Consider the following 72,089-nt stretch of genomic DNA (forward strand, 5'->3'; position numbering starts at 1 on the left):
TGCAGTTTGCCACAAACCATGTGGAAAAAGGTGCTCTGGTGTCAGCTGACACCAACATTTAACTTTGTGCTCTTAATGCTATGTATGGAGAAATGTGTTAGGTTGGTCAATTTTATTGAGAAGGGTTCAGTGTTATGTAAGGTTGGAAATTACATATGTTGTTGGAAAAATGGATCCAGACAAAGTCAGATGATAATTTCATAGCTTTGTCAATGGTTCAAACTGGGAACCTGGAGATTAAGCGTATGTTCCATTTAACAACCTTAACAGCTCTCTGTACACTGAGGCAATCATGTAGAATTTGATGAGAGATATGGAGCTTTCTTTTTGTTGACATGCACATGGGAGAGCACAGATGGAGTCATTTATTCATAAATATTATGATATTATCTTCCTATGAATTGTCCTTCTCTCCGAGTGAATATGTGTTCTGTACAAGAGACGTCTCTATTCTTGTCTTCGTGTGTCATAGGTATGTGATTGAGCGAATCGCCGCAGAGGACCCTGGCCGGGAGGTCCACTCTGAGGATTTGGGAGGTCAACCCAACGAACTACAGGATCCACACATCAAGGAAGTGGTTCTACAGCTGCTCAAGATTGCAGAAGAAATGAATAGGAACGCTGAGTTGCAACAGTAAGCTTTACTCAATGTTTTCATTGGTTAATCCAGCAGCATAACATAAATCAGTGATTTTTTTTTTCTTTTTTATAGTAATAATTAAAAAGCTACAGTCCATAAATGTTGAGACAATTCTCTTCTTTTTGGCTCTACAGTATACACCATTACAATGGATTTGAAATGAAACAAACAAGATGTGCTTTAACTGCACACTTTCTGCTTTAATTTGAGGGTTTTTACATCCAAATCAGGTGAACGGTCAAATGGTCGGAATTACAACACTTTCTATATGTGCATCCCACTTTTAAGGGGACCAAAAGTAATTGGACAATTGACTGAAAAGCCATTTCATGAACAGGTGTGGGCTATTCCTGTGTTATGTCATTTTCAGTTAAGCAGGTAAAAGTTCTGGAGTTGATCCCAGGAGTGACATTTGCATTTTGAATCTGTTGCTGTTAACTCTCAATATGAAATCCAAGGAGCTGTCATTCAAAAGCTCCTTGCAAAACAATCCCATCAGAGAAATAGCAAAAACATTAGATTTGGCCAAATCAACTGTTTGGAACATTCTTAAAAAGAGAGAATGCACCGGTGAGCTCAGCAACACCAAAGGACCTGGAAGACCACAGAAAACCACTGTGGTGGACGACAGAAGAAAAAAAACCCTCTCCAGGAGGAAGGTGTATGTGTTTCAACGTCAACAATTAAAAGAAGACTTCACCAGATTGAATACAGAGGGATGAAACCCAGAGTCTGGTGATGTCTATGCCATCCAGACTTCAGGCTGTAATTGACTGCAAAGGATTCGCAACCAAGCATTAAACAATGAAAGTTTGATTTATGATTGTTTAGTTTGTCCCATTAGTTCTGGTCCTCTAAAAAGTGGGAGGCACTTATAGAAAGTGTTGTAATTCCTAAATCATTCACTTGATTTGGATGTAAATCTGAATTAAAGCTGAAAGTGTGCAGTTAAAGCACATTTCAAATCCATTGTAGTGGTGTATAGAGCCAAAAAAAGAGAATTGTGTCGATGTCCCAATATTTATGGACCTGACTGTACATGGCAGGGTATTGGCTCGACCATTTGCCTCACAGCAGGAAGGTCACCAGTTGGAAACCCAGTTCTCCAGTGCTTGTGGTCTTTTATCCAGGCGCTCCAGTTCCCTCCCACAGTCCCAAAGCATGCAGACATTCTAAATGGACTGGAAGGTTTATATGTGAGAGTGAAGGGTTGTTTGTGATGGACTGGTGACCTTTCCACGGTGCCCAATGGTGGACCATTGTAGAATCATTTGTAACTTCAGACTTTGAATTTGTCTCTTTCTTTCTGACAGATTGATCAACCAGGTCCAGGGAGACTGTGCTCAGGACATCTTCATGAAGGTGGCCAGGAATATCTTTGCTGATGGAATCAACTGGGGCAGAATAGTGGCACTCTTCCATTTGGCCTACAGACTCATACACAAGGTAACATAGTGAAGCAGATGTCTACACACACATCACAATCCTCTGTACACGAGTCAATCATATTGTCACCTCCATCACCCCTCATCATAAGCCTTCATTCACAGACCTGTCCGTTACTTCACTGTAATGTCCATTAATCTTTTTGTGATTTACTTTACTGCTCAGCTTTGACTGTTTAAAGGTGATTTCTCATCCTGAAAAATGGTACATTCCGTGACTCTTTTTCTGCATCAGAGCAGCACACACATACAAACAATGATCAGATATGGTTCTGAGTCTGACGTGTGTGTATGTATGTATGTATATTAGGGATGCAACGGTATGGTTTCCCCACGGTTCGGTATGTATCGCGGTTTTTGGGGCCATGGTATCACTACGGTGTTGATATCTTAATATAAAACTGCTCGGACTAGCAAAGGCAATATTACATTGTAAAAATAATGAAAAGAACAGATATAATCAAACCACAAACTTTATTTAAACAATAGTGCACTATCAGATCAAATGAAACAGCAAACATGACGATCACACATTTTAAATGCCAGGAGGAAAAGGTAGCCATGGTGAAATGGCCTTACCTTCTAACCATAGTGTTTTAAAATTAGGTTTTTATTACTATTTGTAATTTAATGTAATTTACGTGTTCCGTGCATGTATATTTGTGCTTTGTGTGCTCTTACTGCTGCAAAGCTAATCGCCCCCTTGGGGATAAATAAAGACATTGATTGATTGATTGATTGATTGATTGATGAAACCACACAAATTCAAAATAAATAAAGTTTAGTGCTACACAACAAAAATAAACACCGTGCTGCTCCAAGTGAAAGAGACGCTTGCTCTGCTAAATCTAGGGACACATTTGCCAAGTACCTCGGTCAGGGACACTGACAGGAGCATCACCCTAACACATTTGATCCAATGAAAATGTCCCAAAGACACACTGAGCATGACTTGTTACCTAGTCAGGGACACATGTCACATGTTTACCATAGACTACAGATTAAGATGCACAGAACGTTGGTTTGTGTAGCTGATGGCTGTCTTGACTGTGTCTTTGTGTTTTACAGTCACTGACCACCAACCATTTAGAGAACATCAGAACAGTCATCAGTTGGGTTCTCCAGGTCATCAAAGACATGCTCTACTCCTGGATAGTACAGCAGGGAGGCTGGGTAAGTGACGCATTAAGGCCTCTACATTGTCCACAAGAACAGAGAAATGTCTTCTTGTGTTTGAGGAGGAAAGAAGAAGAACATGGTCAGTTCTGCTCAGGATGTCATAGAACTCCTCGTAGAGAATGTCACACATTTACACTTTAACCACGTCCACTCGGGCTGTTCAACCAATTACGGGAGTCGAATATAATTTGAATATTAAAAAATCGCAGGGTTTACAGCTGCTCCTCAGAATGACATGAGACTGATTCATGAGAGAAAGCTCCTAAAATCACCACAGCACTCTCTGAGACTTCTCTGTTCATGAATTCTCTCTGAAATTGTTAAATTGTCAGAAAATAGAAACATTAGATAGGTAATAAAATAATTAATTCAGTCTGCGCTTTGACTTCCTAGAATGAATTAATCACCATCAGTCACTTGTTGTTTTAGCATGACCACAATGACCATATAATATAATTAATCACCTTATTGGAACACATCCGGAATATAAGGCAAATATGGTTATAGTTTGGAAAGAAAGGAAAAAATCCAGCCGTGACCTGCTCTTCCACTTGAACCCTGGCTCTCTTAAACCCGGACTAGAACCCCTATTAATGTGACTGTTAAAACCTGTGTTTCTTCTACTATTACATGCTGTCACGTGCTGTGGGAAAGCGTCTATAACACCAGGTCTATTTAAGAATTACATACACATGTTGTATTAGTTGAACTAATATAAATATGAAGATCCTAAACAAGATGCAAAAACTATTCATTTTCTTTTCCTAGGAGGGGGTGATCCGTGGCTTCTCTCGGTGGAGGACAGTAGCAATGGTAGCATCAGTGGTCCTGGCAGTCACCTTTGTTTACTACAGGAAGACACACTGAGGCCGCATTCCCATCTCAAATCATTTTTTACTGTATATCAATTACAACCATCACTCATTCACCACAGGAGCTCGTGTTAGGTTATGTTGTGGACTGACTTTTTCAGGTATCTACCGTCACTTTCCCAAAGCTGACGTGACTCATATGATTTTTTTTTTAACTGTCAATCAGGGCTGTGTGTGGATGGAGAATCCAATCATCAATTCCAATTTACAAATCAGATTAGTGGACTTAGATCACCACACACGCTGTAGGTATCACGTCCGTCACCGTGTGAGTGATGTTGTCATGAGTCTGCACTGGACGGCAACAAACGAAGAAGAGTTTGCTCATGGTCTCAGAGGACGGGGCATGGAAGTCGGACGCGAGACACTTGTGGTTGATGAATGTGACCAATCAAATCTGACCTGTATGAAAGTGGCTGCCATTACAGCCAACTGTGTCATTTCTTCAGTTTGTTCATGAGAACAGTGGCTGCAGTGGCTGTCAGCAGGTCATGTCTTATAGGTGTCTGAAGACCTAAACCCCCCCCCCCCCGAGACCTGGAGCCTCATTTATAAAAATGTGCGCAGGATTCAAGTCACTATTGTATTTTAAGTGCTCATGCATATAAATATTCTTATTTTTAAAAGCATGCACATGCATGTCCCACTTTACTTTTATTGTCCACTGTCAACTCATAGGTGTGAGTGAATGTTTGTTCATCTCTACATGTCCACAGGGTGACTTTGCCTTTAATGTGACCCAAAGGTGGAGGATAAAGCTGTAGGCGATGATGGTAAAGAGGAAATCAAGGTAGTGGTGAAGTGGAAAAGTGTTGCCTATATCAGATTTACATTCTTCACAACAAAAGAGAATCTTTTGTAACATGGGAATGAAATGAAACCCAAAACATGAAAATACCATTATAATAATAATAATAATAATATATGTAAAATTCTCAGCTTACGTACAAGAGTCTATCTTCTGTGAAGGTCTGCACGTTTCCCATCCAGCTGCTTTTTTCTAAATACAAAGTGTTTTTTGTTCGTACGCACACTTTATAAAGGAGGCCCCACATATCGGGTCCATTCCTTTTAAGTCTTGGTCAGATTTGGAGTGGTCATAAAAAAATGTGAAAAGACCTGGAACTACATCTGCATTTTAATTAGTACAACTTCCAAATGCTGGGAAAAGTGGTTTGACACCATCTTGTTCTCACTTTTAAATATGAAATCCAGACTCGACATCACTGGTGTGAACTGCCATAAAACTTCACCACCGACTCAACTCAACTTAACATAATGGCCATGACTTTTATTTGTTTCTATGTTTGATTAAGAACCAGAAAAAAAACATTTTATAATGGTTTCTTACACAAAGTTCTTAAGTTCACATGATTTTCAAAGGACTAAACCACTGACTGCTGTGTGTGAACTTTTCTTGTCTTTTTGGGTGGGGGTGAACACACTGGATCTTTGATTTCACACTATTAAAAATATTCATATTTATTAAGAATACAGTATGTTAAATTAAAACGTATCTGAGAGAAATGTCTTCAGTCTCATGTGGGTAAAAAAAACAACTCCTCCTCTCCAGGAAAATAGATCTTTCCACCAGCAGAGTGTGTGATGTACAAATGCTTCTGTAGAGTGGGAGGACATAATATTAAACTACAGCACAATCCACAACTACTAACTAATACCTGCCTGAGCTATCTATAAGTCTCTCTTTAGAGAACACGACCTCTGCAATAAAAGATCAACAATATCGTTTCCATAGTAACAAGAACTGACTCCATGTGTGATGGACATAAACAACAGGGACTCACACTAGTAACTGGACTAAACTGGTGTCTGGGGGGATTCAGCTTGTTTTGATGTATTTGTTCATTCGTTATCTTTGTCATGTTGTAAAAACAATACAATATGTACAGTAGCTATTAACAAACACATGTTCAGAGTAAATGATATTTGTATTCATTTATGACAATATTGAATTTAAATGTCTTGTTTGTTTGCTCAGGGATGGCAGATGTAAATGTAGCCTTTTAGCTGAGTCTGAAACAATTGTTCAAATTGTTTTGTTTTGTCTCTGAAACTAAACAATAAAAATAATGTGAAAAGGAATTTGACGCCAAACTCAAAACAAAAAACAGGGCTGCAGTTGCATTTCTTTGTACTGATAAGTAAATCTCGTTGTACAACTTGTATAATGACAATAAAGGCATTCTATTCTATTCTATAAAGGGGTTTGTGAAGGTGTGGTTACATCCAGTATGTTAGTGCAGAGCGACACTGCAGCGCCATGTTTACAACCTGCAGGCAGCCATGGTCACTGTGGATGGAGATGCATCACAGCTGCCTTGTGGGTCATCTTGCTTTTCATCTGTTGATCCAGACATCAATGCTGCCACTTGGTGACATCATCAGACGGCACAATGTATGTTTCCATGGTTATGCCGACGACACACAACTGTACATTTCTGCTGAAACAAATGATGCTACATCATCACTACAAATGCATGAGCGATAACTTCTTAAAGCTAAACGAAGGCAAACAGATAGAGAGATGCTGTCCACTAAACTGGGGAAATTGGCTCCCAGGATTAAATCTGAGGTTATAAATCTCGGCATTATATGGGATCCAGATCTTAATTTCCAGTCCCACATTAATAAGGTGACAAAGACATCATTCTTCTACCTTAGAAATATTGCTTAAAGGTGCATTATGTAATAAATCTTAAGCAACTGGCCATAAAATCCTCCTAATATGTCACAGAGACTCAGGAATAATGTTCATATAACAAACTGAACTCAACAACAACAACAGCACAGCCAAAATATTTGCATTAAAAATATATTTTGCAGACTGCAAATCATGTTTATGTTTTGAAATCATGTTTTGGCATGTGGCGCCACCAACCGCCGTCTACCAATCATTGCAGTCAGTAGAGTCTCAGCTGCCGAGCAACCACAGGTTGCCAGTTACGTCAGAAAATGAAACCTAAAAGACCTTGGTATTTTGAATTTGAATGTAGTAAGTGGTTTTGGCCACATTCTTACATATGGCACCTTATGTTTGACCATTTATAAATGAAAAAGATGCTGAAAACTAATACATGCCTTTATCTCAAGCAGACTTGACTATTGTAATGGACTTTTTCCACATCCAATACTCTGCTGCTTGTTTATGAACCAGGAAGAGGGAGCGTATGAGTGCAGTCTCTGCTCCTCTGCTCTACACTGGCTCACTTTAACATTTAGAGTTGGCTTTAAAGGTGAAGTAAGTAGTTTATAGTGCCATCTAGAGGAGAGGCTGAAGTTTACAACAAAGAACTGCTCCTCTGCTCACCCCCTCCCTTCCCTGAGCGCTACGGTATCCGCAGCTGGTCAAATGTCGTCCTCGTCGTCTTTCTCCGTGTCAGCAGATGAGGTTCGTGAGGTGAGGGAGAGGGCGAGCTACCACGGCCGTAGCAGACGAAGCGGAGAGAGAGGAGGCGGGACTTCCGCTACTTGTTCTCTCGCGTTTGTCCTTACAGGCTCCGGTAGAAACATGGCGTCTCTCTGCTAACAGTGGCTATGCAACAGCGGACCGCGACCATGTTATTTTACATGACTTTTTGAAACACTACGAAAATGAAACAAAGAATATTATACAGCGAGTAGACAATGCAGGAGCACATAATATGTATAAAAGAGTGGATTTTGGGTCATATAAACCCATAAATACTACACAGTGTCCCTTTAAGTGCTTCCTCCTTGTTTATTTGAGGTCAAAAGAAAAATGGGGATGGTGCCTTTTTTACTTGCGCCTCTAAACTTTGGAACACACTAACCTTAGATATCAGGGAAGCCAGCTCCCGAGATATTTATAAAAGAAGACTTTAAACTTTTTTACTCTAGCCTTTATCTATAGCTCCTTTTTTATTCCACCCTGTGTTGTGTTTTATTTGCATTTTTAGTTTATAATGGAGCCACACCTGGGCTGATGGCAGCGCTGTGCAGAACTGGGACTCTCTACTGGGCATCCAGTCTCCCAGGATGGCTCTGGAGGCAGAGGCTCAGCACTCAGCTTGCACACAGCTGACAGGAACACCCTTTTACCACACCTGTGTAAAGGTCCTCAACAGGAAGGGACTGAGTGACAGAGTGGAGATGGAGTGGAGGGTTTTACACGGTGTCATCGCCATGTTATTAATTCTGGTGTTTGAAAGCAGAGGCCTTTGTGCCTCCTTCATGAGAAAGTGTGGACATAAAAAAAAGTAAGTGTATCAACAGCTTTTAGACCTTTTATTTCTGGCAAAGCCAAGCTGGCACTTTGTGGAACCAGAAAAACTAAATGAAAAAAAAATGCAAGTCAAGAAGCAGCCTCAGTGTGGCGCTGTAACACCACATGCAGACAGAGGTTTTATTCTACACACAACTTAATACACTACTTAATAGGCTGCAAACCGACAAAGCATACGGGTTCTGATGATCAGTTACAGATGAAGACAAACAAATAAAAGATTAACTGTATACAAAAAGTGCTTGGTTCAACAAAGCTTTGACGACATTAACACTTTCAAACTGCACACACTGAATAACTGCTAGAAAGTTCTACAATGGAGGTGATGAATAGTTTTAAAAACATGGTGCTCCAAAAACAGTCTTTAAAGAAGCACATTTTCTTTGTGACTGATTTGTTTATTTGAAGAATATTTATCTGAAGCACGTTAGCACACTAATGTTGTTCTGTATCCTGTGAAAATGGAAAAACAGTGTTTTTGTACATCTTATGTTATGGTGCATTAACTGGTGAGTGAGTATGGATCCAGAGTGCTGCTCCAGATCCTGCCAGATAAACACAAATTACTTTATAACATACCTCTGATGAACATTAGACTTATCATAATCATCCTTTCTGTCTCATATTTCTTACACTTATTTTATTACCAAAGTATGTGTGATACTTTGTCCAGTGGAGAAAGGGTGTATTTTTACTTTGGTGGTTTAACTCAACTCAACTCAACTTTATTTATAGAGCGCTTTAGGCAGCTAAAGCTGGTACAAAGTGCTTAACAGTACAATAAATAAAACATGGCACATAAAAACAATAAAACTATAAAACAGTAACAATGTTTAAATAATAAAAGTTTTAAGTTTGGTTTGATCTGGCTGTTTACGTTTATGGTGTCTTTCCCTCTCTTGTAGCTACTTTTGGAGCAGCTCGCTTTCAGTTTACATTATTCATAGTAAATAAACGACCGGGTTTGTCTCACCTTTTAAATCATTTTAAATAAGGTGCATTAGAGAGGAAACGCAGCAGGATGACAGAAGAAGGCATAAGGAACAATGATATGGAGTTACTGAAGCCTGAGGTCACCAAAGACTGGAAGAAATGATAGAACTGACTCACATGGTGGACAATGCAGAAGATTGCAGTCAATTTATTGATTCAGGGCCAACAGATGCGTTTTCAAGTAGGGAAGCTACACTCAGGCTGGCACAGGTGTTGAATTACAACATTCAATCAAAGACAATCAAAGATTTAATAGCAAACCCACAGAGAATCATGACTGGCTCCGAAAGAAAGTGACTAGAACGGATGTTTTTTCTTTCTTAAACAAATCTCTCTAAATGTTTCATTAAATACATTAACACATTAAAGTTGTTTAATTAAATCCAAGACGACACAACGACATCCTGATATATTGAAAACTACCTTCACATCTCCTGCACTCATAAGCACATGTCCATCAAAAAAAAAAAGCAAATATGTGCGAAAAGGAAAGATAAGGTGGCCTAGTTGGAGCCAACATGGCTGCTACATGCTCTTTCTTCTGTGCTGTGGACAATCATCGTCATTAGTCAATAAAAGAAAATGAGATCCTGCATTGATGCACTTGTTAGATCAAACACAAAAAGCTGTTATTAATATCAGCCTGAAGTGAAACATTTCATGAATCAACTCCAGTAAAACTATTTACACTTTATAGTACTTTCTGTTTGTTAGAAATATAATAGCTGCTTTGTAAATATGTTGTTATTACTCATATTAGCTTGTGTGACATACAGTAAAACGTTCAAAAAGTACATTCACTTGCAATAACAGTTAATACAGAAGTAACTGTACTTAGTTAATAATGAGCCAACAGTTACATGTGCTGCATAGGGATTGGATCAGTTAGCCAAGTGGGCTAATGCTAACTCAAACTGTAATTCTATCTATCTATCTATCTATCTATCTATCTATCTATCTATCTATCTATCTATCTATCTATCTATCTATCTATCTATCTATCTATCTATCTATCTATCTATCTAACCTTCTAACTACACGCTGCCCTCACAGCTGGGGAAGAGTTCATATAGAACTCCCTCCCTCTTGTCCTTTCTGTCCCACATTTTTCCTTTCACCCCAACCGGTCGAGGCAGATGCTGCACATCTTTGAGTCTGGTTCTGTCAGAGATTTCTTCTTCTGTTAAAAGGGAGTTTTTTCCTTCTCCACTGCCCCCTAGTGTTTGCTCATTGTGTGAATTGTTTGGCGATCATGTATGTTGTGATTTGGCGCTATACAAATAAATCTGAATTGAACTGAACTGCATGCCAATTGATATTTTACTGGTGACAGTTTTGTATCATGACCAGGGTAACACATGAAGTGCTCAGACATTTCAAACATACCATAGAAAATCCAGGAAGAAAAAAAATCCTGCTACAGAGTTTCAGATCTATCAAATGTAAATAACAAGACAACATGGCTCTTTTGGGCACTTCTGCTGAGCCTATTTAAAATAGCTAAGTAAGCGATCGCACACTCCAGGTTTAGTGAATTTTTTTTCTGCTCCCTGAGACATTCACCAGCTCTTTCTGTCGATTGTGTCCTTTGCCAGTTTGAGTTTTCTGACCTCTCTGAGGACATGATCGGCTTTCTTCAGCTTCTCCATGGCCTCAGTCAGAAGATCCTTTGGCTTCCTGTCACTGTCGTCCTGAAGTTTGGACGCTCTGCTGAGAAGCTCGTCTGTTTTCTCCATCTCCAGAGCCACTTCCGTCTCCAGTTTCACGACATCATCAGTGGGAGACGTCTCATCTCTGATGTTTGGTCTCCCCTGAATAAAGACTGAGGAGTCGGACAGCAGGTCTCCAATGGAGGCTGACTTCACCTTGGCGGACTTCAGTGGTAAAGCGGGCTTTGCATGCGGAAAAGGAAAGAGCTGTGATTTAGCACGAGGGTTTTTTGCCTGTGTCTGCCTCAATGTAAGAGATATGTGAACGTTATCTTCGTTGGCGTCCAGCACATCCAGACCAGGCTGGCTTCCTCTCAGTGCAGCTGTAGAAGCTGCCAGTGAGTCTTCAGCCCCTGAGCCTTCACTGTCATTGTCTGAGTGCTGACCACTGTCTACAGACTTTTCCTCTGCCTTCATTTTCCTCTCCCCGGGCAACTGGCAGAGCAATGGACCCAAGGTGAGGCTGTCAGTGAGGGGGTCATTCAAGGAGACAACAACTGACGGGACTTCACTTGTAGCTGGTGGCGCTTCTTCTGTTTGAAGCAAAGACTCGTGTTTCCCATGCAGCTCTTGTCTAGTTTGGCTGTTGTCTGCATGCATGTCAGTTTTGCCTGACCCTTCTTCTAAATTCTGATCTCCTGTGCTGGGAACATCAGCGCTTTCTACACTAACCTGATCTTGACAAGTGGACTCTCTTTCTGTAGCTGTAGCTGTTGTCTCCTCCTCCTCCTCCTCCTCCTCCTCCTCCTTGCACTCATCCTCTACATGTGGCTGCACAATAGGCTGAGCGGGTTTCTTATATTTGGATGGGGGGGTAGGAGGGTGGGGGGCTTTCCCAGCTTCAGGACTCTTCTCAGCTTTGGCCTCGCTTGTGTCATCAGCAGGTGAAATACAGGACTTGGCTTCTTTAGATGGAGGCATAGGAGGCTTCAGGACCTGAAAGCAAAACCATGGTTTACAAAGCTATTCTGTTTTTTTACAAACACAAAGACTTCTGCATTTCACGATAAGGGTTACAGACCTTTTTCTCTGCGACACCATTCTTCTCAGGTTCACCCTCAGACACTGGACTGGGTTTAGCATTAGGGGGCATGGGAGGTTTGATGACCTTTTTCTGAGGACTGACCTCCGGCTCAGGTCCTGTCCCCTCTTCATCAGTTGGCCCAGTTCCATTGTCTTCTTCTGGCTTCTTCTCAGTGCCATCAACATTAACATAATACGTTCCATTAGGCATCAGAGCACTCTCAAGATCAAGATCCAAACGTAGGATACCATCACATGATACCACAGCGATCTAGAGGGACAGAAATATATATATTTTTGAAATAAAAACTTTGATATACCTTAAATTCTACAGAGAAGAATAGAACAGGTAAAAATAGTGTAGGGTGACGCACTTTCAGTTTTCACTATTTAATCACCTGTGTTCTGTTCACTGTCCAGCTCCCTCACACACTCACTCACTCACTCACCCACCTGAATCCTGTGTGTTCTATTTTGCATTTCCGTTCAGCTAAATCAACCCTCTGGGGTCAATTACTGATTTTGCTCAACAATTATTCCCAGATCTGTATTGAGAAAAACAAAATGCTATGCAATCACAAAACAGCAACCAGAGGCAACAATGACGATGCTAGCACCGACCACATATCTGTGGATAGAGAAGGGGGTTTGGTGGAAGCTAACACTAGCCACCAAGACAAAGGAGCTAACAGCTTAGCCACCATAAGTCTAACCCTAACCAATGAGAGCGGATGGGAAGTCATCTCATCCAACCAAGAGATAAAGGAAGCTACCTGTGTTTTTTGCTATTTACTAGAAAGTAATTGTGGAAGTTAGGAAGTTCCAGACCAACATAGGCTTAGGCTTTTTGGAGGGTTTTTAAGCTAATGCGTGCTGGTTTGTTTTTCCAGAGGAATTTAGTTGCGCTAAACCTACTACAGAGAAACTACCATGTCTGTTTCACACACAGATGAATGGATCATTATTCTCTCTCTCTCGCACACACACACACACACACACACACACACACACACACACACACACACACACACACACACACACACACACACACACACACACACACACACACACTGTACCAACCTCCTTCATGTGTATTCTGGTTGGTGGTCGACGGTTCCGGTTCGCTTTGGGCCTTGTTCGAGTAACATGGTCTAAGTTATTGCCGTCATCAACCTTCACCTGTAAAACACATGTTTAAATCTGGGTGTGTGCATAAAAAACAATGGATGTGTGTGTGTGTGTGTGTCATTTACAATCACACAGATGTTTACCTCATCGAACACTTTGTTCTTCGCTCGACTGATGCCGTCATTCAGGGCTTTAATCCAAGCTTCCTTCTCCTCTGGAGTCTGAGTCTGGAACTTGACATCACTCACCTGTCAGTCACACGACACAAAGATACAGATGTTGAATAAATTAAAGCATTCAAGAGTTTTCTGTTTATGGAAGTGAGTGTAAAGTCAATGAGCTGTGGCTCCATTTTCTGTATCTCAGTGTGTTCACGTCCCTGACACCACAGTAGATAATGATCCATAGCTGATAAAGCTCATGTGTCATCAAAGCTGATACAGACTTTATTTGGTGAGTGTTTATAAATAGTGTTTTAAGCAGTCCACACTGTGAGCGTGCAGAGTGAAACCTCTCTGGTATTTCACAGAAAAGAGGAAACAACAACAACACAGTTCACTAACCACAAGGGAAAATGACGCATCGACACTTGGTGAATGAGCGCTGAACAAGATGAAACACACTAATATTAGCTGTTTGTTTGAAGTTGTGGTTAATGTCTCAAACACATTCCCTCACACCCTCTCTTGTTGGCAGTTTATAATTTTCACGTCTGACATCATAAAGTATTGTCTGGTTCGACAGTTAATATCAGAAAACTACACTGACAACCACTGTTAGATGTGGCACAGTATGGTAGAGTGTGTGTGTGTGTGTTCTTGTACTTGTAGCATACTGAGGACCAGTGAGGGTTTTTAACCAACAAAGTGAGGTAATTTTTACGGAGTGAGGACATTTTTGCCGGTCCTCACTGTGTTTTCATTGAAATCACTTCCTTAGGTTGCTATGACATGCTATACTCAATTTGTCAAAAAAAAAATCATATTTGTGACGACATAGTATAGTATGACGTTTTTGTCAAATTTTGGACCAAAACATTTTTGTCAAAGATTTTTTCAAATTTTGGACGACATAGTATATAGTAAGACGTTTTTGTCAAATTTTGGACCAAAAATTGTCCGTCAATTTTTTTTTCAAATTTTGGACGACATAGTATTGCATGACGTTTTTGTCAAATTTTGGACCAAAACATTTTTGCCAAAGATTTTTCAAATTTTGGACGACATTGTAAAGTATAACGTTTTTTGTCAAATTTTGGACCAAAAATTACAAAAAATTTATATATCGAATAATCGATTTTTGCTCTGGGGCTTCACCTGCAGACATTTTATGGTACTGCGACCAGTAGTTCTTTATAGATGTCATTCATGAAGTAGATATTTGTAATTATGTTGATTTATAAAGTGGAAATGCTGGTCCTCACTTTGTCAGCAACCCGGTCCTCAGTATGCATGTATGCATGTGTATGTAAGTACAAGAATGTGTGTGTGTTTGTGTGTTAGGAACGTTAATTATCATTCCAGGCTTAAGAGAGCCAGACTCATGCTATTGTTCAAGTGTAAAAGTTGGTCAGTCACACTAAATACTTGACTCTCTAACTGTTTTTTTTTCTCCTGAAAATTGAGTGAATTTAAAACATACATGTTACCTGAATTTTCTGGATGTGTTCCAGTTGTCTTTGAAACAGGGTATGGGTGATTTTAGGCCAACATATTTAAAGATAAGTTCTTCTTACCCCAAACCGGCATTGATTAAAAATGAATTAACTATCGAACAATTGAAACGGAAAGGAAAGGGTTATAGCATAGGGTGTTTTTATGGACAGTGTATACATGTACTAAAGGAAATGAAACAAATAACACACAGCCAGTTGCTATTTGTTTGTAGACCTCACTCACATGAGACTGAGAGAGAAAAGATGTTAGAAACATGCTACATGTCAACTGACAAAAGAAGACATGAACACACACACAATCAACAGTCTCAAATAAAACTTCAACGTAAACCAAGAAACACCAAACAATAAAGGTATTATCAAACTAAAATATAAATGCTAAATCCAAACTGAATGCTTACAAACTGTTTTACTAAAATATCAATTAAGAAAACAAGAAACAAACCTATGATTTTGACATTACAGGACTTCGATTGTTTTGTTTTTGATTGTCTTCATGTATTATAACATTTTATTTCAAGAACTTCCCCAAAACAGCTCTTAAATACATGTTCACACACTGCGTGTGAGGATCTTAACTGTGACAAGCAGCTGGTGCACAAGGTCTTTCTATCTTTTTTGGCATCTTTCAGTGCTGCAGAGCCAGGCCTGAACACAGTTACCCAAGAGAAACCAAGAGGCAGCCAAGTAGCTCTTTACACCCTGAGCGACGCCAACAGGGGAACAAACTACCAACAGATTCAGGAACTGTGTTAAACTGTTTTATCCAGTCACGAAGCAACCAGTTCCTATTTTCTCAACTTCCACTTTCTCAAAAACAATAATCGTAGTAAAGAATATCCAAACATTTGATAGTAGGTTAACAATAAAGTCTCCAAAGACTGCTCCTTTTACAGTTAATAGCACTTCTGTTGAACATCACACACATAGTCCTGTTCAATCTGTATCTGTTGTTGCTACATTGTCAATGTGCACCAAACACCTGTAGAACATCATCCTAAAAACAGCAAAGACGTGTCACACAGCTGTGTGTGAACTGAGCCACAGTCAGTAAATAAAAACCAATAAAAAGCTTCTGCTGCTCAGGACTGAGGTAGACTTGGCTTGTTAATCGCTCATTGAACAGGTTTGCAGACACAGTAATGGTAAGTATATATAATGTATATATAGCACTTTTCTAGTCTGGACACCCACTGCAGTTTTGCTATTCACTCATTCACTCACACTTTCATACTGCGCATTTTCTATCACTCATCTTTCACACTCACATGCTGCCAGCACAGACGTCAGGAGCAAAGTGGGGTAAAGTGTCTTGCCCAAGGACACCTTAGCACTAGCGAATCCGGGAATCGAACCCGCAACCTTTGAGTTGAAAGATAACCGACATAAATATATTATTATTAGGACATAAACACTAATTTGTTGTTACCCTGACATCTTCAACTTCCAGAGAATCACTGAAAGTTTTTAATAGCGTGGAGGAAAACAAATGGACGATATCTGGCTCTGTCACAAACTCAACAACTGGAGTCTGTGCTGTTGTTTTTTGCTGGTTCACAATGTTATTCAATTACATGTCTTAGTCTGGTGGGAGGTCTAACATAGTGGGGGCGCTGTTGACCACATCTGACTGTTATGAGATAAGTGAGGAGAAGTTTTTGGTATTCAGCAAATTGTTGGTCTCACGAGCATTGTATATATATATATATACATATATATATGTATATATATATATGTGTGTGTGTATAAATATATACATATATATACTGCATGTATATATACATTCAGTAAACACGACCAGCTAAGTCGAGTCCACCAGCTAAAGATAGCATAATGTTAGCATTAGCAACAGGCACTGTAATATAATAATTTCTGTGTTAACGTGTGTTAACGTGTGTTAATGTGTCAGTAAGATTGAGTCCATTATTTACTGAGAGTTAACCATGAAATATGTTGCTTGTTAGTTTCACTGTGAGCGTTCATGGAGTTCATAGCAGTGATTCACCCCCAATAAATCAAATCAAATGTTCTCCTATTAGCATGTTAGCCTTTCTTCCACTGTTTTAGCATCCCGGGGGCACAATAGTTATCTACAATCATCAGTTTTATGATGAAAGCAGGTGGTGAAGAGACGAGTTGTGTGACGTTTTCTTTAGTATGTTTAAACAGTGTAGTATCCTGTCAGGGGAGATAATGCCCCCTGACAGGATGTGGTTGTGTGACATCAGCTACTGAAGCTAATATTGTGCATTTTAAGAGTTGGGAATTTCCAAGAATTTCCAGGAATTTCCAAAATTGGAAACTTTCCATTGGGATAAATGGGAATGTATGAGAATTTTTGCGAATAAACTGGAAACTTTCAAGATTTAAGGTTGCAAACTTAAATATAATTGGTACATAAAATAATGTAGCATAATATTGGCTAAAACAATCAGATTTGATGACATCACAGATGATTTCTCGAAAACCAGAACCGTTGAAGCCACACATTTTAGCCCAAGGACTAAATAAAGTCAAGTACGTTTTGATGATATTATGAGGTACAGTATTTATTTGATCTAACTAGGTAACTAGCAAGTAAACCAGATATGCTAAATGTAAAATGACTAGTTCCATTTTACGAGGCTAGCTTATCATGGTGCTAGCTACCTCGACTATATGGTTTTCAGTAACCAAACTTGTACTTGAATTTGTACAAAGACTATTCCATTTGTTTAGCTAACTATGTAATAGTTAGATAGATAGCTATAGAAATAGAAAATCTGTGTCATGTTATTAAATTGTATCATTTTGCATGTATGACAAAACAAAATATGACCGTTTATTTAAATGATCCAACATTTCAAATGAATCTAGTTGTAGTTAATTGTCATTAATTCCCATGGAAAGTTTCTGTTAATTTAATGAAAATGGTTCTGTGGTAATCCAACACACCTGTCAGCTCACCTTATTTCCAGACTTCGCTGATCGAATCAGTAGCAGTCTGTGTCTCTTCTTCAATGGGCTCTTTAATTCATGACATCTGTCATAGTTTTCTAGATCCACTCTCTCTAAGCAGTTCTGCAGGTCCTGCAACACACACACACACAGTGTGGAGACATGATGTAAGCATCTGTATGTAGGGCACAGTGATGTGCACTGGAAAACAATACATGACAACACTTTCGTTATATATACTGCAGTAAGAGGAAACATAACTGGTAGCATACCTCCTTTTCATACACCACAATGTCTGTCTTTTCCACATGGACGTAACGGTCTTTATAGCTGGCGAAGATTCTGCCAGGAGCCTTCTTCACCCAGCCAGCCTTACCCAGGAATTTTGGCTCTTTGCGCTGGGCGGGGTCCTCTTTCACACCCTACAACAATATAGAGAGGGAATCACAAATCAAAACACACAACTCTGTGTTCCAGCAAAGAATACTCTATAATATTCTAATATAACAGTATATTATACATACAAAGGCAGATTATGTATGTTTTTGTCGACTTTAAACCAAATTCATCATTGATGGGCTCAAATAATTCCAAAGTCTTAGATTAAATGTTAACATTTTGAAGGTCAGGATTGATAGACGACTTTTTGATTTTAATCTCGATGTAGCTTTCTATTACAATGAAAGTTCACTAAAATCTTATAATCACAACAATAACTTAAAGGGACGGTTCAGGTTTTTTGAAGTGCAGCTATATATGGTGATATAAGTTGTGTATGTTATTCAATAAAATAAGTTTTTTTTAATCACAACATACATTATCTCAAGGCACTGTACATAGTAAGGCAGAACCCTTTAACTTATGAACACCACAGCCTGAATATGTCATAAGATACAAAGAGAGACTTCAGTCAGACACACAAAACCATCTGGATAAACTGGTGCTGGTGACTGATCGCAGTCTGACTGACATTACGAGAAGTCTCTAAGTTCTATGGACAGAGACCACAAAGAAGGCTTTGATGACAAAATGTCATAAATCTGCTGATTGAACATCTGAGGAAAGAGAAGAATTTCAAAGACTGATCCACATGCTGTCGAACAAATATGTTCTTCCATCCATCTATTCTGGCCATCACCAATCGGTCTGTCTTTGTAACAGTCTACATTTGTAAAGATGACTGCAAAGTGTATGAAGTGGCCTTTGTTTGTGTTGGAGAAAATTCCCCAGGAAAAGTATATTTTCCTCTTGTCTTGGGTTGAGGTGGAGGTCGTCTGACTGTTCTTTCACTTTTACTGTAATTGGAAGTGTGTCACCATATGGTAAACAGCAGTCCAGCTGCACAGGAACGAAGGCCAAGTGGAGGAAAGACATGCCAGAGACAATGAGGACCCTTACTCTGGGTAGACTGAGACAAAGTCTTGGCCTCAGCATGTCTCTGACGTGGCTTAACATTAGTGACACGGGTGGAAGAAGGTCTGAAAGGCTTGGATTCAGTGCAGTGCTGACTACAAGCTTGAAGAGAGTAGCAGTGGGAGGATTCCATTACTCAGAGCTCAGCTGATGACAAAAGCTCATCGCTGTGAGATCATGTTTTACACAGGAAGTCTGTTCTGCAGCACAGACCTAATCCAACCTTTAACCCATCTCTGCCCACACGTTGCTGTTGTACAGATAAAACATTTTTTAAAAGCAATTACAAAATTAGAAACTGCTGAGCCTGAGGTATGTCTTTTAGAGGAGGGAGAAAAAAGCTGTGACACACCTCAGCACACATGTGTTTGTCATTAAGCTTTAGGTCAGAGAGCATCTGGCATTCATTGATTTTCACACACTGACCTGCCCAGCCTGAACGCACCACAAGCCTCACTGCAGCTCACACGGAATGCTGTCGCTCACAGTCAGGGTGATCATAAGACTGTACAAATGAATCACTAAATATAATCATATCTGCAAAAACACTAATACAAATAAGAGTAGAGTGTTTTAGAACCATATAATAAGTTTATAACACTGTATCTCCATTCAAAAACTGGAAGTCATGTTTATTTTTTTAACATTTGTACATTATTTCAACTGTTTTTAAAATATGAACTATGAATTATTTTGCCAATGATAATCTTGACATGAAAATGTAATTTTGAGAGACCTCCAGTGAAACGTACATGTAGGTCATATGCAGGAATTACGATCTATATTTACATTTTCAAAACCAGCGCCCCCTAGCAGTTGTATAAATGACAGCAATCTGGTGCCTTGGATGTGTCCTCATCCAGAAGCTTTGATAAGCTTTCCAGCAGTGGTTGGTATATAATCATGATGCACACTGAGAACCTTCTCACACTAATGGTGCACACTGAGAACCTTCTCACACTAATGATGTACTGTGAGGACCTTCTCACTGAGAACCTTGTCATACTCTAATGATGCACTAATGATTCACACAGAGAACCTTCTCACACTAATGATTCACACTGAGAACCTCACACACTGAAGCACACTGAGAACCTTCTCACACTAATGATTCACACTGAGAACCTTCTCACACTCTGATGCACACTGAGAACATTCTTACACTAATGATGCACACTGAGAACCTTCTCACACTCTGATGTACACTGAGAACCTTCTCACACTAATGAGGCACACTGAAAAACCTTCTCACATTCTAATGAGGCACACTGAGAACCTTCTCACACTAATGAGGCACACTGTGAACCTTCTCACACTAAAAAGGCACACTTAGAACCTGCTCACATTCTAAAGATTCACACTGAGAACCTTCTCACATTCTAATGATTCACACTGAGAACCTTCTCACATTCTAATGAGGCACACAGAGAACCTTCTCACACTAATGATTCACACTGAGAACCTCCTAACACACTGAAGCACACTGAGAACCTTCTCACACTAATGATTCACACTGAGAACCTTCTCACACTCTGATGTACACTGAGAACCTTCTCACACTCTAATGAGGCACACTGAAAAACCTTCTCACATTCTAATGAGGCACACTGAGAACCTTCTCACACTAATGAGGCACACTGTGAACCTTCTCACACTAAAAAGGCACACTTAGAACCTGCTCATATTCTAAAGATTCACACTGAGAACCTTGTCACATTCTAATGATTCACACTGAGAACCTTCTCACATTCTAATGATTCACACTGGGAACCTTCTCACATCTAATGATGCACACTGAGAACCGTCTCACACTAATGATGCACACTGAGAACCTTCTCACACTCTGAAGATGCACACTGAGAACCTTCTCACATTCTAATGATGCACACTGAGAACCTTCTCACATTCTAATGATTCACACTGAGAACCTTCTCACATTCTAATGATGCACACTGAGAACCTTCTCACATTCTAATGATTCACAATGAGAACCTGCTCACATTCTAATGATTCACACTGAAAAACCTTCTCACATTCTAATGAGGCACAATGAGAACCTTCTCACATTCTAATGATTCACACTGAGAACCTGCTCACATTCTAATGATTCACACTGAGAACCTACTCACATTCTAATGATGCACACTGAGAACCTTCTCACATTCTAATGATTCACACTGAGAACCTTCTCACACTCTGATGTACACTGAGAACCTTCTCACACTCTAATGAGGCACACTGAAAAACCTTCTCACATTCTAATGAGGCACACTGTGAACCTTCTCACACTAAAAAGGCACACTTAGAACCTGCTCACATTCTAAAGATTCACACTGAGAACCTTCTCACATTCTAATGATTCACACTGAGAACCTTCTCACATTCTAATGATTCACACTGGGAACCTTCTCACACTAATGATGCACACTGAGAACCTTCTCACACTCTGAAGATGCACACTGAGAACCTTCTCACATTCTAATGATGCACACTGAGAACCTTCTCACATTCTAATGATTCACACTGAGAACCTTCTCACATTCTAATGATGCACACTGAGAACCTTCTCACATTCTAATGATTCACACTGAGAACCTTCTCACACTGATGTACACTGAGAACCTTCTCACACTCTAATGAGGCACACTGAAAAACCTTCTCACATTCTAATGAGGCACACTGAGAACCTTCTCACACTAATGAGGCACACTGTGAACCTTCTCACACTAAAAAGGCCCACTTAGAACCTGCTCACATTCTAAAGATTCACACTGAGAACCTTCTCACATTCTAATGATTCACACTGAGAACCTTCTCACATTCTAATGATTCACACTGGGAACCTTCTCACATCTAATGATGCACACTGAGAACCGTCTCACACTAATGATGCACACTGAGAACCTTCTCACACTCTGAAGATGTACACTGAGAACCTTCTCACATTCTAATGATGCACACTGAGAACCTTCTCACATTCTAATGATTCACACTGAGAACCTTCTCACATTCTAATGATGCACACTGAGAACCTTCTCACATTCTAATGATTCACACTGAGAACCTTCTCACATTCTAATGATTCACACTGAAAAACCTTCTCACATTCTAATGATGCACACTGAGAACCTTCTCACATTCTAATGATTCACACTGAGAACCTGCTCACATTCTAATGATTCACACTGAGAACCTTCTCACATTCTAATGATTCACACTGAAAACCTTCTCACATTCTAATGAGGCACAATGAGAACCATCTCACATTCTAATCATGCACACTGAGAACCTTCTCACATTCTAATGATTCACACTGAGAACCTTCTCACATTCTAATGAGGCACACTGAGAACCTTCTCACACTAATGATTCACACTGAGAACCTTCTCACACTAATGATGCACACTGATAACCTTCTCACATTCTAATGATGCACACTGAGAACCTTCTCACACTCTAATGAGGCACACTGAGAACCTTCTCACACTCTAATGAGGCACACTGAGAACCTTCTCACACTCTAATGATTCACACTGAGAACCTTCTCACACTCTAATGAGGCACACTGAGAACATTCTCACATTCTAATGAGGCACACTGAGAACCTTCTCACATTCTAATGATTCACACTGAGAACCTGCTCACATTCTAATGATTCACACTGAGAACCTTCTCACACTCTAATGATTCACACTGAAAAACCTTCTCACATTCTAATGAGGCACACTGAGAACCTTCTCACATTCTAATGATTCACACTGAGAACCTTCTCACATTCTAATGATTCACACTGAGAACCTTCTCACACTCTAATGATGCACACTGAGAACCTTCTCACACTCTAATGATGCACACTGAGAACCTTCTCACATTCTAATGATGCACACTGAGAACCTTCTCACATTCTAATGATTCACACTGAGAACCTTCTCACACTAATGATTCACACTGAGAACCTTCTCACATTCTAATGATTCACACTTAGAACCTTCTCACATTCTAATGATTCACACTGAGAACCTTCTCACACTCTAATGATTCACACTGAGAACCTTCTCACATTCTAATGATTCACACTGAGAACCTTCTCACATTCTAATGATTCACACTGAGAACCTTCTCACATTCTAATGATTCACACTGAGAACCTTCTCACACTCTAATGATGCACACTGAGAACCTTCTCACACTCTAATGATGCACACTGAGAACCTTCTCACATTCTAATGATGCACACTGAGAACCTTCTCACATTCTAATGATTCACACTGAGAACCTTCTCACACTAATGATTCCCACTGAGAACCTTCTCACATTCTAATGATTCACACTTAGAACCTTCTCACATTCTAATGATTCACACCGAGAACCTTCTCACACTCTAATGATTCACACTGAGAACCTTCTCACATTCTAATGATTCACACTGAGAACCTTCTCACATTCTAATGATTCACACTGAGAACCTTCTCACATTCTAATGATTCACACTGAGAACCTTCTCACACTCTAATGAGGCACATTGAGAACCTTCTCACACTCTAATGATTCACACTGAGAACCTTCTCACACTCTAATGATTCACACTGAGAATCTTCTCACATTCTAATGATTCACACCGAGAACCTTCTCACACTCTAATGATTCACACTGAGAACCTTCTCACATTCTAATGATTCACACTGAGAACCTTCTCACACTCTAATGAGGCACATTGAGAACCTTCTCACACTAATGATTCACACTGAGAACCTTCTCACACTCTAATGATTCACACTGAGAATCTTCTCACATTCTAATGATTCACACCGAGAACCTTCTCACACTCTAATGATTCACACTGAGAACCTTCTCACATTCTAATGATTCACACCGAGAACCTTCTCACATTCTAATGATTCACACTGAGAACCTTCTCACATTCTAATGATTCACACTGAGAACCTTCTCACACTCTAATGAGGCACATTGAGAACCTTCTCACACTCTAATGATTCACACTAAGAACCTTCTCACACTCTAATGAGGCACACTGAGAACCTTCTCACATTCTAATGATTCACACTGAGAACCTTCTCACATTCTAATGATTCACACTGAGAACCTTCTCACACTCTAATGAGGCACATTGAGAACCTTCTCACACTCTAATGATTCACACTAAGAACCTTCTCACACTCTAATGAGGCACACTGAGAACCTTCTCACATTCTAATGATTCACACTGAGAACCTTCTCACACTCTAATGATTCACACTGAGAATCTTCTCACACTCTAATGAGGCACATTGAGAACCTTCTCACACTCTAATGATTCACACTGAGAACCTCCTAACACTCTAATGCTGCACAACGAGGACTTACTACTCTCTTAATCTTTAAACTGTGGCAAAATCGTGACCACACTTCACATCACACCACAGATCACTTTCACAGAAGTGCTGCTGCTACTGAAGAAGAAGAAGAGAAACTGGGCCACATGATGGCAGCCATGCTGCTCTCCTAATCTACTAATTGATTGATTTCATTGTTTCATATGTTTTTCATAAAACAGCAGCTGTGTCTTAAGGAAACTTACTTTATTTCATTTACAGTTTGTCACAGATACTACCAACAGCTATTTTATAATAACTATCAGTTCTGGGTCAAGTTCTGTTGTGTATTGGTCATTGACAGTGAGCATGCTTGTAATCAGGACAAATGAGCAGTGAAAGAGCAGAGAAGGGGAACTGCACGCTGGTTAAACACAGCTGAGAAATGGCTTCAATGAAGTATTGATAATGGTAAATCAACTTTTTTTTAAATCTGTCTTACTATCAATTAGAAAAAAAGCAGTCTTAATACTCAAATATTAAGGTTGATAAAGACAGATAACTATGAAGATATACACTTCACTATCGTTACGTAGTCCTAAATTACAGCCTTGTACAGTAAGTGCAAAAATGTGTCTCACAAAGAGACTTTTGAAAGAGCATTTTGAGGAATTTATGTCCCTTCAAGGACACACACACACACACACACACACACACACACACACACACACACACACACACACACACACACACACACACAGTCAGTATTGAGAAGACTTTTTCTTTCATAGAGGAATTTTCCCAGAAATTGTGAGTGCTGCCTCAGACAGAGGATGCACTCACACTCACATACGTTCATCCTGTATAATGGTGCGATTATGAGAGGAGGTTTATTGTTTAGTGCCTGACACATAATGAGGTTGTCTGTTTCATCACTGAGACGCTGAGACACGTCACACCATGCACTCCAGGTTGAAAACGTTCAAAACAGTGGATAACCAGTCCTGCAGTTTAAGTAATGATTCTATGATAATTACTGTTAAAACAAACAAACACACAAACACAAACAAATTATATTTTATGCTAACCTGAGGATGAGACAGGTTTTTGGGTTTTGTCATAGCACAAACTGTACACAGTGACATGCTGTTCCTGTTTCAAAATAAACTCTTCACTATCAATGATGACAAGTCTGAGCTGTGGGCCCCTGAGTGTGAGCCCCTGTTGGCCCCCTGCACCAAGAACCAGCAGTCACCTGTGGAAGGGCAGCAACTCCATCCAATCATATTGATCAGATCGTTAGGCATCAATCAAACTGTCATGTGACCTCTGTCCTCCCTGTGCACTAATCACGCATGCTCAGACCCTATGGAAAAGACAATGCCAGAGCTAATGCTAGCTTGCTAAAGATTCAAAGAGACCCGAGACAGTCGAGCACGTTATGGTGTCGGTCGCAAACCAAAGAAAATGTTTTCAGAAATCTACTCCCAAGAAAAGGTCTGATGCAGAGTGATCCAAGTCCAGAGTGAACATCGGCGACAACTGAAAGTGATGCCATGGTGGCGCTGCGCAGTGCTCGTGAATCCAAATGAAAGCAACGCTTTTCATGAACAGCCATTGTGCATTCCTGTGCTCTGGAGTGTTACTTTGAAAGGAAGTCTTCATGGAACACTTCCTGGAACGAGCAACCACAGGTTTGCTCGTTTTTATTTTCGTAAATGCTTAGTTGTAGTTTAGTTTTTATTCGTTTTGGGTAATGTGGTATCGTAGCTAATTGGTTGTTTATGCCGGTTGTTATCAGTGGGGCATTGTGGGTGGTAATACCGGGCTACGCCAACAGAGGGCGTATGGAGACTGTCACATCAATAGAGATCCGGGGGTTAAGCGAGCAGAAGTAGAAGTTAGAAGTTACGCTGGTTTTTCGGGTTGTTTTTCCCCTGTACTTTGCTTCTAAAAACGGTCTAAAAAAATTGTGTGGACGCTTAACTCTTTTGTGCGAAGATGCAACAGGTAATAATATGAATAATATGTAAATATAATAATATGTATTTAGTATTTGCCAGGTGCAAGATTAAAAAAAAAAAAAACATAAATAAATAAAAAATCATCATAATAAGAAAATAGACATCCAAAATGTTAGTGTGTCAGGTAAAATTCAAACTAGAGACACACATGAACATACCATAAATAATAATGTTAAAAATAATGGCAATAATAATAATAATGATGATGATGAATAAATAACTATGTTATATTTATGTTCCACACTGTAAACAAAAACAAACTGAAAACATTTGATTATGAATGACAATAAAACCTATAAAAAATGAAAATGAACTACAGTTCATATGAACCCTAAAGTATATATCAGTATTAGATCACCCGCTCTTATTTTGTCGCTCTATTTTGCTAATTTAATGTTCTGCTTCCAAGGATTAGGTTATAATCTGAGCTTTGTCTTTAACACAACTGATGTTTTAGGCTGAGATAAATAAATATATAATAGCTGAGAGAGAACACTTACTCACTCATGGCAGTGATTCACTTATTTTCAAATCAATACATTTCACAATATTTCATGACATGAGAAAATGTTTCCAGTCATGTCTTCCACAGCAGAAGTCATTCTGTGTTATAGCCTGTTTACATTAATAATACTAACTGCATTGTACAGTAAACCTGTATCATTCTGTCACTTTCTGTCACTCTGATGGTCTTCTTTTACCATTAGACACTGAATAAAAGCATTTTTAAGATTGTGTGAATTCTTCTCTTCTTCTTCTCTCTGCTCACTCGCTATCAATGAATATTAATCTGGGGCATGTGTTTGTCTGTCCCTCTCTCTCCTGCTCACTCCTCTGTCTTCCCTTCTCCTCGTCTACTTCTCCACAAGTAGAAGCAGAAGAAGAATTAGCTTCACTTCCACTTCTGTAGTCAACAAACCACGGCTCTCACAGCGGGGGTTTGAATTCATTAGAATTAAATAACTGTCATTATACTTTCATTCAAACTTCAATTTTGGTAAAAGTGAATTGTAAAAATCTTAAAAGACAATTTAGATTCAGCAGAAGCAGCAGAATACTTCAATATAATCAAACTCAAACTGACATCGATGCATGTTTTCATATATTGCACTTATTTCACTCACTCACTCTATCTCTTTATCCTATCCTATGGTGGGGACATTGGTGCCAGTCTCAGCTGACATAGGAAGAAAGACGGGGTCACAGGTCACAGGGTGAATTTATTGTCTTCTTTAAAAATATATATTTGGCAGCCTGTAAAGTCGTCCACAGTATATTTATATTTGTGCTTCATTCATAACAACAGGGTTTCTTTTTTTATTTGATTTGGCCCAGGTTTAAAGGTGCCATATGTAAGAATGTGGCCAAAAACGGTTACTACATTCAAATTCAAAATACCGAGGTCTTTAAGGTTTCGTTTTCTGACGTAACTGGCAACCCGTGGTTGCTCGGCAGCTGAGACTCTACTGACTGCAATGATTGGTAGACGGCGGTAGGTGGCGCCACATGCCAAAACATGAACATGATTTACAGTCTGCAAAATATATTTTTTAATGCATTTTTAAAATATTTTGTCTGTACTGTTGTTGTTGGTGAGTTCAGTTTGTTATATGAACATTATTCCTGAGTCTCTGTGACATATTAGGAGGATTTTATGGCCAGTTGCTTTAGATTTATTACATAATGCACCTTTAATCTTTAATCTTTATTTAAGTCCATCTGCACGGCCATCAAAAATCATTTTTGGTGTAACCTGTGGAACCAGGTGAGTGACAGGCTTGTTTCCATGACGATCAGGCTTTTATTCTGGTGACTCTCTTGATGTTACAGAGTTTATAGAATCAATGTTTTTTTTAATGTTTTTGTCTTGTGTCACAACAGAGGTGTGGGTACTATTCCCTGCACAGTGTAGATATGCAACTTCCTTTTCTCATAAGTCACTTCCTCTTAATAAGTCAAACCTTTCACATCATAAGTTAGTTTGGTCCCACAGTGCGGGGTTTGTTTGTAATTAAAAAAAATAATCAGGACCAAGTGGTGTCCAGAAATTAAAAGGTTCTGAATATTTCACATAATAATAATCACTGATTTCATTATTTGACTTTTTGGCCAAAGAAGAGGATTGATGAGCAAATGACTAATACTCAAACATGAATGCAAGCTGTGTCTCCAATTGTCAAGTGTGCAAGTGATGCAGAACAGATAGAGTGAGCTTCCTTCTGTGGATCACCTGTGAGTACTTAATTTGTGTCTGTGCGCGCAAGACGTTGTCATTTGCTTTTTGCATACGTTTGTGTTTCTTTGCACCCTCTGCATCTCACATTGTCGCACCTGTGCCGAGTATGACCAGGGAAGAGGTCCATCGCTCTCACTTCACAAAAGCAGAGCTGATCAAATGTGCAGCAGCCTCAGTGTGTTCTCTCTAACGTCTTTATCTCACTGCTAGACAGGAAATACATATATACCGTTCAAAATTTGTCACCTATAATTTTTTTTGTGTGTTTTCCATTATAAGTCACACTTTTATTCATCAAAAGAGTTGCAAAATGAATAGAATAATATAGTCAAGACATTGACAAGATTGTAAATATTGATTTTTATTCAAAATAATAATTTTGCCCCTCGTCAAAGAACCAGCAAAACTGTTTTCAACTGTGCTAACATCATTGCACAAGGGTTTTCAAGGGTTTTCTAATTATCATACTATTATCACTATGTACATATTCCATTATTAACCAGACGTTTGCAGCTAGAATAGTCTTTTACCACATTAACAATGTATAGAGTGTATTTATGATTAATTTAATGTTTTATTCACTAAATGCATTTCCTTCAAAAATAAGGACATTTCTTAGTGACCCCAAACTTTTGAACGGTAGTGTACATATATATACATACATATATATATATGTATGTATATATATATATATATATATATATATATATATATATGTATAAAGAGTTTGTGTGTTACTTATGCAATCCAAACATGACTTCTGTGTATTGTGACAATTCGTGCGTGTAAGTTCTAGTGGCATCTAGTGGTAAAACTGCACATTGTAATTTATTGTGGCTCAAATGAACTTGGACATTTGTTACCATGGCAACCATGTTTCCACTAAATGTGACCGCCTGCTTCCTGCAACCACAACTGAAAAACCTTCAGTGATATTAATAAGTGTGTGTGTGTGTGTGTGTGTGTGTGTGTGTGTGAGTGAGTTAAATTAGAGAAGAATAAAGCTTTGCTCTCACTTTAGTCACTTTAGATAAAACAAGTGTCTCATTTGTGTCACTGGGAGAAATAAGAGGCCTTAAATATAACAAACTCCAAACACAAAGTCCTTAAATATAATCACAACAGACTAAGGATGACTTTACTGTTTTCACACAGTAGTAGTAAAATAATACTAATGATAATAATAATGATGATAATAATAATAATAAGGCCTCTGTGAACACTCAGCAGACTTTAGCAGTTGGTCGTTCATTTCATGATCAAATATTCAGTCATCACTTTCTGTTTACTCAATGTTTCAGAGATTGTCATATTTTTCTGTGCCAAACAACACATGATGTGGGAAAATATTCCATTGTTTGTTTTCATTGATAATATAATAGGAAAGTTTGTTCTTCTTTCTGCTCCTCTTCTGTGTGTGTGTGTCTGTAGTTTAATAAATGAAATTATAAATAAATAATACATAATTAGAATAAATTAGAGGATATTCTCATTTAAGAATCTGAATCAACAGAGAAATTGTTTTGTTTTTTAAAACAAACAAACATGTATTTCATTATATATGACATGTATTTGATGTAAACGCAGTACTCCTGTCTCATGTTCCTCTCTGAACTTCTCTTTCTGCGACGACTGATCTGACAAAGTTCGAACTTCCGTTTTGAAAGTTGCGTTCACACCCTCGCGCTGCTCTGAAGACTGTGAAGGAGATTAACGTGCAGGTGTAATCTGTTCCAGATTAACGTCTCATCATCATCATCATCATCATCAGAGCTGTCTTTGGGTGGACTTCAGTGTCCTGTGCAGGGCGTTTACTTTGTTTGTCTTTGTGAGGACACAGCAGAGAAGAAGAAGAAGAAGAAGAGCTGAAGAATACTCACATCTTCCATGGTCTCAGTCGACGTCTTCTCTCCGTTATCCGTGTCTCAGTTGTCCCTGTTGTCTCCGCTGTCTCTGTTGTCTCTGTCTCTCACACATCTCCAGCAGCAGAAACACGTCACTGAGCAGAAAAAGGAACTGAAAACAAGTGTCGTCCCTTTTTTTTCTCTGTTGCTTCAGAGAAGAAAAAAAAAAAAGTTGAGTTTCCGGTGAAACTCACTTCTCTGTTCAATCGAGATGTCGAGGAGGAGCAACGCTGTGTGTGTGTGTGTGTGTGTGTGTGTGTGTGTGTGTGTGTGTGTGTGTGTGTGTGTGTGTGTAGAGCAGTGGCGGTTCTAGCTTGAATGACGCCGCGCGACAGTGTTTATAGGCAGAGGCGATTCTAGAGTCTGTAGGGGTACCTAGGCAAATTTTTTTATACCAGGGGGCCATTATGACCAGTGTTTATCACATGTTATAAATAATCTGACACCGACGAAAAATGTATGAAGTTGAAAGTTTTTTTTTAATTCCAAATGAATAAAATAACATGGACATTTTTTTTTTTTGGAAAATAAATAAAGTATGTGAAAATATAAATGTAAAGAATAATAAAATACTGTCAATTTAAAAAAACAAAACAAAAAAAAACCTTGTTTAAACAGTTAAGAACAATAGAATACTGTAAATAACATTAAAGGTGCCATATGTAAGAATGCGGCCAAAAACGGTTACTACATTCAAATTCAAAATAGTGAGGTCTTTTAGGTTTGGCTTTACTGGCAACCCGTGGTTGCTCGGCAGCTGAGACTCTACTGACTGCAATGATTGGTAGACGGCGGTAGGTGGCGCCACATGCCAAAACATGATTTCAAAACATAAACATGATTTGCAGTCTGCAAAATATAATTTTTAATGCAAATATTTTGTCTGTACTGTTGTTGTTGGTGAGTTCAGTTTGTTATATGAACATTATTCCTGAGTCTCTGTGACATATTAGGAGGATTTTATGGCCAGTTGATTAAGATTTATTACATAATGCATCTTTAAACATTTTTTATAAAGTTAGTAATATATATATATATATTAAGCTGTAAATAACTCACATTATAAACGTAGAAACAAAATATAAAGTATAGAAATTAAATAGTTTTCTTCGGGGTACTAAAACTGCAGGCAATTCCTCATTAGCACCTTTTAAGCACTGCTTTTACTAATAAAGTAAAGTAACAGTTCAATAACAGCAGTCATTTACTGTTAATGTTATGATTATATCATCATCTGCACCAGCAGAGCCACTTACAACTGTCTTTCTTTCTTTTTTCTTCCTCTTCTAACTCCCTGATTGATAACTCCTCTTCATTTTCCTTCAGCTTCATTTCCACCTTGCAGAACGATAACTTCACACAGGTTTAACGTGAGGTGGGATCCTGGGATTGTTGTGGGGCCCCTTGAGGGAGGTTTCCTACTGAGATGTCACTGCAAATCGCCTGTTGTTGTTTAAGGGGGACGGGGATACATCATCAGGTCACTGCACATTTTTGAATCATTTCAGTAAAAACAGCACTCAGGCTCCGAGTGTTAGGGCGCCCCCTATCGGCTCAGGGCCCCATGCAATTGCCCGCCTTGCCAGTTCACAAGCTGCATGTCTGTTTATAGGTCACATCTTTAGACTTTACAAATGTTTGTCGTTTTCAAACATCATTGGTCTTTCTCACTATAACTAAAAATTAAATGCAACTATGATAACAAGTCCTAGTATTCAAACGTACTGCACTGAATTTCATGATAAACTTATCAAGAGGACAGAGGTCTTTACTCCTTCATCTCTCCCTGATGTTGGCAGATTTAAACATGAAGAAGAAGTTCTATGTGAATTAGAGATGAAATCAGAACAATTATACTTTTTTCATGCTCTAAACTAGAGTCATTTTGACAGTTTCAACACAGAAGTGTCATGTGATGTTGCTGACAGAGTACTGCCCCCTGGTGGTTGGAAGACCATCTCGCTGTTTGGCGGCTGCTTGACTGTTTCTAAATATTATGACCAATTGTATGAAACGGACAGAAAGAGAAGACCTCACCATTAATGCATTTACATGAAGAATTTATTTCACAATTCTTAACACACGTACAGCAAATACAGCACAACACATACAAGGTATTTACAGTTCTACTGTTGGCTATTTAAATAACTTAATAAATACAACACTTCTGCTCTTCATCCTGCTCCTCGCTGCCTCCCTTCACTCATCACTGCTCTGAGCAGAAAGAGGCAGAACGTCTACTCTTTCACGTGGTTTTGCACAGCTCTGCATCAGTTCATCAGTTCACTAGTCACCAGGACACAACAGCTAAACACACCATGGTTTAAAATAAGGTGCCTTCATTTGTGCGGCAGTGACCTCTACTGGTGTAGTAATGGAAATAGAAGTGAAGGAGGAAGTCCGGTGATGTTTGTTATGGCCTGTGTGTAACTGTTATTCACCAAGGTTTATCAAATGCAACAAAGGTTCCTCTAACCCTCAAACAATGGATTTTAACCCAGCTGATGGTTCCACACTAACCACAGAAAGCACTGTGACATCACAGGGTTTTTCAGAGGGTGAAACAGCGTGTTTGATTGTTTGTGTGCTTGTGTTCAGTCTTCACCTCCACAGGAGCCCTGGTTTGTGCGACACACAGGGAGGACTGCTCAGTGCTCGGTGCTCAGACAAAGCAGAATGTCTGAGGACACAGTTATTTCAAGGTGTCTCTGACCCGCTCTGTCATCTTTTGTGGAAGCTGGGACTGTGAATGATCTGAGAGAGCTTTCCGAAAGAATCCATCGTGTCCACGGGCTCCTCCGTTTGTGCTGCACTCTGCTCGTGGACGTGCCGCCCCGACGGCATGGAGTCCTGAACCAGGGAGCCGATCCTGGGGAGGAACTGGGCCAAGGTCGGGACGCCTCGGTCTCGGCCCTGCAGCCTTTGCCGCTGGTTTCCCAGACTGAGCAGCGCTCCGTGTTTATCAGCAGTGTAGACGTTGTAGCCGTCAGGTAAGATCTTCTCTCTGAAGGTGCAGTCATCTCTGATAAAGATGTCCTGGAAAACATAGGGACTTCAATTAGTTGTTTGGAGATGGAGGCCCACCAAGATCACCTGATCATAGCAACAACTAGTTTTGAGACCCTTGACGTGTGCATGTGCAGCGACTGTGGACAAACAGTGAGTCAAATGACTTCCACTTCCCTTCTTACTCCACCAAACTGAAAGAGAATCACATTCTTCCTCAAGTAAATGCAAATGTCTACTCGCTCACCTCAAACCACACAGAGAACAACTTCAATGTTTAGCTGAGTGTTTGGTGTCTTCCCATGTCATGTAGACTAGTGAAGGCAGGAATTGAACCCACAACCTTCAAGTTGAATGTCTGATGGGAGACGAGCCCAGAGCAACCATAACACTTGATTTTCTGATTTATTGCTAAGAAGAGAGGGAATCTGCACAGCTGCTAAAACTGCTTAGAAAATATAACATTTATGTTATGATGTAAACAGTGGTGTAAGACTTTACAATGAGGATCCATTAATTAATGTGAGTTAGTACATTATCAAGCATCAATTAACTGTTTAATAACATATTAACAATCATTATTAAGTATTACTTAGTGTTAGTTAACATATTAGTTAATGCATCAATAAGCAGTAAATTAATGTTTACTACTCAAAGTTAATTAATACATTATTAAGCATGCATATAAGTTTAATATTGTAATTAGTTATCATTATGTAGGATTTACTTAGCATTAAATAACACATTAGTTAATATATTAGTAAGCTGTAATCATTTATTAATTTGGAGTGAATAAGCATTAAGTAAACGCTAACTAATGCTTACTTCCTGCTTATTCACTCAGTGAATAATAATAATAAATAAACAGTCATTAGTAAATGATTACTCAAGACCTTACTAGTATATTAACTAATGTGTTACTAAGATGTGCATACATAATGATATCTAATTACAATATTAAACTTTTATTAATGCTTAAAGGTGCCATATGTAAGAATGTGGCCAAAAACGGTTACTACATTCAAATTCAAAATACAGAGGTCTTTTAGGTTTCATTTTCTGACGTAACTGGCAACCCGTGGTTGCTCGGCACCTGAGAGTCTACTGACTGCAATGATCGGTACACGGCGGTAGGTGGCGCCACATGCCAAAACATGACTTCAAAACATAAACATGATTTGCAGTCTGCAAAATATTTTTTTTAATGCAAATATTTTGTCTGTACTGTTGTTGTTGGTGAGTTCAGTTTGTTATATGAACATTATTCCTGAGTCTCTGTGACATATTAGGAGGGTTTTATGGCCAGTTGCTTTAGATTTATTACATAATGCACCTTTAATAATTTTAACTTTGAGTAGTAAACATTAATTAACTGCTTATTAATGCATTAACTAATATGTTAACTAATGCTAAGTCATATGGTCCATTGAAGGGATCTGAGTGCAGAGTGGGTGAAATAAAACAACTGCTCTTTGTCACAAACATGACCTGTGTGACTCCTGTGATGTCTGTAGAGAGAGATGTCAGATGTCATCATTTATAGGATATATAAATATATATACCACCCACTGTACCTTTAACTGTTTCTCATTGGATTGCCTCGTTATTGAAATGTATTTTAAGTTGCTTCACAGACACAGGCTTTGTTCTTGAGGCTCTAAAGTGTTAAAGACCTGCTATGGTGCATATATACAGTGATTATTCCTATATTTCGGTCATGTTATAATGTCGTAAACACTTTTGAAAGCCAGTCTTTCTCATTCAAGTTGGAAATCTAATAGTCACTGTTTATCGTCCACCTGCAGCTTATTCAGAGGTATCAGTGATATTACACTATCACTGTCAACATCCATGTAGATGTTGACAGTGAAAGTCTACCTAGGATCTTGTTCTAACTTTTGGTATTGATATTTAACATTTTATGATTTCCCCCCCAAACCCTCTCCTAACCGATCATTATGTACTCACATTTAAAAGTACAATAATTAACTAAATAAATAACTGCAGCCCGTGCCTGTCTATTATTCTTCTTTAATTGAAGAATGAACGTCTTTGTCAATAAAATAACATACAACTCATATTTTAGCACAGGATCTATAGAAGCACCAGGTGAACACTTAGACAGTTTCTCCCTGAGTTAACATCATAGTATCGTCATCCAAACCATCAACCTGTCACAGTTAGATCTCATCCCCAACTGTTTAAAGGTGTTTTTCCTTTAATTAATAGCTCCATATTAAATCAAATCAATATCAATATTTAATCCTTATTAACTGGATATGTGATCCAGTTATTAAACTTAAAATCACCAGTTAAAGTTAGTAACAACCTTCTCTTGGCCTCAGATAATGGTCTAGTCTCTTTCTCTCTCCTCCACCTCTCCTCTGTCCCCCATTTTCCCTTTCACCCCAACCGGTCGAGGCAGATGCTGCTCATCTTTGAGTCTGGTTCTGTCAGAGATTTCTTCTTTTGTTAAAATAGTTTTTTTTTTTTTCTCCACTGCTCCCTAGTGTTTGCTCATTGTGTCAATTGATGGAGAGACTTGAGATAATAATGTTGTGATTTGGTGCTAGAGAAATACAATTTAAATTAAACTCTGGGTTTTACAAAGTGACATTTAAAAAAATAAATAAATAAATAAATTAAAATTAAAAAAATGAGTTGCCTGTAAAATCATAATCATACGGAAAAAAGTCATATTGCATCATAAGGGGAGGCCCAGCAGATGATTTTTGCCAAGGCCTCCAGGATCATTTAGTCTTAAAGTTAAATTAGTGTTGAATTCCTCCTAACATGCAGTATTGTTTCCCCCTCTGTATTTTGTATTTTCCAAAATAGTTTGCATGAATGAAGGCAGAAAACCTGTGTCAATGTTGCTGTGAGTTCTTCAAGGATTGTTGACTTTGGGCAAAGGGAGGCAGCCACAGGCCAAGGTTGTTGTTGCTGCTGCTTGATCTTTTCATTCAGTTTTTCCACTTTGCAAACACATCTTACCCTGCGCCACACTGGACAAAGGTTGATGAACCAGTCCACTGTTTGAATGAATGACTGACTGAGTGTTTTCAGAACATGGAAGCTGACAGCCAATAATGAAACACAGCACAACACCTCGGATCAGCAGCAGATCGACTCCAACCTTTCTGCAGGAGTTTCTTCAAAAACACTTCAAATATATGTATTTGATACAGTGCTGCTGTAAAAGATCACATGTACTAATGACCATTATTATAAGGAAGTGTCATCTGCACACGTTGATGTTTCTGTCTGTGATAATTCTTGGTTATGATCATTGCATTACCATTTTTGTTCCCATGTCTATGAGAGTACTCACACACTAATACATTATACTGTGTATACAAACACTCACACCCTGTACCTTAAGGCCCTAAATTTGCCATTAAAATATTATTATTTTTCATAAGGAAGTAATGCTGTTGTCCTTCTGTGATAAGTGGAAAAGGACAGGATGTACATGGATACTTTGTCAGTGATCTGTATCGAGGATTCATGTTTTTGATCTGCTCTGGTTTTTTGGCGTCAACACTTGTTTAACCTTGTGAAATGAGGTTGTGTGTTGACTCATTGGCAGATGTTTGCATTTTCCCTAATTAGGATATGAAATTGTGCACAATTATATATTTGTTTTATTTTGCCATTAAATGCCTCATTCTTCCTGAGACAGACTTACAGATTTGTTTCTCTGGTTTTCCTGAACCTGGCACTTTTTTTTTTTCTAAAGATAAGCTCAATAACGACACACTAACACACTTTGATGGACATACTGACTTTAAGAGATATACATTTATGCAGATAGGATATTAGCACAATAAATAAAATATTACGATAATTTTGCAGGATTATTTTGTTGACTCTGGAATTGCTCAAAAATAATAATCCCCCCCAAAAAAAGAGTATGGGAAACACAGTTGAGTCAAATGTGAAATATGCAGATGTTGGATTTTGATGGGTTTAACAAATACAGTGAAGAATAAAGTCATATGTAGTCATCTGTATATATGGCTTTAACATGAAATCATTTAGACTGAACTCATTAAGCTTTAAGTATCAGCATTATAATTAAAGCTTTTTTCTCCATCTACTATTAATATAATAACAACAATAGTAATAATAATAATAATATTAATATAATTATGTATTTCATTCAATTTGATCATAGAGAAATGTATTTATTCTATTTTCTTTGTAATAGTTGTTGGGTTTTAGCTCAAATAAAAGATTGTTTCTTTTACTTCAGTGTATATAAACGATAAATGTGGCCCTTATTCAAGTAGTGCAAATATTTAAATTTGAGGGCATATTTGCATTTTACATCCAGATAATACTAAAATGATTTGTAATGAATTCCATGTCTAATTTTAGTCATATTATACATGTTATATTTTATTCAATTTCCGTTGACAATTAGACATAAAAGAATACTAGACACATTGTTATTAACATATTGGAGCACTATTTGGCAAGAGTCACATATAAGTAATATATATCCTTACCGATGAGTACAGTCTTCCATCGCCCTCTATGCAGAGAAATCTTGAAGTTGCTACTCCTCTGATGGCAACACAGCCTGGACCAACAGGTCGGATCTCCAGCAGACCTGCAGTTCAAACACTCATCAGGACCCAGAGTCTCTCTGAGCCGACTCAAGTCGTCAAAACATCAAGTGCTTTACTCACTGTACACAGTTTGGTCTGCAGAGCCGTGGATCTGTCCATCTGCACTGATCAGCAGGTGTAGTCCTGGCCTCGTAGCGTACAGGTGCCGAAATCGCACCACCTGGTCCCAGCCATGGTCCAGGTACGGTCCCTGGTCCATTAGGGGTAAGCAAGAGACTCCAGCGGCCAAAAACACATTGGCAACACACACAGTGACCACAAGCTCAAGCATGATTGTAATACTGCTCTCTCCAGTCTGCAGGGCGATATCACAGAGGCTCATCCTAACTCCGCCTTTTAAACGTGGCTCTTATCAGCTACTGATAACCCTCTTTCCCAAATCAAGTTCTCAGAAGTAGATCACAACACACCCCTGGATGACATCCAACTGCGTCCAAGCTTTCCATTGGTCCCTGACATTCTCCCACAGCACACCTGCGTTTCATTCAGCTTTTAGTTTTGCTACTTTTACTCATGTTTTGGTCCTTTTTACTGAGCACCGATGTGCTTTTTATATTTTACTCATGCTGTATATTCACTATGTAGTTTTGGTACTTTTACTGATGCAGTACCTTCCCATTCCAAAGTTTTTGTAGTTGTACAATTGTGGTACCTTTACATTGCAGTTTTGGGATTCATGCTCTGTGTTTATATATGAATGACCACTCAAATCTGCTTCGATCACACCTTCATACCCATTCACACAGGGGTGTCATTATAGGTTAAGGGTATTGTAGATTAGCTGGGAATTGAACTCACACATTTCAAGTGGAAAAATGACTCGCTGAGCTAGAGTTGCCCTGAGGTGTAGGTCACAGAGGTCATCAATCAATCAATCAATCAATCTTTATTTGTATAGCCCACAGTTTACAAAACATAGTTTGTCTCACGGGACTTCACAGGGTTGGTAACATCCTCTGTCCTTAGACCTTCGACCAGGGTAAGGAAAAACTACCAGGGGAAAAAAAACCCTTATAACAGGGAAAAGGGTAGAAACCTTAGGGAGAACCACAGGTGAGGGATCCACTCCCTGGACGGACAGACGTGCAGTAGATGTTACCCAAAACATACAATACACAATGACAAAGAATAAAAAGTGAAAAAGTCTTTAAATGCCAGGATCCATCTGGATCACAGGGTTTGTCACAGTCTGTAGTGAAGACTGTTGTCAGAGACTTGAAAATGACGGAGTGGAAAAAGAACTAAAATATTGAACTCAAGTAAAAGTACCAATACTTTGATGAAATATTACTCAAGTAGAAGTAAAAGTAGTCATCTGAAAATGTACTCAAGTAGAAGTAAATAGTAGTTCATTTGAAATGTACTTTAAGTAAAAGTTACTTAGTTACTTTGCGTGGGGTGTGAGGGTAGTAGAAATATGACAAGGGCTCAGAAATCCAAAACTATTTTGGAGCTCACACGCCCGGCGCGACACAGGATATTACGTCACTTTTGGCGTTCATCCTCTATGTTCACACACCAGTGCTGGTGATAATCACATCATCATTCGTCTGGTTCTGGTGTATATTTTCCCCCTGTAGGTCTTCATTGTGCTGCATTTTTGTTTTTACTCAGTAACAGATAGGATTTATAAAGTAACTAAGTACAATACTTGAGTCAATATGTACTCAAGTAAAATACAAAATCCTGATTTTAAATTGTACTTAAAAAATACAAAATACACAGAAAAAGTGTTCAATAGAGTAACTTGAGTAAATGTATATCGTTACTTTCCACCTCTGATAGGTCAGGAGGAGGAGGAGCAGTAGTGCTAGTGCAGAGTGGAGGTTTTTAGTACAAGTAAAGCTAGGCTCACGCTGTATGAGTCTAACTGATGTATGTGTTGCATAATTGTGTTATAAAGATTCACCAAATGTCCTCTGTCAAATTGCACATTTTTTTTTATTTGTGAATAGGGTAAAGTCTACAGATTGGTCAGATTCCAAGTGGAGCTGTGAGACTGGGTCACTGCACACTAAAATCACAGTCTTCTTTCCGCTCTTATCACATTCTGGCTCAAACTTCCGCTGCTCTGCTGCGAGTTAAACTGTAATGGAGAGCAAACACCAGCGTTCACCAGAGCCAAGCCCACATTTCACAGGCTTATCGTTTGTAAAGGTTTTCAGGCGAGGTTCTCGTCTCTGTGTTTCCTTTATTTTTTCATTCATTTATTAAGTTGTTTATTCATTTTTTTCTGCATTGGTGTCTTCTTACATTTTGGATACATCCATTCATTTCTGATCTGTCTTCAAAGATTCTACCACTAGATGGCAGCATATATGAACTGAATCTCCTTAAACCATGAATCATGTGGCTCTACAGTGTAGAGAACACTTATTTCTGATTAAAAAAGGATGATTCCTTTGTTACTCAGTAGTTCAACTCACATTATGATGAGGTGCTTGATTAATTAAGTAAATACTTTATATGCCAGATAAATTCTCTCACCTCACATCTTGCTGAATTGAACAACCATGTTTGCACGGACATTGTTGGTATGAAAAACATTTTATATCAGTGTTACCTAAAAGTAATGTTCCCCAGACATTCATTTTTCAGTTAATTTAGCCAATGCCTTGTTAACAATAACATAATTTTGTCATGTCCCTGAAATACATTTTAGATTTTCCACTCAAAAGCAGGGATTAGGTAAATTGGACACTCTAAAGCAGGGGTTCTCAAAGTTTTGATACCTGAGGGCCAATTTAGGAACCCAACATTGGACTGAGGGCCGCCAAAAGAAAAAAAAACAGAAATAAATCCCATTTGTTATCATTTTAATGACCATATTGCAGTTCTACAGTTTAGCGTGAAGTCATATAAGCGTTAATATAATGTAATTTAAGCATTAATATAATAACGCTTTATAATTTACTGGGTAATTACCCAGTATTTTAGGCCATTGTTCTTACCTTCTAATTACAGGTTAATACCAAGTAATACATTTCTGTTACCATATATTTACTGGGTAAATAGCTAGTAATTGTAGGCTGTAGCTACCTGCTTATTACCAGCTTATAACACAATAATACACTAAATTCACCATATAGAAACCAGGTAAATACCCAGTATTTGTGTTTACACTTATTGGTCTGTATCCAGTAATGTCCAATAAACATTTAACAAGCTTAGTACCTCCTGGATTAAAACTATCAACTGTAATTCATTGCGGGCCGGCAGAAATGTTTCTGCGGGCCACCATTGGCCCCCGGGCCGCACTTTGAGAACCAATGCTCTAAAGTGACCGTATGAATGTGAACTGTTTGTCTCTGTCCCTGTGATGGACTGGGATCAGTCCAGGGTGTGACCCGGCCTATCGCCCTATGTCATCTGAGATGGGGATGAACCTTGTTGGATTCTCTCAGGCCTGGGGTTGGCCCATCCAAGCAGCCACAGAGGAGAACCTCTGCCATCTTGGAGTGACCACCCCAAGGTCCAGTACGGCTGAAAGGCATAAGTCAAGTTAACTCGATACTGTATTGCTAGCACCTGCTAGTGCCCACCACCAGCAACTTGAACTTAACTAAGACTAGCTTGATTTTAGTCAGACTAATCAAGTGTTTACATGTGTTGACAGCATTCTAGAAGTGCAACTGCTAGAAGTCAAATGTAAAAAGGAGGCTGCTTAAAGAGTATGGATATTGATTAAAATTATATATATATATATATCAATTTGGGTGTGTTGAAACAGAACCTTTGTCTTTATATCTTTATTTTCCTTTTTCTTTCAGCTTTATTTTTTTTTAAAGAGAACATATTTTCCTTCTTTTATTACTTCTCTTTACCACCAAAGTAAGAGCTTGTTTTACACTGACGATTAGCACCCACACCACGACAACATGACGGATATAGAAGTTTAGGAATGACTCCTAGAGAAGCAGACTCGGCTTCTAGACATACAATCTAGAAGTATTTATTGTGAAGCATAGATGATGTCTCCTCGTCCTCCTCATGTTGCTGGTGCACCAGCCCCTGATTCATGTTGAAGCATAATATGTTTCAACATGACTTATTGTCTGTGCAATTGTTTATTTGGAGTCAGAGCCATTTTATGAACATTACAAACTCCATTCCCCTCCACTCGGGACATCTTGTAGTGATAGCTGTCAATCAAATGAAAGAAGTTCCCTGTGGGTGTGATTACACTGAATATGACCAATCATAACAGGATGGTTTCCACCCCTAACTGTCAACAGTCTGGTCGACAGATTTCAACTTCGAGAGCTGACTTCACTTTTTTTTTTTTGCAGATAGAGCAGTTTTTACACATGTCGTAGTTGGGGCAAATTGTTGTGTCCTGACTGAGTCTCCTCTCCTGTAATATATGTCAGTGAGACAACATCAGGATTCTCTCTCTTCTTCTTCATGACTGTTCCAGTTAAAGACAGTACTTTTGGTTTCCAAGGTGGACACCATCTGGTGAGAAATGGCAGAGGGAAGCTTTGACCCTCGAGTGCATTTGCACCCAAGAATATGCTATGAGGCGTCTCATCAACCTGGTGAGTAATGGAGCTTAATTTACATCTAATTGAGTTGATTATGGTGAAGCTGAAGTGCAGTGACGGGTCAGAGTATTGGAGTTTGCTCAAGTTGAGAGAAAGAAGCAAAGACATTAACAAACAGCATGCATGTTGAAGTCTCTGGAACAGTAGGGAAGTAAAAAAAAAACTGCTGAATGACAGATCTTGGTTCCTGCTCGGTGCTTATCTTGAGTTGATCAGTTCCGCCACACAAAGAAGTTTCATTCTTCCTGGTTTGCATTTTCTTTGGAAATGTTCTTTGGATTCGGGAGAGAGTGGCAGTTCATCAGGGGTTACAGAGAGAGACCCCTGCTAGACTGGTAGAGCCATGTGCCCTAATCCCAGCCAAAACATGTTACTGTTGATGCCATATTTTTCCACTAAGTTCTGAAATGGGATGCATTTGTTATCGTTTTTCCACGTGCCTTGTTCCCTTTTCTTACTTTCGATTGATTAATTGGTCTTAAAAATCTGTGTTAAAATAGGTATGTGCCGCTTTAAGGCGTGCGTTGACCATAAACTACATTTCCCACAATGCATGGCAATTGCGTTAACTGTAAAGTGACGGCATCCCGCCACTAGATCGCAGTGTATCATTGCACATGCATCATGCGATGAGTGAAATTGAGATTGAGACTGTGATCGCAGCAGAATGAGTTCACAAAAGCCACAACCAAAATATGATGTGGCAGTGAAAGCTTTATTGTGTATTGTATTTGATGGTCAATATTGGACATTACAACCATGTTTTTGAGCCTAAAAGGACGTTGTTCATTGTAGAATATTTTCTACCCCTGCATTGCTGCTGCTGCGGTGTAAAAAAAAAAGGCAGACAATTGGACAAAAATTCGACACGTGGACCACGACAATCGACTCTCAAGATGTCGTGTCATTCCCATCCCTAATTGTGTTTTTTATTATATTACTTATTTGGAAGATTTCGGGACGGTTAAAAATGGTTTCCGGGACGTTTGTTTTCACGGTGGTGAAAAAAGTTAGTTTTAAACCATGACAGAATCTCGGTCATTGTGGCCTATGCTCCTATCAAGATGGCAGAATAGAAAAGAATACATTTATATTTTAGTATTGCTGTCAAACTATTAAAATATTTAATCGCGATTTAATCTAGGGCTGTAACGGTACACAAACTCACGATTCGATTTGTATCACGATTTTTGACCAATTGTTCGATACATTCCACGATTTTTAATTTTTTTAAAAAACATTTTATTTTAACAGTCACTTATATAGCTTTATGTAACATTTAACAACAAATATTTTGGAACACTGTGAACAGATTTGATCATAAATAAATAAGTAACCAAAGATTTCTCTCTTTTCTGTAACAAAATAATACTGTTGAAAAATACAAAGTAAATGATCGATCAGACCGGGATTTGTCCCCAAAGCATGCTGGGAAGTGTAGCTCTTCATTAGAAGCAGTTTTGTTCCAGTGGAAATAACTTGTTTTGATAAACAGCAAAGGTAAGACAACATTTCTGCTTGTATTTCTTGAAAGTCAGTTGTTGCTTTGCTCTTATTTTGGGGCTGGATCCGTGAATCTTGTTCGTAGAGTGATAAAAGTCTGTGAATTCTCCGCTGTTTACATAATCACGCTGACGCTCCGGTGCCGCTTTTCAATGTGTGCGCTGGAACAGCTTTTACATCAGAATGGTTTTTATGAGCTTTTAACTGAGTTTCTGACCTTTCTGTGGGTATGCAGCATGTCTGTGTTTGTTAAAGTTAGACATGGTTTTATGACGCTTTTGTCGCTGCGTCTGACGCTGCCCCCGGTGGCGGGGACATCAGTAAAGAAGAGATTAACGCGATTAAAAAACATAGCGCTTTAATGATGACTGTAATTAATTAATCACAATTAAAGCCATAATTTGGCACCCCTAATAAAAATAATAGTAATTTGAAAAGTATTGCGATTTCGATACGCATATCATTACATCCCTAGATTAATCGCATTAATGTCATAGTTAACTCGGGATTAATCGCACATTTTTATCCATTATAAATGTCCCTTGATTTCTTTTTGTACCATTATTTTCACTCATTATATAAGTCGCAGGGTTCAAAGCGTGTGAAAAAAGTAGTAGCTTATGGTCTGGAAATTACGGTACCTGGACTCGCCATTCCGGTTTCTACTGCGCACCTTTGCTGCGCACATCGTGAGTAAACAGACTAAGCACCCGCCCAACTTCACCTCTGATTGGCTTACTATAGAATTTTACTCAACCTCAGCCAATTGTCATCACTTTTGGGATTATCTCGTGCCCCCACCCTCACCAAGGACAAAGAGGAACAAGACACTTCTGATGTAAAACAACTGCCTTCAATATAAGAATTAAGTTGTGAACATGTGAAATGTTCCCAGGTTCAGGACCGAGCTGATGATGTTAAGAGTGATGTCACAGCGTCACGGTCACAGAAAAACCTTTGTCCTTCAGAAGATGTTTGTCCCAGATCTGCTGAAGCTGTGTCACAGAGCAGGACTAAGGACGAAGATCATCTTCATGAAGATCATCACTCCCACCTGTTGAGAAGAGAAGAGTCACACCAGTGAGTCAGTGAAGCAGCAGACACTTCAGTTTAGAACTGCTTCAGGTTCAGGTGTTACATTTATCACTTTACATTCACTCATTTACCAAACACTATTTGTTTAGACCATGTCATGATAAAGTAACAAGTAACAAATGCAGAAAACAACAGTTCTGCACAACAACAGCTCACACTGTGTCAAAGGACAAGGAGAAGAAGTGCGTCTTAAGACGAGCTTTAAAAACAGGAAGTGAAGGGGCGTGTCTACCCTACAGGGTAAAACAAGGTCTGGAGGATGCAAGCCTGACTCTTCTACAGGGTCTCTGCAGGTTTCAACAAGTCAAATTTAAGACTTTTTAAGACTTGTTTAAGACCACAATGACCACAATTTAATACCCATTTCAAATCCATACTGGCAAAAACGTACAAAAGACATCAAGGACAATTGGAGCCACAAATTGTTGTTACCCATCTTATGCAAGCAATTCTTCTTAGCTGTGGGCTTTTATTAAGTTTTCTCCGCTGCTATGCTAAGCTGTAACACACCGTGGCGCGCGCACAGCACACTAGCTAGTGGTGCTGGATAAATTCTCCCCGGGCAGAACAGGTGGCCTACTTTAGTTCCGTGTTGTAGTTCTGTTATCACATCCTCAAAAACAGAAACATTTCAAAGCGAGACTGAAGTTTATGCATTTTTATATAAAAGTCACGTTAATAGATTTTTAAGACCTTTCAAAATTGTATTTAAGACCTTTTATAAGATTTTAGGAGAATTTAAGACATTTTAAGGCCTTAAATTCAAACTATTGGATTTAAGACTTTTTAAGACCCCGCGGATAACCTGTTCTAAACACAACTGTAACAAACAGTTGTGTTTGTTAAAATGGACACTACACGACAACACACTCAAATTTTAACACTGTAAACACTGACACTCTGCTGCACTGCCTCCTGAACCTACAGATCCACCCAACTGCAGTCCAGTCTGGACTCTACTGACCTCACAGTCTCCAGTCTATAGTCTGGACTCTTTACAAGATCAGACAGAGGCTTCACTTCTGAATCCTGCAGATTGTTCCTTCTCAGGTCCAGTTCTCTCAGGTGGGAGGAGTTGGACTTCAGAGCTGAGGCCAGAGAAGAACAGCTGATCTTTGACAAACTGCAGCCAATCAACCTGAATAAAGAATAAAACATGAGAGGGAGGGATTGTAACACTTTTTAAACAACAAGGATCTACTAAACTGAACTATTAAATATGAACTTTAAACATTAAATAGAAAAGAACATTTAAAACTTCAATAAAAATACTAATTTTAAACTAGTGCTATAACACCCAAAGCATGCTGGAAAGTGTAGTTCTTCATTAGAAGTGGTTTTGGTCCGGCAGAAATAACTTGTTTGGATAAACAGCAAAGTTAAGACAACATTTCTGCTTGTATTTCTTGAAAGTCAGTTGTTGTTTTGCTCTTATTTTGGGGCTGGATCCGTGAATCTTGTTTGTAGAGTGATAAAAAAATGGTACCGCTGGAATCTGTTTGTTCTCCGCTGTCCAGTCGACACCTGTTTTCTTTGTTTACAATATCACGCCGACACTCCGGTGCCGCTTTTCTATGTGTGCGCTGTAACTTTCTTTCCCACTCCTGCTGGTTTGATCCGTCGATGTTTTAACTGTGTTTCGTGAACATAAGAATGGTTCATATGAGCTTTAAGCTGAGTTTCTGACCTTTCTGTGGGTATGCAGCATTTCTGTGTTTGTTAAGGTTAGACATGGTTGTATGACGCTTTTGTCGCTGCGTCTGACGCTGCCCCCTGTGAAGAAGAGGTTAATAATGCATTCTACCTCAGTACTAAATGTAGCACTTGAATGTCACATGATCAGTGTGCTGGTCATTTAAAATAAATAGTACATTAATGTAACTGCTTTGGATTCTGTTGTTAATGTAAACACAAATATTATCCCTGTGCCTGCTGTGAGGAATCTTTGTATAATTAACAGTATTCATTCTGTAAAAATGTTTTAACAACCAACGAAGAGCGGTACTGGAACTGAAAGATTCCTAAATCGTGGATTGAATAAAATTGAGACCTTGTGAATCAGAATCGAATCATTCAGGAAATTGGTGGCGACAGCCCCAGTCAACACATGACCCTGTTCAAATTCTTCCGCTTTATATCCAAAATACTGACAAAATGGCAAGCTTGCATTTTCTTAGCAACTCAGTCTGTCATCATGTCGCTGCATCAAGTGCTTCGTGCATCATGCAGAAAAAAATCAACTTCCAGCAGGATTTTCTTTTCAAATTAAAATACTCACTTCAGAGTCTCCAGTCTACAATGTGGACTCTCCAGTCCAGAACACAGCAGCTTCACTCCTGAATCCTGCAGACCATAGTTCTGACTCAGGTCCAGTTCTCTCAGGTGGGAGGAGTTGGACTTCAGAACTGAGACCAGAGAAGAACAGCTGATCTCTGACAAACTGCAGCCAATCAACCTGAATAAAGAATAAAACATGAGATTTTAGACGACTGTGTGTTTGTGTGTGTGTGTGTGTGGTTGAAAGAGACAGAGAGAGAATCAAATGAGTTTAATGTTAAAGGGGACATATTATGCAAAATCAACTTTTTAATCATTTAAATCCTTATATTTGGGATCTGGAGGTCCTATGAGTCGGCAAAGTGTGAAAAAAGATGACTCACTCATGTTTTTGTGTCAGTCTAAGTACAGGAGATAAAACACGCAATGTTGACTTTAGCGCTAAATGGGACGTCACAATGCACTAAATGTGCTCAAGAGTGCTGGTGAGGGCAACGGTATCCGAAAACCGGAAGTCCACGAAAAGTTCTATTCTTGAGTACTACACAAACTTAGAACCTCAGAGGATTTATCTGTTATATATGATGTTATATATGACGGTAATGTGCCTGCTAGAGCCTGCAAATTATCACTTTTCCAAATGCTAACTGCTGTTAGCTCCCAGTAGCCTCTGTGGCTGATGTCATTTCTGTTCCTTAACCACTTCTTCCCTGACCCTCCTTTTGGAGTCCCTGCTCGAAAATGACATGCCCAAACTAAATAGAGTAAATCTCTGCAGCTCTATGTGGATTATCTTGGTATCAGAATTAAGATAACACTTGTGAGATTCCACCAGAGGTGTAAGTTTCACTGTAGATGCCACTGTGTCAGAGTAAATGTACATGGAACACAGCATAAATGAAGGATTTTCTCCTAAAAAAATATTGCATTTTAAAGCAAATATCACCTTTAAAATATGCAGTAGGAGCTTAAAAACACATGGAGGTCATGTAACAACATGTGGACATGAGCTGTGCAAAGTCTGATGATGCTGAAATGAAGCAGAGTGAAATTACAGAGGTTTTAGTAAAGAGATGTCTAGGCGTTCTCTCTGTTGGCACAGCGTGGCACCATCTGTGCAATTTGAGATTTCTTAGGTACCAAATTATTAAAAACCCATTTCGTTTTATTTACATGCCACGACAGATCTAAAAAGAATATAACTTGTTTTGATAAACAGCAAAAGTAAGACAACATTTCTGGTTGTATTTCTTGAAAGTCAGTTGTTGTTTTGCTCTTATTTTGGGGCTGGATCCGTGAATCTTGGTCGTAGAGAGATAAAAATGGTAACGCTGGAATCTGTAGATTCTCCGCTGTCCAGTCGACACGTTTTTTTTGGTTTACATAATCATGCGGCTGCACCGGTGCCGCTTTTTAATCAGTGCGCTCTAACTTTTTTTTTTTCGCTCCTGCTGGTTTGATCCGTCTGTGTTTTAACTGTGTTTCGTGAACATAAGAATGGTTTATATGAGCTTTTAGCTGAGTTTGTTTCTGACCTTTCTGTGGGTATGCAGCATGTCTGTGTTTGTTAAAGTTAGACATGGTTTTGTGACGATTTTGTCGTTGTGTCTGACGCTGCCCCCGGTCCCGGGGGCAACCGTGAAGAAGAGGTAAAGTTTTGTTTTCCAAAAAAGTGTAGGGCCCTATGATTTCCGTGTTAACGGAATCGCGGACGGAATCGCGGAATTGGCCAATAAAAACGGAATCTAATGTTAAACGCGGAATATCGCGGAAATTGACATAATTTGACTGAAATGCTGTCATCGTGAGGAGAAGGAACGTTTGTCTGGAGAAATGTTCCGGGGAACGCTCATTCGTGGCAAACACTCACCCGGTCAGGGTTTCCCCCAGTGCGTGTTGCTTGTTTATTTACTTTATATACACTTTTTTTTCTAAACCGCGGAACAAGCGCGATGCGCTCGCATGTAACCGGCGAGCGTCCCCTTGTCCAGGTGCCGATTGAAACTCAAGTCACACCATCAAATACGCGATTATTACGGTTATATTTTTATTGTCAATAAAGATGTTATATTTAGGAATGCGCCGATAATTCGGCGGCCGAAACACGGCGAGTAAACTGTGGAACATCGCCTGTTAAATGCTGGAAAGTCTCTGCGCAAAAGTGAAACTTATGAACTCCCCACGACTTTCACTTCACACCAGAGAACATTCTCTCTCTTTGAGCAGTTAACTAAAGACATCGGCTCATCTGATGCATCTGTTATTCCCTTAATTGCAGAGTTGTAGGGGTAATATTGCGTGTAGAGAAATGATCCAGACGGATACGGAGAAGCGCACGGCGCAGGAGAGGGAGAACAGTACAGCGCAGGGGCGGTGCGCAGAAATCCGTCTGCACCAGGGGGCACTACCACATTTTTATTTATGTTAATTATTTTACTTTTTAATGTGACCAGCATTGCATGGCTTGTTTTAAGATTCACTGGAATTTACTTAATTAGGATTTAACTTAAGTCCAAACAATTGAACAATTGAGAAGTCAGTGGATTCAAGAAGAAAGTTGCATTTCAGTGGACATTTTTTTCACTGACACAAAAAGCACACATTCTATGGTGGTAAAGTAAGTATAAAAGGTAAAAAAAAAACAGAATAAAAAAAATAAAACGGAAAAAACGGAATTCTAAAAAATTAAAACGGAAAAAACGGAATTTGGAAAAAAATAAAACGGAATTTGGAAAAAAATAAAACGGATTTCATAGGGCCCTAAAAGTGGCCCTAAAGAGATACTACTAAACTGAGCGTTCTGAACAGGGCTGTTTTGGCAGGGTGATTGAACTGCTGTGGTGCTTCATACTTATGGTAGTTTGACCAAAGCATGTCACAGACATGTTCATTAGGACACCAGGGAACTAGGTTAACTTGGAGAAATAGGGTTTAATATGGGACCTTTAATGTTAATAAATAATAAATAAGTAAAAAATAAAATAAAAAACAACAACAACAACAACAACAACAACAGCAGCTTCAGTCAGTGAACTCACCCCAGAGTCTCCAGTCTACAATGTGGACTCTCCAGTCCAGAACACAGCAGCTTCACTCCTGAATCCTGCAGATCATGGTTCAGACTCAGGTCCAGTTCTCTCAGGTTGGAGGAGTTGGACTCCAGAACGGAGACCAGAGAAGAACAGCTGATCTCTGACAATCTGCAGTAACTCAACCTGAATAAAGAATAAAACATGAAACTTTAGTCAACGACTGTGTGTGTGTGAGTATGTGTTTGAGAGAGAGAGAGAGAGATAAAGCGAGAGAATCAAATTAGTTAAATGTTCAAATGTTAATGAAATGAATGTTTAAAAAGACAACAGCAGCTTCAGTCAGTGAACTCACCCCAGAGTCTCCAGTCTACAATGTGGAGTCTCCAGTCCAGAACACAGCAGCTTCACTCCTGAATCCTGCAGATCAAAGTTCCCACTCAGGTCCAGTTCTCTCAGGCGGGAGGAGTTGGACTTCAGAACGGAGACCAGAGAAGAACAGCTGATCTCTGACAAACCGCTACGACTCAACCTGAATAAAGAATAAAACATGAGACTTTAATCAACGACTGTGTGTGAGAAAAGAGGCTGGGGCTGGTCACAGCATATCTGAGTTCATGTCACTGATCACAGGTGTTGCTAATGTTTGGGAAGCAAACAGTTTTTGATTGTGCTCGGAAGACAAAGTGTGGGTTTATGGTTTAAAGATTGTGTTTGGAAAACTTACTGGAAGTAACATCACAACTGACTGTGGACTGTACACAAATAAATACAATTTGAGTTTAAGTATAAGAACATTCCGGTAATCAGTTTATCTGTGTTACACGTCTGAACAAACTACCAATAAGCAATCAGTAGCAGCTGAAAACGGGACTTACTCACCAGAATGTTAATGAAATTTAAGTTTTAAAAAACAACAGCAGCTTCAGTCAGTGAACTCACTTCAGACTCTCCAGTCTACAATGTGGACTCTCCAGTCCAGAACACAGCAGCTTCACTCCTGAATCCTGCAGACCATAGTTCTGACTCAGGTCCAGTTCTCTCAGGTGGGAGGAGTTGGACTTCAGAACTGAGACCAGAGAAGAACAGCTGATCTCTGACAAACTGCATTCCCTCAACCTGAATAAAGAATAAAAAATGAGTGTGTGTGAATGTGAGAAAGACACAGACAGACAGACAGACAGAGAGACAGAGAGAATCAAAAGAGTTTAATGTTAAAGGGGACATATTATGCAAAATCAACTTTTTAATCATTTTAATCCTTGTATTTGGGACTCTGGAGGTCCCATCAGTCGCCAAAGTGTGAAAAAGATGACTCACTCATGTTTTTGTGGTCCTCCTCAGTCTAAGTACAGAAGATAAAACATGTGATGTTGACTTGGCTCATTGCGACGGCACAATGCGCTAAATTCCTGGAATTGTTGTCTCACGGAGCTCCGCTTTGTCCGTAAAACACGCGAGAGTGCTGGCGAGGGCAACCGTATCCGAAAACCGGAAGTCAGCAAAAAGTTCTATTCTTGGTTCCACAGTGCAGCACAGAGTCCTACACAAACTTCCAGCCTCAGAGGATTTATCTGTCCAGTGGATACATGTTATATGACGGCAATGTGCCTGCTAGAGCCTGCAAATTATCACTTTTCCAAATGCTAACAAATGTTAGCTCCCAGTAGCCTCTGTGGCTGATGTCATTTCCTGTCTCTTAAGTTTCGTTTTACATGTCACAGACATGTTCATTAGGACACCAGGGAACTCGTCTAACTTAAAGAAATAGAGTATTATGTCAACTTTAATGAAATGAAAGTTTAAAAAAAAAAAAAAAAAAACCAAAGCAACTTCAGCTTCAGTCAGTAAACTCACTTCAGAGACTTCAGTCTACAATGAGGACTCTCCAGTCCAGAACACAGCAGCTTCACTCCAGAATCCTGCAGACGATGGTTATGACTCAGGTCCAGTTCTCTCAGGTGGGAGGAGTTGGACTTCAGAACTGAGGCCAGAGAAGAACAGCTGATCTTTGACAAACTGCATTCCCTCAACCTGAATAAAGAATAAAAGATGAGAAGTTGCTGCTGAAACCAGTCAGTGTTTGATATGTGTTCAGAGATGAGACCACAACTTCAAACTGAGTCTCTGAGAGTTCACAAATAATCCAGTCTGTGATTATAGAAAAACATCAACACTCATGAGAAGACATGTAGACATTTTCATCAACATCTTCTCTTGTTGCGTTTGACATAGGGTTGAGAAATATGGCTGAAAAGTAAATCACAATACAACTACTTCATATTGATCAATATCAATAATTATTGATAATTTTACACCCTGCATCTCTAACCATTCATGCGACTCCTGAAGTGTTTCCACACAGTGTGCCATATTAGACACTTTTCTTCAGGAATTTCAAAGGCATCAGTAGTCGTGCAGTGATGTTTCTTCCTGTGTGCGCCTGTTCTATCTGTCTCTAGTGGGTTGGGATAATCCAAAATAGTGAAAACAAGGGGGGTGTTCTCTGTTACCTGTGAAACAGGGGTGCACTGAAAAAAATCCTCCCGAATTAAATTAACCATAGGCTGCTTGAAATTAACATGGCAAAAAAAAAAAAAAAATCGACCAATGGAAATTTTGGTGTATATTCAAAATATATATCGTATTTCACCATTCAAACAAAAAAATATTGAGATATGTGTTTTGGTCCCTAGCGCCCAGCCCTACCTGGACTCATCAGCACAGCTGATGGTTATTAATGAGCTAACGTCACTCGACTACTCTGTGGTCAGATCAGGTCTTTGGGTTTGACCCGTGTTGAAGTCTAATCAGGTTTAGGTGAAACCAAAAATAATCTGTCACATGAAGAGAAAGTTACCAACGAAACATTAACAGTAAATGACAAAATAAAGACGTGCGTTTTCATTGAGTTCAAAGCAAGAATCACAACCAGTTGATAAATCTGCATCATTTAAAACATCTGCAGGAACAAAACAACGCAGCCGACTCACAAAGTGAGAAGAATGAGAAGAATATTTGATAAACCAAACCATTAATCATCACTGATGTTATCGATCACGTCTGAACTTACTCAGCCTTCCTGCAGTTCCTCACAGCTGGAATCAGTCTTTGTTTTCCCTGGACTGATGTTCTGTACTTGTTCACGTCCAACTCATCCAGAACCTCCTCAGACATCTGCAGCATGTAGGCCAGAGCCGAGCAGTGGATCTCAGAGAGTCTCTGTCCTCTGTCCTCTGACTTCATGAACTCTTGGATCTCCTGATGCACTGATTGGTCGTTCATCTCTGTCAGACAGTGGAAGATGTTGATGCTTCTGTCAGGTGAGATGTTGTACGTGTTCAACTCCTTCAGGTTCTCGATGACACTCTGGGTGATTTCTGGACTGTTCTGAGTCTGACCCAGCAGACCTCCAACAAGTCTCTGGTTGGACTCCAGACAGAGTCCATGAAGGAAGCGAACAAACAGGTCCAGGTGACCATTTTCACTTTGAAGTGATTTCTCCATGACTGCTTTCAAAAACACATTCATAGAAGTGTAACCACCATCATCATCATCACCATCTTTTTTTCTGAAGAAGTCCTGCAGTACCTCTGTCTTCCTGTTGGTGAAACAGTGGAACATGTAGACAGCAGCCAGAAACTCCTGAACGCTCAGATGAACAAAACAGTAGACTGTTTTCTCGGAGATCACGCTCTCTCTTCTGAAGATTTGTGTACAAACTCCTGAGTCCACCAAGGCTTCTGTCACATCAAGACCACACCGATCCAGGTCTTCTTGGTAGAACATGATGTCTCCTTTCTGCAGATGTTCAAAGGCCAGTTTCCCCAGCTTCAGAAGAACGTCCCTGTCGGCCTCCACCAGCTCCTGTGGACTCGTCTCACATCCTTTACCGTACTTGTTCTTCTTCCTCTTTGTCTGAACCAGCAGGAAGTGTGAGTACAGGTCTGTCAGGGTCTTGGGAAGCTCCTCTCTCTGCTCTGTGGTCAACATGTGCTCCAGAACTGTAGCACTGATCCAGCAGAAGACTGGGATTTGACACATGATGTGGAGGCTCCTGGACGTCTTGATGTGTGAGATGATTCTGCCGGACAGATCTTCATCACTGGATCTCTTCCTGAAGTACTCGTCCTTCTGGTCCTCAGTGAAGCCTCGTACTTCTGTTACCCTGTCAACACATGTAGGAGGGATCTGACTGGCCGCTGCAGGTCGAGAAGTTATCCAGATGAGAGCCGAGGGAAGCAGATTCCCCTGGATGAGGTTGGTCAGCAGTTCGTTGACTGATGACCTGTGTGTGACGTCAGAAACCAGCGTCCTGCTGTTGAAGTCCAGTGAGAGTCTGCTTTCATCCAGGCCGTCAAAGATGAACAGAAGTTTACAGTCAGCGAGCTTCTCTGCTGTGACCTTCTCTAATGTTGGATGGAAAACATGGAGCAGCGTGAGAAGACTGTGCTGCTGATCTCTGATCAGGTTCAGCTCCCTGAACGAAAGCAGAATCAGTAGATTCACATCCTGGTTTTCCAAACCCTCGGCCCAGTCCAGAGTGAACTTCTGCACCGAGAAGGTTTTTCCAATACCAGCAATGCCGTTGGTCAGGACAACTCTGATGTGCCCCTGCTGGTCAGGTAAGGCTTTAAAGATGTGGCAGCACTTGATGGGAATGTCCTGGAAGATCTTCTTTTTGGAGGTGGTCTCCAGCTGCATCACCTCATGTTGAGTATTGACCTCTTCACTATGTCCCTCTGTGATGTAGAGCTCAGTGAAGATCCTGTTCAGGAGGGTTCTACTTGCTTTTTCATCAATTCCTTCAGTCACATGTTCAAATCTCCTCCTCAGACTGATCTTATGTTCATCTAGAACCTCTTGAAGACCAACATTGGCTGAAAGACAAGAGACAAAGTCAGACTGAAGAAATAATCTGAGCAGCTTATTCTGAAAGATTGAATAGTTCTAGAATAACTGTGGTGATTGTGAAGGAAAGAGTATCATCTGCATACAAGAGAACAGCTGAATATGTCCGTGGTTGTGGTATTTGTATGAGTATCATCTTATAACTAACTGGCAACCTAATAACTTGACTGACAAACGGATCGTAATAAATAATCCTGACGTAAATGTGTTCTTCTTCTTCTTTTTTGGAGTTGACAGACTGGACGCAGCTTTCACGTTATTCTGCCCCCGACAGTCTGAAGACGTATCTGCATTTAAGGGGTGTCCCATTTGACAAAATAACCCTCAACACTTGGTTTTGAGGGCCAGTTAAGATTAAGGGTTGAGCTTGAGGATTAAGATTGAGGGTTAAGATGGAAAGGAATTGGAATTGGCCCTTACTCTGTACACTCATGGTCTGTGATCCAAATTCTGTCCTGGGTCTTTTCCCACACTGGGGACAGCAGGAGACTCCCGGTGGACCAGACTGGTCCCAGTATGTGGAGATGCAGCATCTACAGAACCAGCAACCACAGCTGGTGGAGACTGGATCCTTCAGGACATCCCGACACAGAGAACAGCAGGACGTCTGCTTGTCCACAGAAACAGCAAACTCGTCTCTGTGAAGACATTTCTTTATTACTAACGGACATCTGTCTGTGTGTCTGTTTGTGAATCTACCCTTTTATGAATCCGACTTCTTCACAGGACAAACTGTCTCTTACTTTGTCTCTTTGGCTCCAGGTTCACGACTGAAGTCTAAAGGGTGTTCCATAGACCAGTCCCTCTTCACAGACAAACAGCTGGGTCCTGGAGACTCTGTTCTCTGTGTCTGGTTCTGACCTCTGCAAACACAAACATCACATCCATTACTGATGATGGTCTTTGTTTAGACACTTTGATCAGAAAGCAACCTCAATGGTCAGTGTGACCTCCTGAGTATGGTGTGAAGGGAATGCTTTTGAGAGAGTCAAAGAACTGAATGATTTATTTTCTCTAGATTCGATGATCCACATCCGACTCCCTCATTGACAGATTTACAGCTTGTGGTCGCTTGTCTTGTAGTTTTTATGACAGTTGGTAAAAAAGCTGAAAGGTGCATGACTGCCACCTGCTGCTAACATGCTTCACTGGACAAACTGTCTCTTACTTTGTCTCTGAGGCTCCAGGTTCAAGTGTGAAGACTAGAGGTATTCCCATAGACTGGTCACTCTTCACAGACAGACAGCTGGGTCCTGGAGACTCTGCTCTGTCCTCGTCTTCCTCCACACAACCACTCATCTGCTGGACTTCAGTCATTCTGAGCGAGAAGAACATAACTGATGCAGAAATGGAGAAGACGTGTGTCGCCAAACAAACAACAGCTGATAATTAAAACTTGAATGAAGACATGATACATTAAAAAAAGATCAGAGAAAAAGCCTGACAGATCATTACAGACAGACTGAATGTATAAAGCGTCGCAATATAAAGATTTGCAGAGCTCATTTACGCAAAATAACTTGTTTTATACTGTAAACCTAATATATAAAAAGCACTTTTTCTCTTAGTTGTTCTCATTAGTTTGTGCAAATGAGCTCCTCGCTAACTTATCACTGCTCCACTGAAAGTATCATATTTAAAGCACTTTCAAGAGTTACCTCTCAGTTTGATTGAAACTCTGCAGCAGAAAATCTCCCTCATGAAACACAACAGGAGTTTTCCGTTAGAGAAGGTGTTTTATGAAATCTGTTCATGTTACTTGCTTATTTGTGTGCTATAGCAGCCTATGGCCAGTAGATGGTGCTAGGCTACTTTGTATGTTGTTAAAGTCAACTGAATGGATAAAGTTTCATGTACTGACTATCACATGCAGTTCTGATGGTTCAGCAAATCCTGCCGTTATTTGGATCTTCCATGTGTCCTTATGAAGATTAGACAATGCCACACCCCTGCTGAAAAAAACAGCTTAGACCAGCTTAGGATGGTTGATGGTTTTAGCTGGTTTTAGCTGGTCTTAGCTGGTCTTAGGCTGGTTTAGTTGGTTTACCAAGCTGGACAAGCTGGCCAGGCTGGTGTGTTAGTCGCTGGCCAGCTGGTATGGCTGGTCACCCAGTCAGGCTAAGCTGGTCTCAACCTGCCTGACCAGCAAAACCCGGCTGGTAGGCTGGAGTCAGATGGTCTGTCTAGCTTGTCAGCTGGACAGACCAGCAATGGATGGTAAGCTGGGCAAGCTGGTTGGATGGCCAGCCTCTTAGACTGACCAGGCTGGACTGGGCAAGCATGGCTCATAATTGTCATGATATGTATAAATAATACATCCTGATATATATATATATATATATATATATATATATATATATATATATATATATATATATATATATATATATATATATATGTATATATGTATATGTGTATGTATATATATGTGTGTGTGTATATATATGTGTGTGTGTGTATATATATATATATATATATATATATATATATATATATATGTATATATATATATATGTGTGTGTATGTGTGTGTAATAGGGAAGCCACAAGGCAGTGTTGGTTAGTAGATTAAAAGTTATGGCTAAAACCTACAACAGATCTATCGTATTTGCTCTAAAAAAATATATCAAAACAATAATAGTCCCTCTACCCATGAAGAGGCAAAGGCAGGTTGAGAAAATGAATTCATGAACTATTGTTTTTAGAGGATTTACATGGACTGTCCTAATACCTGTGATCCATTCAAACCATGAAGAGCAATGAAAATTATTTCCTCATATTTTGTTTCACAGTTTATATATCAATGACACACCAATACTCCAAAAAGTGATGGGTGTGGTCAAAGAGAAAAAAAAAAATATTTTGGCACATGTACTTTATGTGCCAAAAAACTTCAAAACTTAATTGGGTCAAAATCCATCAACGTTGTCTGTGCGTCCAACGTCACACGTCATCACGTCGACAGAAGATGACGCAACACACACCTCGCCAGGTTCTGAAGGGGGTGTGTTTCGGCGTTGATGGCAGACGCCGAAACACAGACTAAGCGCGGTGCTGTATATTATGTATGTATGTGTATATTACATATATATATATATGTACATATACATATATATCTGTGTATATATATATATACATATGTATATATATATATATATACATACATATGTGTATATACATATGTGTATATATATATACATATGTGTATATATATGTGTATATATATATACATATGTATATATATATATACACATACAAGGGGTATGTTTCGGCGTTGATGGCAGACGAAGCGCAGTGTTGGGAAGGCTGTATATTATGTATGTATGTGTATATTACACATATATATATATATATATATATACACACATATATATATATATATATATATATATATATATATATATATATATATATATATATGTGTGTATATATATATATGGTCCTCACAATGTCTAGTTTTATTTCTACTATAGTTGATAGACATTTGGTTCTTACTCACTCACATTTGCTCTCTTGCATTCTTTCTTTGTTTCTTTTTTTTTTTAGCCTGGAACAAACATGGTGGAGTATCTTCATGAGGCCAGATCCAGACCCTACACCTATGTCCTGACACTGGGGAATGACAATCACCATCCATCAGGCTATTACTATTGTTGCCGGAGAGGCTTTGGAGCATGATTCAGGCCATTGATGTCTGCTTTAAGGCAATTTCATCTTCAACATTGAATATCCAAAGCAGTGTAAGCATGTGTGGGAATTCCTACAGAGCGCAGTCTATAAAATGCCAGGAGGGGAGTCCAAACAGGTGAAGTTCCTTCAGACAAGAGTACTTGCGTGCAAGTATTGTTTGTGTTCCAGTGACCTGGAACACAAACAAGGCTGGTCAGGCTGGCAGACCAGCCTAAGCTGGGATGGTTTGCTGGTTTAGAGGGGTTTTGGACACTTTAGCTGGTTAAGCTGGTCACAGTGGTCCAGCAAACCATCCCAGTTAGGCTGGTCAGGCTGGTCTGCCAGCCTGACCAGCCTAAGTTGGACCATTGTGACCAGCTTAACCAGCTAAAGTGTCCAAAACCCCTCTAAACCAGCAAACCATCCCATCTTAGGCTGGTCAGGCTGGCAGACCAGCCTAAGCTGGGATGGTAAAAAAGTAAAAAATAAAGTAAAAAAAAGTAAAAAATATGAAATACTACTTGTGCATAAAGTACATAAAGTACAATACAATTCAAATCATAAACTACAACCTCAGTTTTGTTCAAGTCATCTTTGACCCTGGATTTCTCCAAAGGTACACAGTAAAAGTACTTCATACTACTTGTATTTACAGTACTTAAAACCAATACTTCTACCAAAGACATTTTCTGGTCACATACTTTTACTCAAGTATCACTTTAAGGTACTTCCCACAAGCATTAAATCATCATATTTAATCCTATAATATTATAATCACGTCAACACTCACGTGTCTGTTTTTGTGCTGCGCAGTTAAAATGGCGCCAGAAGCAAACTCACAGAATACTTTCACTTCTCCTAATCTCTCTGGATCAGTGACAACAGCAGTTTCCTGTGCAGCTGAGACATGAGCAGCCTGGACGTGAGCTGGAGCTTCCTCAGTGAAGTGTAGACGTTGGCTGAAGGCTGTGGTGAAGCCGAACACAGCTTCACTTTTCACGAGGCTTCAAACACATGTTGAAAGTGAAACACTCTAAAAACACCGTCGTGAAAATTGCTTAATTTCCTTAAGCTTCGTTCATTGCGCACGTGGGTGACATCTGCTGGTTGGAGTTTTGTTGTATTGTGAAAATGACCAGTGTTTTATAAAGTGATACTTGAGTAAAGTTACAATAAAACAATTATTATTATTATTATATTAAGTAAACATATATGACGTGTGTTTGCTGCTAAAATCACAAGGTGTGAAAAAAATCTTTTCTTGTGTCTTCAGTAGTGATAAAAAAGTACTTGTCATCGTCACCAGGTGACACAGTACATGACATGATGTAACATTCAAGCCAACACAATAGTTCTAAAATACATCTAACTATTAAGCTGAACTTCTCATTGTTTTGTCCTGTAAAGCTTGATTTCTCCTCCCATTTTACCAAAAGAGCCACTATAAAAACCATTGAAAAGAAAAATGAAAACAATTGTATGTGATCATTCTGATGACATAATGATGTTCAATAAAACATTAGTAAAATGTATTGCAGCTATGTAATATTGTATATATTGGAGCTATAATCGCTCTATTCTTTGCATATACACACACAAATATATATATATATATACATATACATACACTATCCATCTGTCAAACTCAAGGCCCGGGGGCCAGATGTGGCCCGCCATGTCATTTTATGTGGCCCACGTGTGATTAATTGGTCTTAAAAATCTGTGTTAAAATAGGTCTATGCTGCTTTAAGGCGTGTGTTGACCATAAACTACATTTCCCACAATGCACGGCGATTGTGTTACCCGTAAAGTGATGGCATCCCGCCACTAGATCGCAGTGTATCCTTGCATATGCATCATGCGACGAGCGAAATTGAGATTGAGACTGTGATCACAGCAGAATGTGTTCAACGATGAGGCAGTGAAAGCTCGCTTTATTGTGGCTGAAGAAATCACCTGCCCTTCAAAGTCTTTTTCTGAGGGAGTGTTTTTGAAGCAGTGCATTCTGAAGGTGTGTGAGCAGGTCTGACCCGACCAGATACAGACTCTTAAAACTGTTAGTTTGTCAAGAAACACCATCGCGGACCGGGTTACATCTATAATGCATCATATTTGTAACTTGAAGTAATAAATACAGAAAGTTATTTAGTAATATGTTACGGAGTTACCTTTATTTACATTTGGTTAGCTTTAGTTACATTTATTCTGTATGACAGTTACATCTGGCCCTTTGAGGGTAACCATTATGCTGATGTGGCCCTCAGTGAAAATGACTTTGACACCCCTGGGTTAGGGGAAACTGGATCTGGATCCTGCAACCTGCAAGATGAGGACACAGGGAGAGAGAGAGAGAGGGGGGGGTCTAATATGGACGAGAGGATATAAATAACTGAATATTTAGAATAGATATAAAGATATGAACTCATACTCTGACAGGACCATTAGCTCCGTATCATCATGAATGTCATCTGAAAATGTTATAGTTTGCAAAATATTCTTGTTATTTTACAAAATGTTGTTTTTTCCCGCTTAATATTTTTTGTTTGTTTGTTTTGTGAAAGGTCTTTTTGTATTGTATTTTGTTTGAGTGGAGTGGAGTGTGTGTGTGGGGGTGTGTGTGCGTGCATGCTTGTTGTTGTGGTCACTTGTAGTCTGATGAAAAGCATAATTCATCAGAAAGCATAATTAATCTTGTTTCTGTTTAGTCCAGAGGCAAATCAGGTGATTACTGGGAACATTCAAATGTCTACAGAGTCTGCCCAGGACAGGACACCTGCTGCTGCACAGCTGTTAGACTAAACAAACACGCACACACACAAACACACAGGCACGCCCCAGAAAAAGGTATGTCGAGGAGTTCGGTGAATGGTTGATGCACTGAGGGAGACGAGTCCGAAAAATCTTGAATCCGAACGCAGATGGAGGAGGAGAGTTCCAAGTCCAAGTGGTTTCCTGAGCAAGATGTCTGAAATGATGAAGAGCATCCTCACATTGCTCTGCTGGGATTCTAGCTGGCTCAGTACAGTGTGAATCACAGTATTTTGAAATGAAAAAGTACTGAATAATAAAATACACTGTGGAAACATGTTTAGGGGATCAATATTTTATTGTCAACCTCCCTCAAGTTAGACATCAACCATGTGCATAGCACATACAGGGTCACATTTTTATCAGGCCCTGTATAAAACTACAGGGCAACTAATAAAAGGAGTTCATGGATCATAGATAGAGCAGTATCATATCATCACTTCATAACAGAAAATACTTTGCCTGAGCTGAGTTCAAAAGAAATACACTCAAAGATGTGTAAGAAGCAGTTTGAACAATGGAATCCACTCAGTCATTTCTGTAACTTATTCTATTTTGACCTGAAAAAACGTTTATTTAAAGATTCACCACCTGATACACAGCTCAGTGTCCATGCTGCAGACATGTCACAACCCCTAACAAAGACTAAAGACTTTTAGGCACCATGTGTACGTGTGTGTGTGTGTGTGTGTGTGTGTGTGTGTGTGTGTGTGTGTGTGTGTGTGTGTGTGTGTGTTCTTCAGCTGAACTTGGAGAACCTGTTGTTTTCCTCACGACACTCACACTCACACACACCACACAAAGCATGTGAACTCTGAGGAATTATATCATCAGTATATCTGTTCACTGACATGTTACAGTAGTGACCGAATACTGAAGCTGCACTGGTGTCTCTGCTCCACAGCTGAATAACCAAATGAGCAGCCCAGAGTAGAGGGCTGGCCCTGGGTCAGTGACATGGGGTAGAAAGGTTTTCTTCTGTAAACACGATGTCCACCATGCAAATGAGTGACACTTGAGAAGATCAAGCCCAGCTGGGAGCAGAGCAGATACCATGTGCACCTGCAGGTATCAGAGAGCCTGCTAACAAGCTTTGTCAAACGATCTGATCGTTTAAACACAATCTGATTTCACATCAACGCTCACTTACTGTACAACAATCACAGCCTGACGCCACCATAGCAAATGTTTGCAAGATATTTGCTTGAACTATTTGCAAGTTAATAGCCAGCATGTGTGTTCGGTGTGTGTTAACCAGACACATCATCACATCTTACAGTTTGCCCTCTTCCTCAGCTGAGATGATAGAACAGATAGTTGGACAACAACAACAACAACAACAACAACAAAAACAACAATGTAGAGTGTAAGAGAATTGAATGTGGAATGTTGAAACCTCTAAGATGAATCATCAGAGCATGGTGAAGGAAGCGGGTCAGATGTGGTCAGTGTTGTTTATGATTGGTCAACCTATTTATTGACTGCATTGCTTTAAACCCATTACCCCCCCCCCCCCCAATATAGCACATAAGTTACTTAGAGGTTATCTTTACAAAATATATAAAGAAAAATATAGGGTTACTGCCCCTAGCATATAGTACAGTCCAACAGCTGTCTGTAAATATTTCTACCATGATTATCCTTTCTAAAAGTAAATCACTGTGTAAAGATAGCTGGAACGTGACAAGACGCAAGTAGGACAACATGGCCGCCAGAGAGCTGAGCTGCAGAGCTCACATAGAGAGACAGAGCAGGAGAAGACGGAGTCTGGGGAACGGAGGCTGTAGTAACGCCTGAAAAGCACTGGTGGTTTATTAAAAGAGAGGAAACTGGACGTTCATACCAGAACTGCATCAAAGTTTATTGCCTTTTAACAATACTGTAAAATACGTAGAAATGACACTGATGTATAACTGCAAAAAAATCCTTAACTAGAGGACAGTGCTTCAGCATACTGATATCAGGAAATTACAATATTCCATTCATTCATCACAAAATGCCATTAATAATAAAATACGTGAATGTACTGCTAACAGCCAGCTTAGCTTAGTTTAGCTTAGCATACAGACAGGAAGCTCATAGTTGACGTGAGCCATAGGGTATTTATTTACTAGACAACAGCCTAACCTCATGAGCAGATAGGACCGCCTCTTTGTCAACTTCTGATTGGATAAGGTGTGGGACACTCAGAGCCTGAGGGGCTGTCCTCACGAAAACTCACGAAAACCAGATTAGGTGAATCCACTTAAAGCTATACTTTCCTTTCTTGCATTTTTACACTTTTCTTTTGTAATCTTAAATTGCTCCTAATAAGCTTATGGCACCCTAACACGTAAGATAAACCCACCAGGTTTTGAAACTCATCATTATTTAATTATCATATTATGATGATAAAAGTATGACCAATTCAATTATTCGGACCAAATAAAATACCTGTCTGTCTTCTGTCGCGCCTCTCGCCGATCGCTGTCACAGCTTGCGAGTCGCACACATCCCTGACAGAGCAGTGTTGCCAACAATGGCGACTTTGTTGCTAAATCTGCAGACTTTTTGTGGTGTTTGGAGACTCTCACGTCAAAGCACTTTTACTCTTGCCTGTTTAAACTGTCTCTTTCTGTGACTTTATACACTGTAATGTTTACTTATTGTTTAAAAAAATGCTGCATGTGCAGGCTCAACGTCTTCTCCAGTGTTGGTGTAGCAGCGTTTCAGTGTTATTTTGTGTGTGGTTGAAGACATTTCTGTTTGAAATGCTTTTCTGTAAATACAGCAAAGAAAATGACTGACTGAAAGACACTAAGCAATCAGTCAGAGCTACAATAATAAAAATAATAATAATAATCTGAGCAATTTCAATAGGTTCCTCGTCACCTTCGTGTACGAGGTCCCTAATAATGATAATAATGATAATAATAATAATAATGATGATGCATTTTAATTATAAGGTGCCTTTAAAAAAGACTCAAGGTCACCTTACAATCCATGAAAAACAGTAGAAAGAAAATAATACAATATAATATAAAAAAATAAAATAAAATTAGACAATGAAATCCCAAAAGATAAAAGTGCAATATGAAAACAATAACACAAACTACAGCCTTGTTTTTCGGAGGTTTCTTTGAGCTCCATCTGCTTGAGCCGGCTAGAGACGGGCACATGAGTATTTAGCTTGAACATTTAAACTATAAGATGTGTATTTTTAAATTTGAATTAATGGATTGGGAATTGTAGGCTTTTTCTGTGTAATCTCAAATTCCAATTTGAATTGCTGTTTGTGGTTAACAGACTGTAATTCCTCATAGGGACAGGGTGAGTCTTAACACACACTAATTGTTATTTTAGTGTGTTTTCTGAGTGGTGAAGGTGGGTAACAGTAGCTGTCTTAGGAGCACATCTGGAGCGTCAGGTTGGGGGGGGGGGGCCCTCTGAGCTTCTGAGCTTCTGAACAAGTTGGAGTTTATTTAGGAGAGTATTTATGAGGAGTGAGAGGCAGACATCAATGCAGGAGGTAACAAGGGCCTTAACTAGAATGGCAGTGGTATGGGGAGTGTAAAAATGGGGGAGATGGAAGTATGCAGAACAAGTTATGTTACTGATGGAATGAAAGTTAACGATCAAAGATGACTTGATGACTTGATTTAAAGTTTAGGTGGATTTAGAGCAAATCCGGAGAACCTCAGTTTTACTGCTGTTGAGTTGGGGTAAAGTAAGCAGGTACAGTAGATAGGGAAGGCAATTGGAGAGCGGGTTGGGTTTAACGGAAAGATGGAGCAGGGTGTCATCTGCTGCTGTCACCAGAATACAGGATACATCCCTTGGTAAAACGGGCTGTACTTACATGCGGGCAGTTAGAGAGATATGATTTGAACCAAGTGAGTTTGGAGCCAGTGGGTCCTAAAAAGCTAATCGTTTTGAGAGCAGAAGAAGCACAGCTGTAAATCAGAGAGCAGCGACTGATGTTGGTTATAAGTGACCAGGTGAGTAGGTAAGGGATGTAGCTTAGTGATGGGATCGGCAGTTCATTTGAGTGTACTGAATCACTTGAATCAGTTCATTAAAATGATTTGTTCAAAAGATTTGTTGACCGAATCGTTCAGTGCTTAGCAGGAGCCCAGTGCCCTGCTACGTGACTCACGTCCTCCCTGAGTGCAGTACGTTCACGCCGCGGGTCATTGAGTGAGTGACAGCGCGAACGAGATTCACGTCCACAGCCACAGTTCACCGGCTCTCAGTTCGTTCGTGAGATTCACATCCTCAGTCACAGTTCACCAGCTCTCTGTGTGTCAGTTCGTTCGCGAATCACGACTGAGTCAGCGACTGACAGCGCGAACGAATCACAGCAGCACGGCAGACACAGTTCTTCTTACTAGTCACTCCCTCCCCCGCTCGGCGCACGGTGGCTGGCGTCTTTTGCCGAAGATTCGCGAGTGAGTGAAGGCGTCGGCGAACGACTTCACCAGTGATTCACGGAACGCGGCAGTTCCACTCCCGGCCGCCACGATCGCTGCTGAGCTCAACTGAACTAAGAAAGGAACGAATCAGTTCATGAAGTGATCCCAGTCAGATCGTTCACTCAAATGATTCGTACTTTCCAACGAATCACTCCTGACCGACACAACACTAATGTAGCTTTCTGGATCAGACCATAAATGTGTTGTGTCAAAAACTAGTGATGTATGATTTGTATAAGACAAGTTATTTACAGTGGACAGTCCTGTATGTGTGCACAGTGGAAAACAGGTAATTGTATTGTTGTTATAAGGTTTTGTTGTGCTTCTTATTTGACTATTGTGTTATATTTGTCTTACTGATTTTAACACAAAACTGCTCATACTTAATTGCTTTTATTGTCTAACTCCCTTTTACATTCTCTCTCTCTTTTTTAACGTTTCTTTGCAGTGCAGGATGTTGTTGCAGTGTCGGAGGAGCCATGCAAAGTGCCCGCGCTCTCTGACCTGCCCTGTCCAACTCTCCTATCATAGGACAGAATTAGCAAATGACATAAACAGGAGCTCAGAGAAGGAGCAGAAATGTAACTTTCTCCCAGATTTACATTATGCTGTTAATATGCTATTATTCATCAAAAATGCCAAAAGAAATCCTGCCCGACTATAACTTTAAGAGTTATCATTTTTGTTGTTATGGTTATGCTAAGCTAACCACCTTGTCAAATGTGTTTCCTGATTATTTATGTGATGTAACATATAAGACTGTGTCAAAAAAGACAAAGATGACTATATGGGAATGACTGTCCTATCTGCATGCACACTCCCTGAGTTATGTTGCTGTCCTACTTCAGGCAGGCAGACTCATTTCTTCCATTCCAGGAGCTACTGGACAATCCAAAATAACCTGACATGAAGAATAGTCCTATTCTGCAGTCAAGGCTATGGTTTCTCTGATGCATTTCAACACTTTGACCTTGCCTTTAAACATCCAGATTCCCTACTTCTATAGTGTCACTGAGGGATGCCTCTCTCTCTCTCTCTGAGTCTCAGAGATGTGACTGAGACTAAAGGCAGAAAAGTTCAGAGTTCACCCCCCTTGGCAGAGCTATAAACGGACCAGTGAGGGGTTGTGGGGTTTCTTCAACCCCACCCCCACTACACACACACACACACACACACGCACACACACACGCGCGCGCACACACGCACACATGCCACCAACAGTAAGATGATCCTGTTTCAATTAGGCTCCAGTGCCACACAAAAGAGCTGGCAACCGCTGCTGACAGCAGACACACTCACGCATCATCTGTTATCTGTTTTTTGGCTGAGACTCAAACAGGTAGAAAAAAAGAAAAAAATATATATAAAAATAAAATAATAATAATAATAATAATAATAACAATAATTCATGTCTCCCAGTCACTGCTGCATATACACACATGCCAGTGCAAAGAAAACCTTCAAACTTCAATCACAGGATTTCATTCAGTAGCAGCAAATGTCTGATAAATTAGGAAAATGAAAAGAAATAAGTGTGATCCCCTGCTCATTCATCCTTAGTGAAAAGACAACCCATCCTAAAAAGTACAAAACTTATGTTAAACATAAAAAAGAAAGAATATATATACGTATATATATATATATATACGTATATATGTACGTGTGTATATATATATATACACAAAATATTAAATATGATACACTTGCATCAAGCTTGGAGTAAAAGTGCATCATGTTTTGGAGTTCCCTCCCTTCTCCTTCCTCCATACTGAGGTGAAGTCTATTACTGAGGTCACAAGATTCTTGGTAAGAAATGTGTCACTGTCATGGCTGGAGACACTCTGTTTCCTCTTTTTGTTTTGCCATTCTTACTCAGTCCAATGAACATCCCTGGGTAGACCACCGACTCGTAAGCGTTGTAGTTGTTGGCGAGGAGCTTCTCTCTGAACTTGCACTCGTTGTTGTAGTGTAACTGCGGGAGGAAAGAGGCAGAGAGAGGGCAACTTTACAAATGCTGATTGTTTGATGGCAGATTCAAAACAAAGATTCTGGGTCATTTTTTGGGGGGAATTTCAAGACTGCTTTGTTCATAGTGATTCCAATCAAACAATGGCTTTTTTTCTGACTGTTATATGATGAATGATATGAGTGAAGCAGGACTTAGGACACCATGCTCTCTGTTCTTTTCTCACACTAACAGCTATAACAGAGCCTCCTCCTCCTTATAGAAGAGTTTTTGCCTTAAAGCTCACATAGAGTGGTCCTGTTGCACATATATGTTAGTTATGGAGGTCTACTTACATACATTAACTTGTTTTTATGGTCAAAAACCTCCTAGTTGCTGTAAACGAGCCGATAGAAATCTGTCTTTTCTGACGCTGTTTCCTAGCCGCGATATTTCAGACATAAATCTCACCCCCAGAAGACAGACTGTGTTGTGACTGGCCAGCCAGCGTAGAGCCTTCCCAACTGTCTTGTGATGGGCCAATATACGGAAGTGACATAATCAGCACACCTGCTCTCAGAAGCGCAGCTCCCCCCTATGGAACGGTGGATGCACTGCTACTCATTATCAAAACATTGTTTTAACAATGTTTAAAAATAGCTTCTTCATGACTCCCCGCAGCAATCCCTTTTATGACTTTGACCCGGAGTCAGACCCAGAGTCAGAAGACACTGGTTGAATTCCAATTCCTTGCTTAACCCTCAATCTCAGAAATGTGAGCTCCCTCTAGTGCAAGTGCTGTCCCGATTATCAGAAAAATTAAGTTGAGGGGCAAGTTTAAGGGCTGTATCGCCCTCAATATTGAGATTTTCCGAGACCACCCTTGGGAGCAAGGGCTACCCAGAATGCTTTGCGTGTTTTGATATAACAAAGATGGCGTCGAAAGCAGCGAAGCGAGTGCGCTACAAATGAAGTATTTTCTTTGTTAATAGAGATATAAAAATGATGAAAACCATTGTATTATCTTAGTTTAGGCCCATATTATGGATTACTGACGTCATTGTTGCGTAAGATTTATTTTTATTTTACGATCTTTTGTCAATAGCCGGCCGGTGCGGACAAGCGATCGTTTGCTATGGTTTACTTTTCAATAAGCCGTGGTGTGTGGTAACTGTCAGCTGAATATGTCCGTGGTTGTGGTATTTGTATGAGTATCATCTTATAACTAACTGACAACCTAATAACTTGACTGACAAACGGATCGTAATAAATAATCCTGACGTAAATGTGTTTTTCTTATTTTTTGGAGTTGACAGACTGGACGCAGCTTTCACGTTATTCTGCCCCCTACTGTCTGAAGACGTATCTGCATTTAAGGGATGTCCCATTTCAAAGTGACAAAATAAGGGCCAGTTAAGATTAAGGGTTGAGTTTGAGGATTAAGATTTAGGATTAAGATAGGAATTGGAATTGGCCCACTGTCGCTCGTGAAACACCTCCACAACGGACGTTATTCTTCTTCTGCGGTTCAATGTACGCAACCAGATGTGCCCGGACTAGTGCCCGAGGCAGGAGGATCTGCTGTTCCAGAGAACCGCTGTCTATGTAACCGGACCAGGTTTTTTCAAAGATCTCGCTGAGCCCGAGATTACAATAAAACACAGCGTTCTCAGCAGTGGCTGAACTGTTTGTTTTTTTGAACAGTGTTGATTGGAACTTCCATTCTAGGTCCGCTTTAAACATGGCTCAATGGCACACTGTGACACACATACGGTGCTTTTTATTCTTGAATTGTTGAATTTCAAGGATGTTAGTATCAGCTGATATTAATCCTGGAAAATGCGGGCATACGTTAATGCAGCAGTGTTATTTGCTCATGAGCATGTTTTACAGCTCTCACCATATTTATGTTATGTCTTAACATATAATTCAGACAAATAATGTAACCCATTTGTGCCATGCACTTCTCTTTTTCCTGTGATTATGTGCTGGTGTGTAACTGGCGTAACATCGCCAGACCTTTATTTTGAAAAAGTCACAGCAAAGGTGAGGTTAAATGTCTCAGCTAAAGTCATATGTTTTACAGCATTTAGAGCAGGTTGCACATACAGAGATTAGTTTCATGATTTTTAATGTCAATCAGTGTGGCCCTGTTGAAACCGCTGCTCTGGAGTCTACATTGAGCACACGCATGAGATTAGTATCTGACTACAGTCTGCATTTGTCATGTAAAGAGTCCAGCAGAAGAACCACAACAAAGCCATGCTAAACATTGACGACTGACTAAATCGTGTCAAATTAGGTGTAGGCGTTAAAAAAGAAAGCTGAAAAAGAAAGAAAAGAAAGTTTTAGCCACTGCAATGGCTAATGCTGTTGCCCCACAACAAGAAGTTTGAATCCTGGTTCAACTGAGGGCATTTCTGTGTGGAGTTTGCATGCACTTCTGGTGTGTGTGTGTGTTTTCTTTTTCTTCTCTAGGTTCAAAATGCCTTATGTCAGCTGGGATGGGCTCCTTATATGAGGTAAGATAAACCCAGATAAAGTTTGAAATTTTTTATTCAACTATTTTTTGCCATGCCCCGCCTTGCCTTGGTAACTACTGTAACTCTCTCGGCCCCGGCGAGAGAGACATGTATCGGCTCGGTGGCCCTCAGTGCTCAGCTGCAGACACAGCACAGAGCTGATGATTGACCCAGTGGCTTGTCTGTCTACAAAATACCTGACCCGATGGTCCTATGAGAGGCTACAGAGGCCCAGAAGTCCCACCCATGCATGCACCCATAATGGTGAGGATAAACTTTCATTAAAATAAATGGTTCAGAACGGTTGCTTATCTGTCTATGAACTTTATTTGACATAATAAATAGCAAACTCTGGATGGTGTGGTGTGTTACAACTACATCTAGATGGAAAACACTAACCATATTCATATACTATCCTGATTAATTAATTAGTTGCCTTTGTTAACCACTTAAGCCATATTTCATATTTTTTATCAAAGGATGCCACACAGATCAACAAGCTTACAACTCACATTTTGCAATGTGATGTGTTTTGAGCATGTAGATCTGCTATTTTCACAGTTTTTGATCCTTTCTACCTATAATTTACAAAAATAAAGAATATAAAGGGATAGTGTTTAGTATGGTGGTGTAATTAAGAGCTTGTGTGTTTGTATGCACATCAACGGAGCGAATTGGCACAATATCTGCGCGCGGATTGTAGTGGGCCGGTCTGGACCAAAAAGTCCAGGGCCAAATTTTTGTCCCAGTCCACCCCTGGTGACAGTAGGAGTTGACAATGTTACCCTTCATTTTGACAAGAAATAAACATTTAGGAGCAGAAACATAAGATACATCTATAATGCATCTCACTTCATTACACTTGCCAGTCTTTAATCTACACCAGTTTAAAGCTGCAGTGCTTTAAACTGGGGTTGTTGTTGCTGTTCATTGTTTTTGTCC

The 72,089-nt window shown here is 39.6% G+C and overlaps 5 protein-coding genes across 5 annotated transcripts in view; 1 reads left to right on the forward strand and 4 right to left on the reverse strand.

The window, feature by feature from the left end:
* Positions 1 to 4,368, forward strand: part of LOC310931133 (apoptosis regulator BAX) — a gene marked incomplete at its 5' end in the record, with an annotated part of 9,367 nt that extends 4,999 nt beyond the window's left edge. Inside the window, 4 exons of the mRNA XM_083894243.1 lie at positions 473 to 634; positions 1,954 to 2,086; positions 3,154 to 3,258; positions 4,033 to 4,368. Of these exons, the coding sequence (XP_083750369.1) occupies positions 473 to 634; positions 1,954 to 2,086; positions 3,154 to 3,258; positions 4,033 to 4,131 (499 nt within the window). The 3' untranslated portion in view covers positions 4,132 to 4,368. The remainder of the gene's footprint in view (positions 1 to 472; positions 635 to 1,953; positions 2,087 to 3,153; positions 3,259 to 4,032) is intronic.
* Positions 4,369 to 10,261: 5,893 nt separating this feature from the next.
* plekho2 (pleckstrin homology domain containing, family O member 2) lies at positions 10,262 to 30,796 on the reverse strand. The gene is made up of 7 exons (XM_083893964.1): positions 30,731 to 30,796; positions 18,138 to 18,287; positions 17,875 to 17,997; positions 13,397 to 13,501; positions 13,206 to 13,304; positions 12,124 to 12,396; positions 10,262 to 12,038 (listed from the first exon to the last, which is right to left on the reverse strand). The coding sequence occupies exons 1-7, from the start codon at positions 30,737 to 30,739 to the stop codon at positions 10,953 to 10,955; spliced, it is 1,845 nt and encodes a 614-aa protein (XP_083750090.1). The 5' UTR covers positions 30,740 to 30,796; the 3' UTR covers positions 10,262 to 10,952.
* A 2,679-nt stretch (positions 30,797 to 33,475) lies between these two features.
* On the reverse strand, positions 33,476 to 38,665 carry fgf19 (fibroblast growth factor 19; the record flags this gene model as incomplete). The annotated part of the gene is made up of 3 exons (XM_083893963.1): positions 33,476 to 33,790; positions 38,272 to 38,375; positions 38,455 to 38,665. The coding sequence occupies 3 exons, from the start codon at positions 38,663 to 38,665 to the stop codon at positions 33,476 to 33,478; spliced, it is 630 nt and encodes a 209-aa protein (XP_083750089.1).
* Positions 38,666 to 43,728: 5,063 nt separating this feature from the next.
* LOC310930901 (NACHT, LRR and PYD domains-containing protein 12-like) lies at positions 43,729 to 57,052 on the reverse strand (the record flags this gene model as incomplete). The annotated part of the gene is made up of 10 exons (XM_083893961.1): positions 43,729 to 45,495; positions 46,501 to 46,674; positions 47,815 to 47,991; positions 50,852 to 51,028; positions 51,198 to 51,374; positions 51,785 to 51,961; positions 53,916 to 55,722; positions 56,174 to 56,391; positions 56,497 to 56,616; positions 56,922 to 57,052. 10 exons carry the CDS (start codon positions 57,050 to 57,052, stop codon positions 45,486 to 45,488), a joined length of 3,168 nt encoding a protein of 1,055 aa, XP_083750087.1. The 3' UTR covers positions 43,729 to 45,485.
* Positions 57,053 to 68,472: 11,420 nt separating this feature from the next.
* fgf4 (fibroblast growth factor 4) overlaps positions 68,473 to 72,089 on the reverse strand; it is a gene marked incomplete at both ends in the record, with an annotated part of 7,924 nt that continues 4,307 nt past the window's right edge. Inside the window, one exon of the mRNA XM_083894244.1 lies at positions 68,473 to 68,652. Within this exon, the coding sequence (XP_083750370.1) occupies positions 68,473 to 68,652 (180 nt within the window). The remainder of the gene's footprint in view (positions 68,653 to 72,089) is intronic.

The sequence above is a fragment of the Microchirus variegatus genome (assembly GCF_963457635.1).
Source record: "Microchirus variegatus genome assembly, chromosome: 8".
Taxonomy (NCBI): domain Eukaryota; kingdom Metazoa; phylum Chordata; class Actinopteri; order Pleuronectiformes; family Soleidae; genus Microchirus; species Microchirus variegatus.

Bases quoted from the DNA above. Each gene is read 5' to 3' on its own strand.
- plekho2 (XM_083893964.1), bottom strand. The intron at 17,998-18,137 runs GTATGCTACCAG...TGTGTGTTGCAG, and splicing joins TTGTGGTGTATGAAAAGGAG to GACCTGCAGAACTGCTTAGA. The intron at 13,305-13,396 runs GTAAACATCTGT...TGTGTTTTACAG, and splicing joins AGAACAAAGTGTTCGATGAG to GTGAAGGTTGATGACGGCAA.